The 68,232-nt window shown below is 42.2% G+C and overlaps 1 protein-coding gene across 6 annotated transcripts; it reads left to right on the plus strand.

Annotated features, from left to right (window-relative positions):
- Positions 1–31,914: 31,914 nt before the first annotated feature.
- bcl6aa (BCL6A transcription repressor a) lies at positions 31,915–60,485 on the plus strand. Of its 6 annotated transcripts, none has more exons than XM_042111704.1 (10): positions 31,915–31,957; positions 48,544–48,636; positions 56,167–56,338; positions 56,468–56,689; positions 56,817–57,848; positions 58,342–58,520; positions 58,675–58,845; positions 58,957–59,087; positions 59,265–59,402; positions 59,551–60,485. In XM_042111704.1, exons 1-10 carry the CDS (start codon positions 31,930–31,932, stop codon positions 59,692–59,694), a joined length of 2,310 nt encoding a protein of 769 aa, XP_041967638.1. In that variant the 5' UTR covers positions 31,915–31,929; the 3' UTR covers positions 59,695–60,485. The 6 variants fall into 6 exon arrangements, with proteins under 6 accessions (XP_041967638.1, XP_041967639.1, XP_041967641.1 ...); XM_042111705.1 differs by having other exon boundaries at positions 58,678–58,845; XM_042111707.1 differs by lacking the exons at positions 31,915–31,957; positions 48,544–48,636 and adding an exon at positions 53,000–53,040.
- The last annotated feature ends 7,747 nt before the right edge of the window (positions 60,486–68,232 follow it).

Genomic DNA, 68,232 nt, shown 5'->3' on the forward strand with positions numbered 1-68,232 from the left:
GGTGGTTTGGTGACGATAAATCCTGACAGTATGCCACGTGAACCAGGAACACGTTTAGCACTCAACCGGCCTGGCAAGGAAGCACCAAGCTGGGCCAACTGAGCTTACCGTCCCTCCGCTGGGAGAGTTTGACTCTCTTGGCATGCGTTGGTGATGGGGAGGGAGGGTGGGGTTTGTGGAAAACAAGCACTGATAGCAACAGTGTCCCTGTGTTCCACTGTCCCAACAGTGTCCCTGTCTCATGGCAATATGAGTATGATTCCATCAGCACCTTAGTTAAACTTGCCCCTTTAACCTAGTATTGAGACTAATTAATCCATAAAAGCACTCACCAAATTAGTTTCAGTGTAACTTATTTGTATAACTTATTTTTTGTCTCTTAATTGAACTAAGTTTATGGCTGTTTGTATAATACAATCAAAGCCATACTGCCACAAACATAAAAAGATACACACGCTGAACTGGTTCTTGAGTGACTCTCATTTGTGTAAAGTTAAGGATTCACCAATTCTGTTTCGCTTGCCTCGGCGAATTCACTCAACCTCTATAAGAGTAAAGCCCAGGAAGAAGCTTTACCCCTGGAACCCCATCTACACAACTTTGGAAACTGTTCTGTTTGAAGGCAATTTGCTTCAGCATTAGGGACTGAATGAGGCTTTTGCAATTTATCAACAATTTAACAAAATGACTAAGCTCTACATAGTCTTTACACCATGATCTTTTTATTTTGGTCTTTTATATTGCTTCTACTGCATGTAGTTCTCTCTTGCAATTAGGTTCAAGCGCCAAACCCCTACCAAGTTAAAAAGCTAGCTAACAATGGTAGACCTCAACTCCCAATAACACCAGCTAAAAGGGTCAATTAAATTCTCCAGAACACTTTCCTCTTCTTTGTAAAACCCTATTACAAGTCTCCAGTCAGTCTCCAGCCTGGTCCCCTACCACTGCCATTTGGCTTGGGAACATCCGCTATAATAAGGCTTTTTAATAAGAGTAAATACAGAAATCAAAATGAAATCTCTTTAGGTGACCAGCAAGGATTTCCAGCACTCTGGGAGTGACATTAAAAAATGTCTTTATCAAAGCTTGTCTACCACCGCGTCAATATATTGATGGATTTTGCATAATGCCTTCAGCGACACTGCATTAATGTTAATGCAATCATGAGGTAAAATCATGCAACATATTCCCTGAACATAATGACCTGAACTTGCACTGGGGTAACCATCGTACAATCCCATACAGCCTTCTGCCTTAATATGGTAGCAACAACTCACATAGCCTACATTCAGGCGCACGCAGGAAGTCACTGTGGTTTGGTCGTGATCCGATGCCGGGGCCTTTGTGGGCATATTTAGGAACAAATAAAAAATCCACAGCTGTGATAATTAATGCTTAAAATTAAAACAATATTCCTGAAAATAGTGCTGGCTTCTAATAGCAGTAACAAACAGTCCAGCGGATGGATGCTACAGTAAACGCTACCATAGCTTTGCTAAACCGGGTATACTCAATAGCATCTGACTGAAAGAGGGCACAGTGGAAGTGGATTGGGGACTGGGTAATGAGCGCATTAGCGAGGAAAGCCTCGGCCCTATATATGAAGAGCTTTCAGCTTTCTATAAAACACTGTTCTCCTACCCCCTACAGTGATCCCGTCACACACATGCTTGTGATTTGGGATCTGTTACACATTACTGAATTTAGGACTAATCTCTCCTGTTTTTTCTCCTCTAAAAAGATCCGGCGCTTGTCATGATCGGATTTGGCAATGCAAACAACAAATGAAATAAAAAAAACAAGCCAAAATGAATAAATAAAACTCCAGTATAAAAAACAAATGGATGAATTAAAATGCTATTTTAACCATTCAGATAATCTATAGGGTGACCAAAACAAACTACGTGTTTTATAGTGTGACCTTAACTGACTGGATGGGCAGAGTGTCAGATGAAGTGCTGTCATACATTTGACCCAAACACACACAAACACACACACACACACACACACACAAAAAGAGAGAGATGTAAAAAGATTCAAGAGAGTGGGACAGAGAGAGAGAGAGAGAGAGAGAGAGAGAGAGAGAGAGACACAGACAGACAGACAGACATTCAGACACACAGGCACAGACAGACACAAACAAAGTCACAAATACACACAGACACAGACACAGACACAGACACAGACACAGACACAGACACGCACACGCACACGCACACGCACACGCACACACACACGCACGCCAGATCTCCCAGAAACTTGTGGACTGGCATCTGTCATCATCATGAGCCTAGAAATGTCCCCAAACACATTTCTTACTGCGTTTCATTAGCCCGCAACCCTGGCCTGATCTCAGATTAATCTGCTACTGACCCCTCCTTCCAAACACCGGGGGGTTGGCGTGAGGTTAAGGCCACTTTTTGGCCCACTGCTGAACACAGGAGATAACTATGCGGATGGAACCATCTTTTTAAAACTTGTTTATCAATGCTTCAGCTTGAGGACATTGTAGTGATCTACATGAATACACCATCGGTATGAATAACATCATTTGTTTAAACATCAGATCAAAGCATAAGTAGGTGATTAAAGAACGAATTTCAGATCTTTCTTTCTTGCTTTCTTTTCTTATTAATTTAGAATCGCATATAACTCTGAAATTATACGTGTCAATACATAAAAAATGTCTGGACTGAATAACTACAATATTTTGTCAGGAGGAAGTTATCTAGTTCAAAGCAGCCATCTAACTCTAACTGATTCTAAGTATGTAATGTATGTGAATAAATCAACCACAATCACAATCGACAGAATTGTGATGTGTTTTCTTTGCAAGATTTTGACAGAGGTATAAAAAAACAATATGCATCTTGTCTATCTTTTTCTCAAAGCTCCCCACTCAAGAAGCTCAGCAGAAGTGCCACAGAGTTCAAAAAAGAGCTTAAACCCTGTAAGGATCACAACTGTGTCATGTTTTCCACTAAATGCACTTAATTTAAACAAAGACATTTCTTTACATTTAATTAAATAGAACAGACGTATCCCAAAGCAAACAGAGTAAGCGTTCCTGGAGCACTGCACGATTCATTAGCATGTTTTGGCACAAGAGCAGTCCGCATGACATAAGAATAATTAAATGTTTTCATTACTATTAATTGTTCGAGGCAGAACTAGGCCACATCGTTTACACAGCTTCATCCTCAAGAAAGCAAACGCATTTTGCACTGAACCTTGCATTACTTAAGCAATCTTAACTTCAGATCATTTCCCAGCACTGATAAAGTCCCAGTGCTGAGCAGCTGGTAAGCATGTCAATAAAAGAATTAGGCATAAAATTAGAAAGTAATCAAACCTCTTCGTATGGATCTGTTCTTAAGCTGATAATCACCTCCTATTTGGCGCAAGCCTCTGAAAATCAGCCCCATCATTTAATTGCTCTTGTTAATCAAGCTTTAACTTTAATTGTTGACAGGAGATCCTTTCGGAAGGACTTCACTTTAAAAACAAACCCCTTCAAATCTCCTCCCCAATCTGGGGTGGCAAACATCTTGAACATTAAGGACAGTGGTGGGCACTAAGTGAGACAACATTACAAAACTGTAATCTCGCTTCTTCAGGCCGCAAACACACTCTCGCAAGCTGCTCTAGTTTGGCTCGTTAGAAACGGCCCCTTGTCCTCGGGAGTGACTTGAGCATCGGGAGATATTTTTATGTATGAAAAAAGCTGTGTGCGAGGAGATATGACACACATCAAACACAAGTGGCTATCACACGAGTGCAGACGGCATGTCGACGGAAACCAGTGGTTTCAAGGCTACGGACAGGGACGATCGTGAGAAGGTCAACACGTCTTTGCCTCTCAGTAGTGTGACAGAGAACTTGTGATGTGTGCAGCTCAGGATCTCTAGCACAAGAATAACCTCTCATGACCTCTCTGTTTCATAATAACACTTCATTACACTATAAATGCATGCATGGGACACTGAATACACGCATGCAAGGTTGAAGGAAGTCTTCCTTTAGAGACATAAAATCATACATTCTCCTAATAAAGAGAGGCTGCCATCATATTGCTCTGACATGGTTCAATCACAGTGTTTACACCATCTGATGAGAGAGGCAGACACAGAGTGGATTGAAGACAAGTGACAGGCTAGGTAGCTAGCCCCGGGGCCTAGGTAGTGCTAGCGCGAGCTGCAGCTGTGTTGCCCTGGTGTGACTGGCACTGAGCGAAAAGGTAATGAGATTACCCCACCACGCTATCATTAAAGGCGAGTATATCGCTCCTCACAGCTATGGAAAATCCTATTAAGGTCTACCTTCCTCTGCCACTCTGCCATGGCTTAGGCTGCTGCTGGAAAATAATGTGTATGCGCGTGCTTGTGCGCGAGTGTGTGTGTGCGTGTGAGAGTGTGTGTGTGTGTGTGTGTGTGTGTGTGTTTGCATGCAAGCTTGGAAATGTTTAATCTCACAAAAATAGCAGTCAAGCAGTGGCCACAGGAAGACAAAGGTACGTCCTTCGCCTTCTCGCCGAGGCGATAACAAAACTGGAACACTCTCTGGGTCTCCTACACACACACACACACACACACACACACACACACACACACACACACACACACACACACACACACACGAGGATGTGTATTATGACTGTTTGTGATTTGTGTGTTACCCCTCAGTCACATTAGCTACAATAGACAGCGACAAAGCGGCAGGCTGCCATTCATTTTCAATGGGAGTGGCCGTTTGCCAGCAACAAGTGACAAGCTTGCCGCTGCCACGAGCAAGGCGGGGCCAAAATAGACAAAAAGTCTATTTTATGCAAATGCTGAGCGATGCGACAAAGCGACTGCCAATCGGAGTGAAGGTGACATGACGTTTGTTGCTTGAAAGTTAACTCGAAAACTAGGGGTGCACCGATCCGATATTAGGATCGGATATCGCCCTGATATTGACAAAATAGCTAGATCGGGGATCGGAAAAACAAGCAGATCCATGGGCCAACGGCTCGGTGAGTTGCACAGTTTTGAAAACGAACTTTAGGGGTTGTTTTAAGGACATGTTCGTGCATGCCTGTAGCCAGCCACTCTGAAGCAGTCAAAAGCGATTCTAAACGAGTCAAAAAGTCGAGACAGGACCCATCGTCAACATTTCTGTGTCCACCACTCTAGTTCATCAAAAACAAACCAGAAAAGGGACTCAAAGTGCTAAATACCGCAATTATCCTGTAAGTCAGGCCTGATGCCTTTAGTCTTTTCCACATGGTAGTTTATTAATTTAACTATGGTATCAGATCGGTATCAGTTATGATACACAAAACCCAGGCATCGGAATCAGTACTGAGACTGAAAAAATTGGATCGGTGCATCCCTATCGAAAACTTTATCCAAGATGGCAAAGCTAACTCATAGAAGGTAAGTTCAGGGTTTGTGGCCTTATATTTTGCAATACCTAGCGAGAAATATGAAAAAGTAAAAAGTCAGGTTTTGTAACCAAAAACTACATCTGAAGCACAGCCTGGTTTACAGCCTTCTCAACGGCAAGTTGGTGGAGTTGTCGCTGTCTTTTAAAGCTAATGTGACATGTAGGGTTACTTTGCATGTGCTACATATAATAGTCTTATAATATACAAGGGCCTGTTGTTGTTCTCTTCTAGGACATCAGTCAAGGATATGGGTATTTCCCTTCTGCCCCGTCACTTCTTTATCTCAAGAAGCCACCGGCGCTGTTCAGCAAGGCATTCATCTCACTAATCAGGACAACTGTGTCTCATCTCTCAACTCTCTCTCTCTCTCTTGCTTTCTTTCTCTTTCATGGATGCACAAATAATGCGTTGATCTCTGATTTATCAACATTGATCACTAGGTCTCCTATAGTGGGTTACTGCATATTAACACATCTGCACAGACATGGCAAGAGAGAGCGAGAGAGAGCGAGAGAGAACGAGAGAGAGAGAGAGAGTCAGTGAGTTCAAATGTTTCAGTCCCTTTCAGTCCCATAGCACTCCGTGTTACTCATCGAGCAAATAAAAGGCTCAAGAAGCTTTGAATTTACATTGGTAGATTCTTTGACCAAACATGGAGCCAGACACCTAACCTACCAAAGCACACAGTGTGCTTCACCCTCCACTGTGAAAGGAGTGGCCATATTTCACAGAAAAAGAAATCTATGACTAAAACAACACCATGCCATACGCATGTCCCACGCAAAGTCCATCTAAGGAATATTGAACAGTATCTTGAACTAAAGCACGGATAAAATTAAAAAAAGTAATTGCAAATTCAGTAGTATTAAAGTATCCATGGCACTAGGCACAAGAGACAGAAAGATTACAGGGCAGCCCTGTGGATAGAAGCTGAAGCTGAAGCTGAAAGTTCAAGCCAAGAGCCACAGACTCTTAGCTAATAGTCTATTGCTGGCAGCCACTTTAAGTCTTCTGTCAACATTTTTCTCATACACAGTCCCCAATCAGGAATCCAAATCTTAATATGGATATAACCTTAACAAATTACTGTAACCTCAACTGTGTATAAACACTTATATTAAACACTTATATTACCAGACAAACATAGATTGTTATAATTGTCAGTTGTAACTTGAAAAATGAATAGCTAAAAAAATAAAAGTTGAATACAAAAATTAACATTTAAACTTTAAAGAAGCTTAAACGTTCATCTAAAGATAGAATTAAACACACTGTTGCAGCTCCATCTTTGGGACATGCTTAAAGTGTGCTTAAAGAGCATTTGTCCCATAGAAGAGGTGAAGAAAGACACACCACACACAAATCCTCTTCACATGCCAACGTTTACTACACCAAACATGTCTAAAGATGATATGAATTCAATGATGATTCAAACATCCTTCGAAACACACTTTTGCTTTGTCTTTGCCCTTACAACGAGTGCTATTCTCTACTGATCAAGAGACTGCCAAGTAAGTGGGTGAAAGATTTGCAAACACAAATTACGTCACTGGGCAATCCACACAGACAGAAATCCTTCATTGAAAGATCTGACAATCCCTTGACTGTCCCTGATGCATGGTTCATCAAAGATTCATATTCCAATACAGCTGAAAAATGCACGAGACACACTTGTAACGTATGAATATCTATAATGGCGCTAGTCTGGCCCAAACACAGAACAGACGGGAAAACTATGCTGTGAGAGAGGTCAGTGAGTTCAAATGTTTCAGTCCCATAGCACTCCATGTTACTCATCAAGCAAATAAGAGACGCTCAACAGGCGGGAAAAACAAAACAGAAATTTAGCATGTCATCCCATCGATGGGTTGCGTGATCGGTGTGACATTGAGATTATGGGCAGTGTAATAAATGGACCACACTGACAAGGGGGATGACTCCCATCACATCTCCATGACAAGCAGCATACCCTCCTCCGTCAACAGCCAATGAGCAGTGTTGTTCTGCATCGGAGCATTAACCAATATCAACTAGAGGCTCCTGTTCCAACAAGACGTTTCAATACTGTATCGCTGACTGGACTCTCAAGAGGTGACCCACTTTGTCACAAGTCAAAAAAACTACAACAAAGCGCCCTAAGGTATGTGAACAAGTCATACAGCTGTTTAAATCTCAGGTGATAGAGTTCAACAAACCCATAAACGAACAAAGCGCTAACGAGCACCTAGCCTGACCCATTTTCACTGGCTACTTCCAGCGGCTACCTCCACTTCCTCCCTGCTCGCACCCTGCCCGCCGCACGAGCGGAATAAGCCAAGAGGAAGGTAGTGTGATACTCACAGCATCCCAGGTCTCTGCAGACGAGTGGAGAGGGAGCTGGAAGTCCACGGACACAGAGAGAGAGAAAGAGGGAATCAGTGTGTAGCCTTCAGCGTGGCTTATGCTGCAGCTAAAATGACTCACATCCCCTCATCCACCCTCTCAGCAACCATGTGGAGGTAAACATTTCCAAATATGGAGAAAAAATGGAGTAAAAAAGATTGGGGCAAAATCGATTCAGCTTGCTATCTGCCTGGAATGCCACTTTTCAGCTCGCCAGAGTCACTGAGGAGCCAAATATGTGGTTCATACCGTTCGCAGGGAATAACAATGATAATTGCGGAAAGCTATTCAAGAGGAAGTCTGTCTTAAGACTCAAGTCTGTGCTCAGACGCTTGGCTCAGTAATCAGGGCCAACCAGACTGTGTGAGACTTGTCACAAAAGTTGGGCAACGCTGTGTGATAATAACATCGGACAAATAGATATTTCCATAGAAATATCCCACAGATATTTAACAGGGCCGTTTCACAAAGCACACACAAACTACTATGCACGTCCGAGGGGATACATTTTCAAGATAAATAGCATGTATGGTCAAATACATATTCAAATAGAAATCTGCTCACACACACACACAAAGAGAGAGAAAGAAAGAGAGACGGAGAGCTAAATGTGATAGCTCACTTTCTTCTTTCACAACCACACTGAGATTTTCCCTGTAACTCCTGCTTAGGGAGTAGTCTGCTGGGACAGCCCAAATATGGAGAATGCTTGTGCAGTCATCAATCAGCAGTGCTCTCAGAGGGCTATTAGCATACCTTTTCATCAAGAAACCACATGCTCTGCCCAGCTTCTCGTGTTTATGTCTGAGAGGCAGAGAAAGAGAGAGTCTGGCATCTAAAAAACCTATAGCTGCTGGCTATGCAAAATTTTTTATCACAGGCCACTTAGAACAACACAAGAAATGCAAGTGTGTGAGTGGGGTGGCAGAGACTTGGCAGGGAGTGAAGAGGAATCTAATGCACACACCCATAAACATGCGTTAACACCTGGGAGTAAACACACTGAGGGCCAGGCCTGTCTGAAAATAGGAAATGATGTAACGCAATTCATTTTCCCACCAATGCCAATATAGACACACATTCATGCTACAAATATGACAACATCGTGAATGAACATATATTTGGTGAGTGAACCCCCCACCCCCACCCCACACACACACACACACACACACACACACAGATGACAACATCACCACCAACTAGAGCTACAAGTGATGTCAGCCGTTCTTCTCAATTGCCACCAGCTACCACATAGTCCATCCTGTGTCCTCAACATATTGCATTTTACTCATAGGATCACAGCAGACATGGATTGCCTGTGAGGCCGTCCCAAGACAACCCTTGTAGATAACTCTCTATGGAGCAATGTAATCAATGTATAACATAATAAAAGACTAACACAACAAGCCTTGGGTTAATGCCATCGTGACCCCAATTGAGTCAGTTTTACTGAACCGCTGCTTTAAGATTGACAGTTTCTGTTGCTGAAATGCCATACATCCCCTGGGGATCAATAAAGTATCTATCTATCTATCTACATTCTTTAAGCTATGTTTTGGACTTCAGCGAGCAACTTAAACCTTTTGATGGCTGAGAAACAAATTGAGACAGAGGTTACAATCAGTGCACAGTGAGAGGACAAAAGAGACATGCAAAAAACATGAACTTCTAACGACTGTTCCCTATTTTATTTTATTTTTTGTTTGCAGTTCTTTGAGGGCAGACACATTGCACCAGCCCCTCCATCATGTGAGGTGAGGACAGGCTCTTGACTGAATGAGTGAGTGCTGATAACTGAGCTTCACACCCACCAACAACGGCCTTATGACTCACCCCACACTGTTTAGCTAAACATATAAGGCAACAGAGAGGACACTACTAGACAGACAGCAACCAGGGAGAGAGAGAGAGAGTGCAGTTAGTTAAAAACCCCTTCAAAATGGACTTCTTCATGAGGAAATCACAACAAAGCTACACCAGCCCAAGGAAACAGCTTGACAATGTTTTTGCTAAATCTGACCGTGAAAACTAAACTAAATGTAGCTACTACATTTGCAAGGCCATGCTACTCATTCATGATACAGTCCTCACTCTGGTGTATATTGGTCTAAGCCTCCACAGAAATTGTTGGACATTTAGATATAACTATTGACTGCATCAAGCAACAGAGAATACTCATGCAACACAAAGGAATGCTACTATTAGCTCATATAATAGACCTACCACATTAACAGATGTAGAAGTATTCCCACATAAAAGAGGCATACCCTGAACATCGCCCAGGAGAAACAGGTGCACCTGTTTTAAGAGTGCTTTCGTTCTGGAGCTACAACACTTGCTCACACCTGAAACCACCAAGGGGGCCTTCAAGGTAATAATAACCCATTTAGTAGAAGGTTAAACGGTGTCACATAGAGTGACTTCTTGTGATTAAAAAAATGTAATTAAACATTTCCCTGAACACTCCCTCTGTGCAAGACTGGTCAAGGGACATGCTTAAACCCACATCCAGAAGGCTGGGCTGATAGCTCGATATGACAGCCTGGCATAAGAAATCCAAGACCTGAACAGTTACAGGATAAGTGAAGGAGGTAACCAGTACAACTTCGTCCCCACAGACTGCTCATATATAATAGCCCGTGCTTGGATGTTAAAAACTGCTCTCTGCCAACACCAAATCAGTTATTCCACTGATTTAAACATTGTTTTTTAAAACACAGACGTTAACTGCTGAGCGTGCCGATAGCTAACAAATCAAATAATAATATATTTTATTTCTATCACGCTTTTAAAGCATTTGTCCTAAAATTGCTACCTTGTACAACCACACTTTCCACACACACAAGCACTGAAGAGATTGATCTATTTGGAAATCAGTTGGTAATTTAAATTTTAAAACACACCTTCTTCGTTCAATGTTCTGTCGGGGCAGCTCTGGTATTCCGTCACTGCTTCACCGGGACCTTTCGGATGCTCATCCACAGGGTAGAACTGAAACCAAAAATAATTAGACATTCAGTGACATTTTACTCCGTGCATCCAATTGTTTACTCAAAACTTACAAAAACTCATCAGTTGCTTGCAAAGGGTCCTTACAACTCAAGTTTGTGACACTGAGACGCAGTGCAACAAAGTAACTCAATAACCACAACTGCAAACAGGATATTACAGTCAGTGCATTAAACTTATGACCCCACTGCAAAACCAGGGTCAGATATGATTGTCTAAAAATACTCCCTCCATTACTCAGGTCCATGTCTGATCGCTGCACTACACTATGTGTTCATTTGCACGTGTGTCCGTTTGTTTGTTTGTTTGTCTGACTCTTTGTTTTGTTTGTTGAGAATTGATGATCCACTGGTTCATGCAACATGCAAATGTCTCCTCTCTGGGACTCAGAGATGAGATAAGAACGCAAAACATTGATAAAAGCCTCACCCAGACCCCATCCTATACCCAAACCTGCATTTTGAGAAGCAAAGATCAGCACCCTACTCGAACCAGGGGTTCTGGGTAACAAGAAGGCTAACAGGCTCAGAGGCCATGAGTGCAGGTATCAGTCACTCTCTGGCGCATCACTTAAAACATTAGGAAGAATAGCTACCCCTATGCTCTGTGTCCAATGACACACACACACACACACACACACACACCAGGGTTGTGCAAAGTTCCAGAATTGAATTGAAACTGGCTATTAAATTCCAATTCAATTCTTGAATTTCACTTGCATTTCAATTGAGGTAGCAAACAGGAAGCAGAATTGCAATTTGAATTTTGCACAACCCTGACACACACACACAATCGGACCTCCTGTGCAGCCTCCACCGTAGAAGATTCTGGAAAGGATGGGAGCCTGTGGGGCCCACAATCCTCTCAGGTTCAGAACTATCAAGGTGCTGTCCCACTTTCTCCCAAACCTACAGGGTATTCGGTGGTTCACTGACTAAGGCGGATAAGTTAACTCAGACTAAATGGCAAACTTCTAATAGAGGGGTCTGACAGCTTCATTCTCCGAACAAAACAAAGCCATACAGGGTTTTTCTTTCTAAGGGCTTTAGGCCTGAGGTTCAAGTTAACTCATCAATGTCAGTCATAGGCCTATTAATAATATCTGATCCATATTCGCTTCTCTTATTGCAGGAGTGGACACCTGTGTGTCCTATGGAACATGTAAACTTGTCATCTATATGATGGATAAAAAGTAATGACCACAACGTTCGTCAACAATTTATTTGCTGACAAGTTCTTCCTAAACACAGTCTGTAAACATGCAATACAAATGAAATATTATAAACATTTGCAGTACCTACCAGGTGTTCTGTGTTAAGCAACCATGTTGGTTATGAGAAGGCATAGTTAATATTCCTAAAAAAAGGATAACATCGGCACCACAGAGATTCAAGTGTCTCTCACTGAAAGAAGATAGGCTCAAAGGCAAGACTCAACTTTTAACTTGCATCTGAGTGCGGCTGTCAAATATGTCTTTTTAGCTGGAGGTTTTAAAGACAGCCGGGGCTAATGCTGCTTGAGTTTAAAAATGTGGGGGTGACAGAGAAATTCAGTTTGATGATTGAGCTCACAAGAAGCCTTGATGTTATTGATTTGAAATTCATATCAAAGCGAAAGTCTGAATATCTTTCCTGCGGGGTAGCTGATTAATATTTCAGCGCATTAACCAGACTTGAGACGAACAATGTCTATAGTCTAGGCGTGTTTGCCCACTTGTGGTATAGTATTTATTTTCAATAGGCCACTGTTTAAGTGAGCACACGGCTGGCTCCCTGGATATAGATTTAATTTGTGCAAGGACAGTCATTTTAACACCCTCTGATTTTCAGATCACTGGCAGTGAGAATGCCAGTTCTCATGTTGATAAGAAATGAGCTTCAGTCTACAGACTACAGACTTGTGAACATATGCTAAAAACATTAGGGGGAAAAAACTGCTACTGAATAATAGTGAAATAGCAATTGAATGAAAGTGTCATTCTTCTCACAGCATAACATGAATAACATGGTCGATGTAATGCATCTGTCAGCAACGTATTGCACAACAAACTGGTCAGACAATAGCCTATGAATGGAAACCTATGCTGAGATACGTCTATATGCCGTAGGAATGTATGATATAGGCGGACATTCCAGTCTACATTGGACTAAAATACAGAACAGAATGCTGCTAACAGAATTCCCCTGTTGACAAGCTGAGAAAAGTAACACTGACTGAGATGGCCATACGCTAGCCTATCAGATATCCTATTGCCTGGGCTTGCACTGGCAGGACCATCCACTTCAACTACTTCCGCATTTTTGATGGTTTTACCGAGTCATAGCACACGTACCGTTTCACAAATCATGGCCATTAAACCATTCAACAGAGAAGTCCCTGCGCCTATGCTAGGAAGCTAGTCTGAGCAACAATGTACCAACTTTAGCAAACAGGACAGACAACAGTTTAAAGTAGCCTACGCTTTAGAAACTCTGCGGGAGAAAAACATCATGTAGGCTACCCCTTTTCCGGAGCAAGCCCACGCCCTCAGTTTCAATGCCGAACTACAGTAGAACTCGTTCACCTTCGCGAATAAACATTATCTTCAAGAATACCCCAGTTTTGTTGTAGAGTTCATGCACAAAGACAATATATAACACAACATTGGTACAGGCCTATGACAAAAATCTACCACCGAAGCAATAGTGGGAGAAGTCCGTGGCAGCCTTTTCGTTTCTCTTACCTCGCTTTCTAAGAATGAGAGTTTCAAATCCCACATAAAGTGAAACTTCTTTTTCCCCAAATCTGGGAGAGCAGCAGGCAGTGACGTCACAGTGCAAAATTCCAGCCGCCAGTTAGTCAGTCCAGAAATTTGCCCATGTATGGCAGTAACGTTATAGCCCTGTTGTGTTGCAATCTCTTCCTCATAACATGTATTTGTGTTATTATGCAGTGTAGCCTAATAGCTGATACAACAGCCAACGTGGTCGTACTTTTAAAGGAGAGGTGCATCCATTTTTCTGTGAGTGATTGTAACAACATCTTTGTTTGCTAAATAGTCTAATGAATATTTGGCTATTAACGTTAGAGTATTCTGGCCCCATGTCTTTAACTCACAACTGAATCCACGTGGTCAGCATGCATTTAAAATAGAAATGTTAAAACATTTTTATTTTTAATGTAGGCTATTATATTACTGAGGCTATGAACAAGGTGTGGTCTAGTTTGAAGCCTGCTGAGAGACCAAGGTTTTTTTTTTTTTTTTTAAGTTACATAGACCTGTATTCATTGAAAGTAGCCTACTCCGTGCCAGCCTAATTGATGTAAATGCATGATACATTCAATTATCTAAAATTATTTTATTTCACTTCAGTTCACCTCCTGACCTTTGTGAAATTAAGATAGCCTAAAATAAATACAGCAGTTTATGGCCTCACCGCGTTACAGCTCAGGGGTTTGACCACGTGTTGTTTGCAAGGCAAATCACCCCGTTTGCATATGGCGTGCACAATGCAAAGATCATAACTGCACTCAGGGCTCTGATTTTTTAAGTAGGCATATTATGGCTCAGGAGCACCACACGAGCACGCCTGAAGTCAGCGCCTCAAGATAACTGTTTGATTGAGGTTCGCCACACTTATGTCATGACTGGCTTTTTGCTACTCCAAAAAAGAAGCTGTCTGAACAATTTTCTCAAATCATTTTTTGTTTTCAATCCCAGTGTAATTTTAAACCTTGTGATATCAGATTGAGATAAGGGTTTGGACGAGTGTTGAGTGTTAAAGTTGAGGTTGTGTGGGCACAGTGGAACCAAATCTGGCCTGAATTTTCATAAGGGGCCACTGCCTGTCTCTAGTAGGTTACCCTTTAGGGTCATGAAAAGAAGGCTCTAGTGGTTCTCAAACTTATTCTGTCATTCCCCACTTTGGAGGTGGGGAATTTTCAAGCCCCGCCTGATTTCACATTTTGGTTCCACGTTACATTTCTCATCTCAGTCCGCTGGATCAAGATGTTATTTTAATGTTATTTTAATTCATATGTTGGTCTGTTTATGACACTTATGTTTGCATGTGGCTGTTTTGTTTTGAATGTATGATCTTCCTTGTCAAAAAAGAAAGGCATTATTAAAAATAGACACAAAAAACAAATTCCCTCCAGTTCCTCGCGCCCCACAGATTGAGAGCCACTGCTTTAGACTATCCAGGCAGTGGAGGAACCTGAGCTACAGGCATGAATCATAGTTTTACCACAAAATTGACCGAAATGCCTATACTATATTCCAGGTTTTTATTTCAAGATAAGGATTATGTCCCAAGACTGCTAACCACAACAGATACCTAGCCTATAGCTAACAATGTAGTAATAATTCAAAATTCTACGTAAACGTGAATTTGTTGTGACTTGCATTTTAAAAGATTCTTGAGCCGGTTAGGCCTACATGGAATAAGCCTAGTCCTAGACCTAGACTAAAAGAAAACTTTAGTGAAAATATCCATTGAGGCTTTCAGTCTACCACTTGGCTAAATCCATGTATGGGAAACGAGCCATCAATGTTTAGATAGTATTTTAGTGCATGTTTTAGGTCTGTCGCCCTGCTATGAAACGTCTCATTGGAAGGCTTTTTGTATACAAATAAAGCCACTGAGCAGATATGACAGAAAAATGATAGTGAAAACTTTTATTGCACATCTGTCAGCATGATAATAATTCTAGGACAAACACGTTGCCATTGGAGTTCATAATCTCCTCCAATAAAGATCTCTATTTTTGGACGGTCGGGGGATTTCTGTAGTGGACATAGCATCCAGGAGAAATTAAATCCACAGACCCTGAGTTTGAGCAGCGCCTCAGCAGCTGATCTGCAATAAAGCACACACATAACAAAATCAACCTTGCTGCTGTTTATGGCTCTTCTATTTCACAAAGATTAGTACACTGCGGCACTATTTATTTATTTATTTTATTTCTTTTATCGCTTTAAGAGAACAGAGGAATACATTATTGTAGTGGTGGTATCCCAGAAATCATTGCTGCCACTCCAAAAGAAAAGAAACTGTGCTGAAAATGGCATTTCCAAACAAAGTTGCCCACAATTTGCGTGGATCCCTTGTGATAGATAACAATAGATGAAGAGAGGTGTGGGGGTTAGATCACTGCTGGCAGTGTCTGCGTTGACTGACTTCAGAGGTTGTCTACAACTGATTAACTGGTGCTTCCAGCGCTTTTATAAACTACTTTGCACACATTGCATGGCAGAAAAAATCTGAAAGAACATAACTTGAAGATCAAGCACAGAGATAAATCAGTGGGCTCGCAGTGCTACTTGTGTTCAGGTTTCAGGGCACATCGGTAAGGTAATCCCATTTGTACTGTGTGACAGCTTATTTGCAACTCTGCTTACTCGCAATTTTCTAATAGTGTCCACGAGTCATTGTTTTACCCTTTTTCCACTCACTCACTCACTCTCTCTCCCCTTATTTTCTCTCCCTACCTCTGTCTCTTCCTCTCAAAGCCGATTTTCAAAAGACCCCGAAACCAACCTGAAAACAATTTAAAGGGCATTAATAATCCTTTTACTCAAGCTGTCGATCAAGTGGCAGTTAATTTCAATAGAGTGCAGGTTAGAGGCCTGATTTTACTTGTGGCAGTGAGTGTGACACGTGAGGATCCCAAACACCACACACACACACACACACACACACACACACACACACACACACACACAAGAGTAGAAGAGGGAGAGGTCACAAACAGCTTCTAACTTCACTTCACAAATAGGAAACAAATAGAATGCAAGCAAAATGATGTGAGAATTAGTATTTACCCCTTGGTGTCATGAAGGGTCCTATGAAAGTCTATCAGACTGCTCTGTATGTTGGAAAGTGATGCAAAAAAGGCCATGTTTCCTGCAAAGTACGCCAAAGTTACATAGTATCAGCTATTTCAGGGACGCAGTTGCAATGACGCCATTCTCCCTAGTATAAGTCATTGTACCATCACAATTAAAACATCATTTTATGGGAAAAACTTAATAGTGTTACTTTAAGCCACAGAGAGCAAAGAATGTGAAGAGAGAGAAAAGTGTTTCTTGCATGGCTCACAACTAACAAATGGTTTGCCTTTAGTGAAACTGTGAGTGAGATGTCAATTATGCCAAGGATTTGGTTTTTATTCCCAAGGAGCACACACACTGATAACTATAAATCTGGACTGTGGGTTGCAAGCATCTGCCAAATGAATCAGTATGGAGACACGAAGGCAGTAACCAATGTCCATGGCTATTTAATAACAACTGCATATTCTACCTGGACTGTGGGTTGCTTTTGAGAAAAACATCTGCCAAACATCTGTCAGTATGTATACAAGCAGGCAATAACCTGCTACACACAGTTGTTTTGGACAATAATCACAATAATCAATATATCAGTAACATATATTTCAGCAAGTCTCAACGTCAAGGCAAATGTTTCCTGTGAGGGATATCCTGTTGTGCTTGTGTGTGTTGGGGGGTGGGGGGTAATTCTCTCTACTTACCGCAGTGTTTCGTTCATGTGCATGCTAAAGGACCTTGAACAGCTACGGGAAGGACAAGAGAAAAACTTTACAATTCCACTGTGCACATGGCATTCACTCTTTTCTCCTTAACGGTGACAGAGGAGTCACGTTGTCCCTATACCTGACTGAAATGTAGACCTCGATCTCTCCCCCCCCCCCCTCTCTCTCTCAGCGGACCCGCGTGAGAACCCAATCCTCTGCAGCTCAGTGGCATTCCTCGAGATGAAGGAGAACCTTCAGAGTGTATTCTAAGAGTCTCCATGAATCTTTCATGATGTGAAAAGCCACAATGTTTTCAGGAAACATTGTATAACATTATGGAATACCCTTTCAATTATTTAACCAGGTCACCATTCCACTGCCACTTCATCGATAAATCCTCATATATGTGTTCATCTAAAGTTAGTAACAAAGCTAAAAGATTAATTAAAGCGTGAGATTCAAAGAAGCGAGTTGATGTTGGAGATGGGCAACACAGCCGTTTCTGTGGTTGCTCTTTCTGGAAGGCTTAGTTGTGGAGGCCCACATTTGCGAGCCACAAGAGAATATGCTTGGACGAATAGAGAAAAGAGTTTGGCACAGCTGCCATATCGTCCTGTGAATGCTGGCATCAAAGAGAGAAAGAATGAAAGAAAGAAGGTGGAAGACACACCAAGCACAAAAAAACATGTCCCCCAGCTAGTAATCAGACAACTCCAGATCTAGATCTAGACCTGTGATAACGCTAATGAATTCTAATTTGAGTGTTTAAGTATGTAAATATTCATTAGGAAGGAATAAGCAGACAATCCACGCCTGTGGCCACGGCTTATGAATATGAGTGTAAAACAGGGAGAGGATCAGCACAAACACAGGAGCCTCGGCTCTTTAAGGCTCCTCATTGTTATTCTCTCAGAAGACTTGCAAAATCAATTTGAGGATTTGAAAGTTTGTATTTACTGTCGTGACTTATCGTGTATTCTTCATCTGGTTACCGAAAGTGGGAGGATTTTTTTGTTTGCTTAGTGAAGTCAGAATATTTAAAAATGGGGGGAAAAAAAAGAAAACTTGGAATGCCGTTCTGATCTCTCCCAAAAGCCAGCGCTGTATTGTAAGCCTACAGCTCAGCCTTCCTGTTGAGCTGATGGTCTGAGGCAGGCCTTACTGTAATATAGATCACAGTGTAATTCTTTAGACAGGGGTTACGGGGTTGTGTGGGAGCAAGATTTAAACCGCACAGCAATGCAATTGCAGGAGAGTGGGCAACAATGGAGCAGCCAAACATACTCTTTCGTGGATTCCTTTCTTTCATGCACAAAAAAAACGTTTTCCCCAAACAATGGTAGAAAACTGGCCTGAGCTCATTTCAAACCACACCGTTAAGAGCACAATCCCACAGTGACAACAAAACTGTAAATCGCTGTTCCTTTTGCTCAAGGGAAGACACTGGATTGCAGGTTCGGGGGGGGGGGGGGGGGGGGGGGTGTAACCGTGTGAAAAGACAAACACTAAAAGTCATCCACATGCTATTAAAGGAGAAATACCATTTTTCACATACAGTGGTGCGAAAAAGTGTTTTCCCTTTCCTGGTTTGGATTTTGTTTTCCCTTAATAATAACAACCTTCATTTAAAAACTGCATTTTGTGTTTACTTGTGTTATCTTTGACTAATATTTAAATTTGTTTGATATGTTTGAACATTTAAGTGTGACAAACATGCAAACACTTTTTCACATCACTGTAGATCTCGGGTTTCCAGGCAGCTACGGTGCTACACTCTGGGGGCATGTTCGGGAGCCCCCATGCTCATGCCCCCAGAGTGTAGCGCAGTGGCTGACTACTTTAGCTGTTGGCTGCAGTAACTCGAGCTAGGTAAACCGATTGTTTACGGGTTTCTTTCGTACTGACAGTTCTCAGTGACCTCGAGAAACAGATATACATGTGAAAAATCGGCAGAATTCCCATTTAGATAGATAGATAGATACTTTATTGATCCCCAGGGGAAATTCAAGAAAAGAAAATTATTAATTTAAAGAATAATTCCGGTATTTAGCACTTTTGGATGTTTTGGATGAAATAGAGTGGTGGACACAGAAATGTTGACAATGGGTCCTGTCTCGACTTTTTGACTAGTTTAGAATCGCCTTTGACTGCTTCAGTGTGGCTGGCTACAGGCATGCACAAACATGTCCTTAAAACAAAGACAGGACCCATCGTCAACATTTCTGTGTCCACCACTCTAGCTCATCCAAAACAAACCAGAAAAAGGAGTCAATGTGCTAAATACCGGAATTATCCTTTAAGGCCTGTTCATCATTTAAAGGTCCCCTTCAGCCTCCTTCTATGTCATGCTTGTGTCACCGACCTTTTTCTGACCAGCTCTCCAGACCACACATTCCCACACGGCTATTAAACTTTAAGGCCCATCAGCATGTGAGGAACATTGTGTATACGGTGACCCATTCCCAGCTTCTCTTGTTACGAATTTCAGAAATACATACTGTAGTAGGGTGCATGGAGACTGGCGCACTGTCTAGATTGAGGGGGAGAGAGTTGGACTGCAGCTCTGCCGATGCCTGCAGATCGCGAGGGAGGCGGTGTGCCAGGCAGGGACTCCGAGATGCTTCTTAGAAAAATCAATCGGGCAGCGACTCCACTTGGCAGTGTCTGCGGGCCAGCTTGCTGATGGAGGCAGCTCTGGGGATGCGCAGTGAAAATCGACCTGCAGTGAGACTTAGAGAGCACCTATCTCTCTGCCCCACTCTCTTGCCCCTCTCTCTCTGTTTCTCTCTCACCTTCACTATCTCTCTCACTCTTCCTCTCTCTCTCTGTTTTCCTCATTCTCTCTCTCCCTTTCTCTGTCTCCTGAGTGTTTGTCCCTCATAGGTCAGGACAGGGGCAGAGGGTGGCTCTGAGAGCCAAGGAAGGGTTCAGAGCAGAGAGGGTTGAAGCGGAGCTTTGGTTCGCAGTGATTAGTTATTCAGCTTTGACTGGTCAGCAGTTGGGAGCAAGTGTGCTGAGCCCAGTTGACAGTTTCATGGCAGCAATTAAGTACCTTTGAGGAATGCCAAAGAACATTCCAGAAAATATGCCACTCAAGCTATGGGTTGATGAAAAGTAGCATTCGCACAGCACATTTCGATTTGTTTTGTTTTCGATTTACATTTATTCATTTAGCAGATGCTTTTATCCAAAGTGACTAACATATGTCAGTTATATTACAAGAGTCATTGTCCCCAGAGTAACTTGGGGTTAAGAACCTTGCTAAAGAGCACAACGTCCATGGTTAGTCTGGTTGATATCGCTAGCCTTGCACTAGTGACGTGGGAGCTGAACATTGAACTTTATTCAACTCTCAGAGTCAGTAAGACACTGCGATTTTTCTCAGTTGTATTGGCTATGACGTGTTCAGGCTACAACGTGTTTTGTTGTGTTCACACTGCCGACAACATTTTCGGAAGTGCCAGAAATCTAACCCGATAGTGGAATATTGATTGTTGTGTCTTCAATCCAGGCGTTGTGAGCTGCATGACAAACTTTGTCAGGTTCGACTAAATCTGTGCTAACATAAGTTTGGTCAGAATCGTTCACTCTCTGTGTGGCTCATCATGATGTTCATCAGTGCAGTTCAATCTTTACAAACATGGAAATTATCAAAATTGTTTTAATTATTATCACATCTCTACCATTTAATTAATTTTGTTTGACTTTTCATTGGGTAAGCTGCTATGGTATTACCCTTGTTGGGATCAATAAAGTTGCCTGAACTGAATTGAAGTGAGCGTTGGCATCATCCAACTGGCCCATGTCTTCTCTGCACTGTGTGTATGATGAGATGAGAGTGAGACTTGTTTGGGAGTTGTGCCCCAACAAATGACAACATACCCAACATTCTAAACGGTTAGGGTTTGTTGGTTGCAGTTTTTAGTAAAGATTATAGAGCGCTAAGATCTTTGGTCTTTTAGAAAGTTCAGAAAACCAACTGCCAGTTCCACACTGCCCAGACATGCAAATTGCAGATTTCAGTCTAATTATACTCTTCATTAATCTTTCAGTTTAAAAAAATGTTATGTAAATTGTCTAATCCAATTTTCCTGAAATCAGAATAAAAAAAAAGAGTAGTCGATTTCAATCTGATAAATTTGAAAACTCTGGGTTCGCACCGTGTGGACAGGGTAAACAGCAAGCTTCAGATACGATGACATACAGTTGCCATGAAACTGGTGAAAGTTATTGTTCCTAACACCAACAACAACAAACTCTTCTATGGTGTTCTAGTGTGGACGCAAAACTTTTGAAAAAAAAAAAATATATGAAAATAATAATGTGGACAGAGATTGATTTTTACTTCAAATATGCATATGTGTATTTTTCTGGCTTAATGTAGACACAACTTTAGTCAGATTGTTATGCATATGTAGCCTCACTGAGGAATTGAAAGGTTGATTTTAGAACAGTCAAACTCAAACAATTCCATCCAACAAACCAACAAACACACAGACTAAGGGGCTGTTCACACCAATAACTATAAAAAAAACGTTCTTGTTAATATTAATGACGACGTTCACACATAAACTATAATAATAACGACATGAAGAACTATAATGTTGGGGATCACTTTCAGAGCGATTTTGAGAACAATAAAAAGCTAACAGCCATCACACAAGGAGAGACTTTGTTATAGTTATGATTCCTGGTGTGAACGGCCCTTAGCAGTGCACACTGACCCAACTGCTGCCCTTTTTGGAGTTTGATGGCGTTTGTCGGAGCAGTGTGTGAGCACCTTATAGGCTGCGCGACCTTGAGAGGCAGTCCGTGAGCAGCCTGAACCGATGAAGGGATGGCTTTTTCTTCTTTTCTTTTTTACTTTTCATTTCTTTTTTTTTTTAAACTGCCTTTCATGACTGCTTCCTTTGTACTCCCTGAAATGTCCATGCAATCATCCCACAGATGACATGATAAAAGAATAAGTGACATTTTTCCCATTCTGTCCTTTTGCATATGAAATAGTAGAAGAACAAGTGCAATCCAGTGCAAATATAATATGACTAGATGTTTTAAAAATGACTGGTAACTTAGGGCAAAGTGACAGTATAGATATTACATTGTATAATCTTTCCTGAATCATATAATCCGTCATCCCTCAAGTGTGTTTTATATTCTGCATACTTCTTACATTTAGTCATTGTAATTCTGTATGTCAAATGTTTGAACACTAACATCTGATGATCAAAAAAAGAAAGAGAGAGAGAGAGAGAGAGAGACTTGAAACCTACAGGTTTCATAGCTGAGTTGGTGGGAATGTGTTGTTGGCTGATGGATTCACAGGAGAATTACACTACTCATTATCAGTAAAACCATGGACCCAGGAAGGATCCACCCATCAATCTACCTCTAAGACAAGCTGCTCTCAAAGATAAGTCTATGATGGTCCAAACAAATGAAGTTGACTGTCTGTGGTGGACCATCTGTGCCAGCGGTCACAATGCCGGGACTTAGCAACCTATGTATTTGTATAACACTTTTGAAAAAGGAAGCCTTATTGATAGAAGCTATTGTCAAGAGGATTTTGCATATGTGTTTAAACAGATCCTACAGTTAGATCAGGCTTTAGAGATATGGAAATTAGCTAATGCTCACAGACAGTGTCTGTGCGCCACAGTCTGACACGCATCCTTAGAAAAGATAAAAGACTTGTCGATCTTATGTAAAAGATTGAAAACCATGTTTCCTCTCTTTATGAAATGTGATAAAACTTGTAAATGTTCAAATTGCTTTGTTGAAAAGCATCACATGACCACACCTGAGAATGTTCATGATGGTGTCTACTTTTCCAAGCATACCTTTCAGTGTTCTGAGTTGTCCCTTCTGTAAATGCCACCCAATGCAAAACCCCATGTGATTAGGCCTTACTGACCTTTATTGGAAATGATAACAGTTTTCATGGATGTGCCTGGTGACATGGGACAACAGTAAGTTTGACACGGGGCGCTAGATTACAAAGCCATGCGATAGCGGGTCAGAGAGAAGGAAAAAATGACCTCTGTTGTTGCAAAGGCAGATTATCTTACACTGACACCGTGATTAATCATTGATCCTTCAGAGAAAAAAGGTCACCATGTGCTCTGTGGCTCTGCATCTCTCCAGGAAACCCACTGGCAGGCCCGAGATCGATGACAGCTTAGGCAACCTTAAGTATGTGTGTGTGTGTGTGTGTGTGTGTGGTCAGGGAAGGTGAATTAAACGTACACACCCTCAATCAGGCATGGAGGTTGGAATTAAAACCTCTTGGCTTTTGTTAAGTGCACCAAAGAGCTAGAGCATGTTGGAGTTTGAATGTTGACTTTCATTTGTGTCACTAGCATGGTTGGAAAAACACACACATAATTGTACTATGTTGGTATACTGTAATTGGTGTACTATGTGTGAGAAAAAGGGAAAGTGGAGGGGGAGAGAGAGAGTAAAAGGTTCTATCAGGTCAGGACAACAGGGCAAGACAGGGGTGACTGAATATGTAACGGAAATCACGGTGACCTAGTAAATAATTGATTCAAGTTATCTGAGTTTAAGTCAGAGTTGGTTGCTGAAATTAAGCCCTGATCATGAAGGATTTCATGACTGAACAGTTTCCATTCAAACTTGACATTATATGCAATGGATAAAAGTGGAGGCATAACTAAGCCTCTTTGGATGCCCCTAAATCAGTGGAAATCCTGACCATGGAATTTGTTTTCAAGATACTCTAACTATCTGGCAGCTGTGAAATCTTTTGATTGCTCTGAGAAACAGACAGCTGCTGACACAAGTTTCATTGTACTACTATATACAGTAAAACACATAGTTAACATTCCAACACATTGTCATTGCAGCCAGTCAGACATGTTTTTGCAACAGAGAAATAACACAAAAATACTTTTACACCAACATTATGACTTTGAAGGTCAGTTTAGTGTATTTCACAGCAACAGAAAACACGCAGAGTTGTGCATGTATTAGAAGAGTGTGTATTTGAAGGTATTCAAATACAGGGGGAACAAATCATAGAGTATGGCTCCTGTAGCTCAATAGATATAGGTCAGGGGAAAGTGCAAAAGTGCCTGCTAGGAACGATTAAAATAAATCAATTCATCCATAGATTGTAAAAATATATTCTACATCATGCGTCTCTGTGTTAACCAAAGAGAGAGAGAGAGAGAGACAAACAGATAAAGAGGAGGAGAGAAGCTGATAGAGAGAGTTGTGTGGTTCACCAGATTTTGCATGTACGTCAGCACAAGCAAGGAAGTGCTGGAAGAATAAAGTGATTGAAATCATCGTCCATTTCTTTTTTTTTTGGGGGGGGGGGGGGGGGGGTATATTTGGATAGTCCACTTTACATATGGTTGGTTGAAATCCAAGTTCAGTCTTTCTAATTGTTCACTGAACATCACCTTGTCCAAACTCAACCTCTAACCCTAACCTTTACACTAACCATGCATTGTAGCAAACAGAATTTCAGCAGTTGGTTTATAATCTGACTATCTCTGTATAGTATAGAGGACCCTTCAAATAAAACATGACCATTCTTTAAATAGCTTTATTGTGCAAATGATGCATCTTTAACCTGTGGTGATGGCACACATGGTGCCAGTACAGTATCTGCCTGGGTTTTAATTTGGAGCAGCACAAGTAGATGTCACAGGTTTTAACCACGTCCCTGTTGACCCCCTTTCCCCCTCCGTCCCCAGGGATATTTCACTGCTGCCAACGCCAGCCAAAAAAAAAAAGTGAGGATGACATCCACAGAGCATGTTCAACTGGGCAGCATAAATACAAAAATCCACCCCCACCCCCAACCAAACCCATGATTAAGGTCACTCTGGGCACTCTCGCCCTCCCCCTAAAACACCCTCTGACATACCACACAGCGCAGCACAGGGCGGTGCAGCAGTATGCGGAAAGAGCCACTCGTGGAAAAGACTGCATGCTCATCATGACCTTATAGTCATGTTATTGCATACACTGTGTGGTGCTGGTCATGGCACCATTTCGATAATAGCTGCCCGAATCTGACCGCGGCTGCCTGACCTGTATCCAATCAGTCCTGGATCCAATCATTGGTTGGCTGCTAGGTTAGTGTGGGCAGACACAGTTCTGATGTGTTCAGGTTTCAGACTGGGTGCTTTAATGAAGAGATGTTTTTATTGTTATAAAATGTTTGTTTTGTTATTATTATTATGACCCATAGTATATAGGCTTAGTCAGAGTTTTTTTTCTTCAGTAATTTTGTGTTTATGGGACACTGAAAGACCAGGGTGCATGAAACTTGTTTGGCATCGTTTTGACCCGTCGCCCCAAGCCCCCACCCCCTGCCGGACCCCCCGAAAGGAGGGTAGGGCGGACACAGTTTTCTGTGAATATCTCAAGAACCGTAAGGTCTAGGATGACCAATTTTTTTTGTATGTTGGCCTCCAGGGGCCATGTCAACTCATCCCATATCCACTTATTTAAAGTATAGCGCCACCTAAAATGAAAAAGCAAACGCACCTGCACACACTCATTTACATACACAAAAGTTGCAAGAGTAGGGGATGGAGTAGGAGATGGAGACAAATTGACAAGCGTGATTTATTTTTGCGGAGAGAATGTGCAGGACTGAGTGGCGGTCATATTTTGTACCGCTTTGCGGTACATCTTGTTATTGTTGTTATTATTATTATTATTATTTTTATTATTATTATCATTATCATTATCATTACTACTGCTACTTGTGGCTGTCTTTGCAGAATGCCTGGTAGAAATAAGAAAATGTCTGCCATGCTACCTTCCCTTACAACATCAGCTACACCACTTTCTGTGACACTGGATATTTTTGTCATAATGGACATCAGTATGATTTGAAGACCCACTGGGCTGCTTATGTCACTTCCTCTCAAGCCTGGATTACATGAATGGTCAGTGACATCCAGTACACCACGGTGATACCATAGAGAGGATGGTGTGTCTGGCTTTAGATGCCATTAGAAACAGGGAACAAGCTGTTAACCCTTGTGTGTTCAGATCAAATGGACTTGTTTCACATTTTTACTAAAACATTGTTATGCAAGAATAATGTTTTTCAGACCAATTTGTTATGGCCTTAGTTTATTTTGAGTGAAAAGCACGTTGATGGAAAAACAAATTGTATCATTTATGCTACAATACCCATACATATTTATTCCTTCCCAACATCTTTTGGTCAAATTGATCGAATGCACACTGAGACACTGGCATACAGATACACAGAAATATACAGAATACAGAGACACAAACACACACACACACACACACACACACACACACACACACTATAATAAAAACAGAAACACACACTCTCTCTCTCTCTCTCTCTCACACACACAAACACACACTCACTTAAATATACATAGTACAATGAAGCCCGATTACCGACCTAGCAACTTTCTAGTTTCAGGTAGGAAACTGCCCCCCCCCCCTCTCCGAAATCAAAACAGAAAAGAACTGCTATGCTACAGATCTCACAAGATTTTTCTACAGACTGCTGTCGGTGCATTCCCTCTAGGCTATATTATATTCCCTCTATAATGTATTGAATATACATTGAGATAATGTATAGTCAATCATTTTTATGTTCTGTACATTTTTGTTTGTTTATTGATTTTAAATACCAAAATAATGTCCCAGGTCAATTAATATATCATAATGATAATTAAACATCTATCTATCTATCTATCTATCTATCAATGTAAGTGAATAAATGGGACTGCAAACAAACAAGTGACCTCTGACCCCACTGGCTCCAAAAGGAAACCAACCCCACAGTATCCATGTCCTAACCCCAGAGAGGCCTCGGGACCTGTGCGTGATGAACATCCATGGCCTGGGCCCTGCTGGGAGGGGGGTTAGACCTGGCTCCACTGGCCCCTGGTGCAGCCTACTCAGTAACACTGGGATACCAGTGGCCTCAGGAGGATACTGCTGAACTCTACCGCAGGAAGTGTTGGTTCACAAAAACACCAGCCTGCCTACAGCTACACACGCTGAGTTAATCCTGACTCGTCGCTTTGCTCTGGCACTACTGTTGCTGTGGACTAGGGACTATAGCCATCCTGCAAAAATGTGCCCTTGGGACCTTCTTGTGACCTTGTTCAACCCCAAAATCAGAAAAAGTTGGGACGTTGTGTAAAATGTGAATAAAAACAGAATGTAATAATCTGCAAATCTCTTAAACTCATATTTAGTTGCCAAAAGGACACAAACAACATATCAAATGTTGAAAATGACAAATTTCACTATTTCATGGAAAGTATGTTCACTTTTAACTTGATACCAGCAACACGTTTCAAAAATAGTTGGGACGGGGGTAACAAAATGCTGGAAAGGTTGTGTAATTATAAAGAAAACAAAAGAAGGAATGTTTCACAACTAATTAGGGTAACTGGCGACATGATTGGGTATGAAAAAGAGCATCCCAGAGAGGCGGTGTCTCTTAGAAGTCAAGATGTAGGGTATATTCATCACTCTGTGTTACCCTGTGTGGACAAATGATGAAACAATGTCATTTTAATGCTTCTTAACATGAAATGTTAGTTCATCATCTACAGTATATAATAGCATGAAAATATTCAGAGAATCCAGAGAAATCTTTGCAAACTAGGGATAGGGCTGAACAACAATATTGAATGGCCACAGGTTTTTGGACCTCAAGTGGAACTGCATTAAAACCAGACCTGTTTCTGTAAAGAAAATTATTGTATGGGCTCAGGAAAACCTCTGATAACCTTTGTCTTATGCACAGTTTTATACTCAATTCAGAAATACTAGTATGAACTTTACCAACCGAAATTGTATTTAGAAATGATACAGAAATACTACCTTCTTATCTGGGCCTGAGCTTGTTTAAAATGAACTGAGGTAATGTGGAAAAAGGTCCTGTGGTTAGACCAATCAAAATGTGCCATTATTTTTGGAAATCATATTTCCAGGGAAGACCTTGAATATTTCAGGAAAACAAGAGCAAAATTAATTGTACACATATTTAATCAGTATTTCTCCATAGAGGAAGAGTCCAGGTGCTAAAATGGCCTGTCTGCAGTCCAGACCTGTCAAATTAGATGCATCATCATGGAATGAAAATCATGATTAAGAATACCTCTTATCTTGTTGAGCAACTGAACTCTAGCAACTGGTCTTCTCAGTTCCAAAACATTTGCAGAATTTGGAAGAGGTGAAGCACCGCAGTGGTAAACATTCCCTGTCCAAACTTTTTTGAAACATGTTGCTGGCATGAAATTCAAAATGATCATTTTCCATGAAATAGTCCAAATTTTCATTTTCAACATTAGATATGTTGTCTATGTCCTTTGTGCTGCTAAACATGGGTTTACAAGACTTGTATATTATTATTACATTATATTTTTATTTGAATTTTAAACGTCCCAACCTTTTCTGATTTGGGGTTGTAGTATTTTTCAACAGGTGAGAACTTACACTGTACATAAGTTGCACAATAGAAGTACATACCTGTATGTATTTTACCAGTGTTTCCAGATGGAGAAAATAGGTTAATGTGTGTGCAGTAAGTTAATAAATCAATGTGTGTGCATATGTGTTAGCCCTTGTGTGTGTTTGTATGTACATGTATGTGTGTTTTAAAAAGAATAGAATATTATGGAAATATATATGTTTTAAATGCATACAATGTGAAAATAAATATGAAATAATTATGTTTTCATTGCCATTCTCTTATCTTAGACAATTTTATTTACAGTAGATTTCTAGAGAAAAATCTACTGTAAATAAAAAAGGAAAGGCCCCGTACATGACCCATTAGAGATGAAAAGCCTTTCTTCACTCTATGAGTTATGACACAAGCAGAGGAGGGCAGTCACACTCACAGTCCCGATGGACTAATTTTCTGTATTTTTCTGCTGTCACCTGCTCCAAAGCCAGTTTAGGTTTTACCCTTTGGCCTTTGTGCTGCTGTCACTCTGCCACCCATATGGATGGGATTGGGTTTAGGGTTATCCCATCACCTACAGATTAACACCAACTATCCACCACAGTTGATCACACACAAAAAAGGTAGAGGACAAGGATGTCTCCTAAGAGGCATGAGTGGAGTGGGGTCCAGTGAGCATTAGGATTTGGATATCTTATTTGCCGTTCACCAACCCCCCACCCCCCGGCTGCTGGGCCCTAGCTGCACACAAAGGGCAAGCCCAGCAGGGGGAAGATGAAGTGGAGCAAAGCCCTTGGGCTGGGAGGTTTGCCCTGTAGAGATTGAGACGCTGTCCTGAGGCCCGTGGAGAGCTGCTGCTGAGGCTTGGGCATAAATCTCTAGCTCTCTCTCTCTCTCTCTCTCTCTCTCTCTCTCTCTGCCCTCTGCTCCGACCGGATGCCTGCAGGCCTATGCCACATTTGCAGCATATTGCCTGATATGCAGCGGCACAGGGAGTGTGTGTGTGTGTGTGTGTGTGTGTGTGTATGTTATTGCTAAGAGTGCCTCTCAGCTTTCATCTTTAAAATTTAACAGTGTCTCTCCATGCGTGCAGCCAAGGGGAAAACACTCGCTGCTCGCAAGTGGGATACACGATGACTTCCACCCCCTGCTTAAGAGACATGACCTCCATAGCCACAGTTTAGCCTCCTCTTACTTACGGAGCATAATGGAACCGTCTGCTCTTTAAAAAAGGCACATCGAAATCTTTTCTCTGCCTTCTTATCCTTTAACATTAATTTCTGCGGCACAGAGATACGTGGCCAGAAAATAAACCCAATATGGGTGGCTTTATGTCAAGACATGTAATAAAGGGAAAATAGAGGATTTAGCACAGAGGGGGTCAACTCCATGAGAGACCTTAGCGCCCAGCAAAATTATCCAAGAAAATAAAGAGGATAGCCAAGCAGTGGACCCAGCCATGCATAAGCCTAAAAAAAGAGGATAACGAAGACTGAGTTTGTTACACGAGATTATAACATCTGTGATAATAACTGAAAAGGTTGACATCTAAGGAATAAAATGTTCGAGGGAGGAGAAGCACACATCATTTAGCATGATCGCTGGCATTACCATCCAATTTTATGGCAAACTGGCACATCCGTGCCCATCGCTGTTGGCAGTGCCAGGTTTGAAGCGACAGCTGGTGTGATGTAATATCAACTCCCCAGCTAGACAAGTGATAAAGAGCAATATCCAGTTCCAAGGATGAGCTTAGGTAGATTAATACTCTAGAACACTGAAATGTTTGTTGTATAAAAGCTCTGTTTATAAAACAATGTGTCATTGCTGTTCACGAAAGACTCTTATATGGCAGATGGCCTAAAGTCTGAGAGCTGGTCCATATTAAAGGCAATAGTAGTCCGAGCTTTAGAGTTTATGTGAAATAATGAGATTTCAGATTCCCCTTCATTGAAACGTATTATAAATGGAAAAAAAACAGGGATTATGACAAAGACAGCTTAATCCCCCCCTTTTTTTCCAACGGGGGGGGGGGGGGGGGAAATGGAGCACGCCCTGAGATTTTTAACATTCATGGAAAGTGGACCACGCCAGCGCAGCAATCAATGAGCGCCCGAGCGCAGACGACCTATCAGCAGAGAGCGCCACCGATGCCCTGTGGACCGCTTTGCTAGTGTCGACCGAGCGCGCTCAGTCGACTTGACTCTCTTCAGCCCCTGCGCTTTGGCATTGGCATCCACGCGCGTGCGCTACTGCCATCCTGCCAGGCTCAACTTTGCCACCCCGGGGTTATTTCCAGTGCTGCTGACAGAGGGAGACAGACAGGGAGAGCCCGCGCCAGATTAGCCTGCACCGCTCTGCTCTACTCTACTCTGCGCTCTAGTGTACCACGCTCCACGCTACACGCTACACGAGACGCCAGGCTGCGCTCTGATCTGCCGTGTTGAGCTGCGCTGCGCTGTGTTGCCAGCCACGCGCAAGCATCCTCACCGGCGGCATCTTCTTCACCAGCCTCACCAGCCTCCTCCTCCTCCTCCTCCTCCTCCTCCTCCTCCTCCTCCTCATCATCAGTAGCTCGCAAGCTCCTCTGAGCGCCACCACAGCATCTGCCCACACCGCCCGCCACCACCACCTCCACTGCTCGCCGCGCCAGCTTCTGCCTCAACGCCAGCTTCTGCTTCTGCTTCTGCTTCGCCGCTAAAGCCTTGCCAACCCGCGCCCGTCGTCTCTGACCCCAGTGCCGCCGCGCCCGCCACAATCCCCCCGCTTCCCTCGCGGTGAACTCTGGATATCTTCTCACCCTCCACCCCACCACCACCCCCCCACCCCTCATCCTCCTCCTCCCCCCAGGGCTGCGCAGATAATTGAGCTCTGTGACTGATTTTTTTCTGAATCACACCACTTCAGAAAATAGAGGGAAAACCCCAAAAAACTGGAAAAAAAGAAGAAAAACTGATAAAAAAAAAAAAAAAAAAATAGAATTCCTGAACCTTGTTAGCCACATTTTTGGACCGGGACCTGAAGAACCCTCCACTGCTTCAACTACATCATCCCTTCAACTGCTTTTGAGACTGACCCCGAGAACTCTGTCACCAGGGTGCCCCGCTGGTCCACGACTCACACCATCTCCGCTCTCAACATGCCCAACTCCTTCCAGCAGAAGCACGGTGAGAACCCCCCCCCTTTTCTCTCTCTCTCCCCTTGCCGCTCTCCTGCGGAGAAATGTCACAGTTTTCTGTGCGCTTGCCGTCTCAGTGGTATTGCACGTCTCCGTCCTGCTGAGGCTGCAAGTGTGCAGCGGTGCGGAAACAAATGAAAGGCAAACAGATTAATTGAAATAAAAATAATGACACTAAATAGGAGCCAGAGGACCGAGCCATGGCGTTCTTACTTGATTAACTTATCATGGATGACATATCATGGGACCCATATCATGGGTCAGCAGCAGCACGTCCACATCTTGTAAACTCTGTGAAAGTTTAAAGAGACTTGTCTCAAGGTGGCTGCTGCTTAGTGTCAGTTTGAACATGCTCAGTCATAATTAAAATAGAGGATACATAAGGAATGTTGTGATGTTTTGGTTGTTGATGTTTATAAAAGTATAAATGCATGTGGATGTTTGTGTGTGCTATTACAACAAGCCTTTGGGTCAAATAAACATATTGATTGAAATATCAGTGATAGACCATATTCTGGGTTGATATTGACAGCATGAATTCAGCACAAAATAACCTCTGTGTAAACTGTAGTTATCAAATGAATGTCCTTAATATTAAATAAATATTACTACTGTTATTTTTAAAAGGCGGTAATTGAAATTAATTTAATTCGGAAGCCTCGAATATAAACGGTCCACTCTGTGACCTTCCCCACTGCCCCCCAAATGCATTTATATTTAATATCAGGACAAGCTTTTACTTGCTCTTAAGAATAGCATTATCAGAAGACAACCTGAATTGCTAAGGCTGAACACTCACTTATCTGTCACAGTGTAAGCTTTCTCTCTTTTTTGACATTTGCTGACAAACTCTTAACAAGAAACAATCCTAAAGCATGCTGCTCGAATCCTTTCACTGAATTATGCTTACGTAATAAACTGGATTTTTAACATTGTGTACAGTGCTGTAGTTTGGGTTTTGATTTGTACAGCCAGGAGAAACAAATGGGCAGTAAAATGTTATGTTTCTTTTTTTCAATATATATCAATTTCCCTTCTTTTAAAAAAAAAACTATTTAACCAGTAAAAGATATGAACAACAGTGAAAGGCAAGGTGTATTCCTGTCCTTCCAATATGACTCATGGGTCAATTTCAGTGAAGAGACTAAGAAAATAAATAAATTATATATTTTTTAAATTACAACTAACCTTCCCCCAGGGCAGAGATAATGCAAACACATATTTAACTTTATTTGAGGAAATTGGCTCTATGCTATGAATAGCCATGTAAACTACACACATACAGAGTGGAATAAAGGTTAATGTCTGTAGTTCTGGTGTCCTTTCGAGCTTTTTCCCCAGTATTTTTGCAATGATTGAATAACACTGTCTTTGACATATGACATAATTAAATATAAAACATAGTGAACATATGACATATGACATAATTAAAACATAGTGAACTTCATGAACTGAACTTGAGAACATACAGACTCTTTGAGACTTATCCTGTTTATCAGTTAGAAGCATGCAGTCTTTTCCAGTACACCCACATATACATGGTTTTGCATAAATTACACAAAGCATAAAAATAAATGCAAGAGAAAATACTTTAATGTAGAAATAGAAATTAAATATCCACTCAATTGTTTAAAATGGCATCATCCAAAGCCTGATGCGGGGAGAGAACTGGGGAACCCTGGTAAAGATAGTTTGCTCCTAAGAGCCAGTTACATCTTCTTCTGCCAGATTCCCTCCTCTATCAGATAGAACACACACATACACCCTGCACACATCTCTAATAAGGAATCCTCCACCTCCACTCACATACACCCCGCAATTCACATCTCTACTGAAGAGATCTTAGAAACTGAGGCTTGATGCTTTGGGTCTTGGTGTGTGTGCAAAGCTTTGGGCATCGTTATATCAATTAGAACAGCCCAGAGCTACGTGTACACTACCTATCATCAACTGGGTTGGTGCACGATGATAAGGAAGAGGGGCAACAATGACAGGACTTCCTGAATCTGGTATCTTTGCAGTGGTTCACCCAGTGTGCTGCTGCAGATGACCTGGGCTGACCAGTTGTTAATGGCCCAGGTTTGATTCCCATGGTGTAATCAAATACTTAATGCTGCATTGTAAAACACTGTTTGTCAAATGGGATTTAAACAAATATAAACAAATCTTCCATGGGGTCGTAGAGGTCTCAAAGTGAGTTGTCGGTCCCCTGAGAAAAGTCTGGTCACTTCTGGACCCAGCGAGCTGGCACTGACGCGATGACAATGTCTGTGCAGCTGTGGTCATGGGCCGCTGTCCTCGCGGCTCGGGAGAAAGCCAACTGCGTTGGGCAAACGAGCCGGTGATGTCAGCACGAGGTCAGCTCAGTGGTGTGAGGCAGATCGGAGCCGACACCCTCGCCGCTTCTCCTCCGAGTCGCCTCCTCGTGCCCTGGCCAGTTTTAGCGTCCTTCGCCCTATCTCGCTCCCTCCGTCCCTCCATCCTCCCACCCTCCACCTCTTCATCCCCCTTGTGCTCTTCTTCCATCCATCCATCCATCCATCCATCCGTCCATCCCTCCATCCATGGGAGCACGTGGGCATGTGGGCCCAACACTCAGCCAAGAAAAGGTCACTGGCAGTTTGACTCGAGCCTGGCCGAGTCCCTGTCACATGTCACAGTCCTCTCCTGCTTCATTATCCACAGACCAACCAACCAAAACCAACCAAGCGACTGAACCGAGCGACCTACCGCCACCGCCACCGCCACCGCCCGGCGGGTCCCTCCCGTCCGCAGGGCCCCTATCCGTTGCCACGGCACAGTGCTCCGCCTCACTGGAGTTGACACTGAGTCAGGCTGATTTGTTTCCAGTAAACGTTTACAAAGCTGGGGTTCAGGGTGGTGGCAGCCAGGGCAAGAGCCTGTTGAGGCGGCTTTATATAGGTTTACTGGCTTTACATGACGTGACACACACACACAGGCGTAATGCATACATCCAGGCCATCTGTGTCGCATGTATGGATACATTAATGGATAGTGTGAGAAAAAAATTAATGGAAAGATAAAAAAAAAACATGTAGGCTGCTGTCAGTCTGCCCAAAGCAGCTTTTAATGTACAGTGTGCATAATCCAAATTATTCCACACACACACACACACACACACACACACACAAACACACACACACACACACACGTCAGTTGCTGTCAATTGCTCATGCGTATTAAGTCAATCAAGTCAGACAACAGCACCAACAACAACAAAAAATCCTTTCCCCTAGGAGAGATGTTGGTATGAAGTTGCTGAAGTATGTTGCATGACTCACACACACACACACACACACACACACACACACACACACACACACACACGTCAGTTGCTGTCAATTGCTCATGCGTATTAAGTCAATCAAGTCAGACAACAGCACCAACAACAACAAAAAATCCTTTCCCCTAGGAGAGATGTTGGTATGAAGTTGCATCATGCATATGAAGTGAAGAGATAAGAGATACAAGGAGAGAGACATGCTATTGAGACCAGTCACTGTCACTCTCTAGGTTGCCATCTCGACATCAGTGCCAGTTGTCTGCATTAGCAGCCTTGTTCTGTCATGCACAGCAGCGCCTTCTCCTCATGAATGACCTATCAATCCGGATAACGAGGGCAAAGCCAGACTGAGTCGCTACATTAACCTGTGGGCTCTAGGAAAGTAGGGTTCATTTCTATTGAATACCACAGCCCAGTGTTTGTGTTGGGTTTAATGCTGCAGAGTGAATAGAAGAATAAAAGCATACACTTGTGTGTGGTGCGTATGCGTATCAGGGCGTTTCTCTCCGTCGAATAGCCGTTAAGCTGGAGTGCGATTCGAAAGACTGCTCGTTCAGAGACAGAGGGAGGGACAGTGCTTTTGCGCCGTCAACCACCATTTTTCTCCCACTGTACTAATCATATAGACCAACTCTCAATGGATGGATCATGGGCAAATAATGTCAAGTCACAAAAACAAACTCCCTTTTGGGGGAAATTATTGTGGTGCAAAAATTGTCCAGGGCTTTTAAAGAACTGTACAATCACTCCAGCATTTAAACCTGTGATAAAAAATAATAAAACAAAAAAAGTGTGGTCCATCCAAGCATGGCACATGGATTGTTGTCAACCTAATTAAAATTAAATTAAATATTAAATTAATAAAATGAAAGTTCCCGGCCAGATGGGATTAGTTTTGTTGGTTTTGTTCACCAACAACGCTCTACAGCAGTTTGGCTTTTTTTCACAATGTACTCAGAGAGCTCAATATCAATTCAAAATATATATATTTTAAGTAGTCTTCAATTCTTCCTTATAGGCAGGATTTGCAAATGTATATATATATATATATATATATATATATATATATATATATATATATATATATATATATATATATATATATATATATATAAAAATTAGCAAATCCTGCTGTGAAATCCCATGTAAATTGATATGTTATTAAAAATCCCGGAAAGTACTTGTTTATCTGCTTTTTGGGTATGTGGAATTGGTCGGAGCTGGAGGATACCCAAATCAAATCAGTTCAGAGAGTGGGTGATTTCTGGGGCTTGGTGGAATTGCTTTCATCCTGGCCAACCCCCCTGCCTCTATGTTGCCATGGATTATACTGCGTTTACAGCTCGAAATGAGCATAGGATGTGGTGCGCAGAGTTGGGATGGATGGATGGATGGGGTTGGGGGCTGGCAAAAACAGCTCATGTGATGCCACACCCCACGACTACACGAATGGACACACAGCATTGGTATTTGGAAGCAGATTGGATTTCCTATCTTTTCTGATATTAAAAAGAGTTTGGCACAGTAAAAAATCCCCCTATTAGACAGCATAGAGGCCCTGATCCAAAGACGAATAAACAGACTGAGTGCCAAAACCAGAGAGGCTGTGAATCAGTTCACATCCTCCCCGACCGTAGTAGTCATCCGTGCAGAAGAGAGCTTGTAGAGTATGGCCTGAAGGATTCTTTAGGGCAGGACTAATGACTGTTTGAAAGAGTTTCTATCACATCATCTCTAGTGTTTCTCAAACTCCAGTCAGATAAATGCAACACAGGAGACTGATCTTCAATATTGTAGATAAAAAAAATATATATATAAAACTAAAAAGTTGACATTTTGGCTTTTTATGTGGCTTACTAATTGTTGGTGTGCAATTTGTCATAGATTATTTGAACAGGACACATTTAAAATAGCTTGGCTGAACAAACAGATTTCGATGAGGAAGTGGGTTGCCTGTAGCTGATATGATCCAAATATTCCCATAGGCCTATTTTAAGCACATTCATGAATATGTGAGCGTATCAATGCGAGCTTCCCAACATTCCAGATTGGAGCAACAACAGAAGACCTCGACAACACCCAATGGGAGATTTAACATGCATACTCAGAAGTGGTCTGACAGGTTTCTGAACGAACTCTCCTGAACTGCACTCTGCAGCTGGTTTCCCTCTCTGGAAAATTACCACAACTCTGGGGAAAGTACTTCATCTGCCGCGTAAATGTTGACAAAACATCGAAGCACTGCCTTCAAACCATTACACGCAAGATCTGTCTTATCCAACTTTTAACGTTGTTCTCAAGAACAAAACAAGCACCCTGCCGTAGGGATCACACTTTCATGACACCTACAGTATAGGTAAATTTACCGTAAAATTCACAGTAACTTACTGGCAACAATTGACCAGTAAGTTACTGTGAATATGTTTATATATAACTAAACAGTTAAAAAACAGTCGAAATCTCAGTGCCACTTGCTTTTCAAAAAAGGCACCTGTGTGCTGAATCCATGAGCTAAACAAGTGTACAGTGCATATGCAACAGCATGAACCTAAAATATACATTGACTGGTGCAGTCTAATACACCTGCTATAGGTCTACCCTGAAATGTGACACTGTATGGCCAGTTTACAACTTCATGATGGCTCCTTAGATGTTCAATAGTAAGGAACTACAACTCTCCTGTGCCCTCTGTCACTCATTCACTTATTGGTAAGTGGGACAATGTTGCTTTGCTTGATCGATTGAACTGCTTCTTCGTCCTTTGAGGATAATAATTGAGGACAGGCACAGTTTTCAGTGTCTGTAGTGATAATGCAATTTTCAGTAACTTGGACTGAAACAGAACCATCTAAAATGGTTCAGTGTAGCCCCTGAGCAAACTAATTGTTCTAAATGTTTTTTAAAAATATTGTCTCAAGCAATATGCTGCAATGTTGTCCCATCTTCAAAGAGGGTCACACACAAGGTTTGAAAAATTAGTGAGGGGATTTATTTTGCTCATGCACACAAATGTGTATTTATTTTTGATATTTTTTTCTTTTTTACTCTTTAGGCCTACTTACCAATAGTATCAATTCTCTCAGTCTCTGGTCCATGAGCAACAGATAAAAACGACGATAGATACTGCCTACAAAGCGCGCCTTGTTCTGGCAATGATTAACCATCTCATGCCATCTTGACATTTTGTGTTGTGGTGAGTAAGAAATAGTCCTTGTACCAGCACTCGCAATTCACCAGGACCTCATAGATGGGGACACCGGGATACCGTCCGCTGGTGTTGTCCCTTCAGCTGAACAACAGTAAATACGTCACATCACATAACGTGACATTCTTCACCGACAAAAAGACTTTCAGCATCTTCACTGACATGGCTCAAAACACTACAAGACTACACACTACTTTTCACCCTCTCTTTTCCCCTTTTTAACCTTCTTGACTACCTTAGCTTCTATTCTCTTGACACATACACTTTTTGCTTATGTTACAAGAAACACACACACACACACACACACACACACACACACACACACACACAACAACAACAACAACAACAACATCCCACACACCTAGCGCTGTTCAGAACAGAGCATGGGAGAAATGAAAGTGAAACAGGCGAAGCCTTTGCTGGCTTCTTCTCCACCAGATGGCATACTGCTGAGGAAACACTCCTCCTTATAAAAGCCTGCATTCTTGGCATGTTTGTTAGACTCTAGAGAGTGCCGCCCAAACTCTCACTCTGCAAGACCTGATCTGTCTGAACTTCTAGCAAGTGCCAGCCTTAGCTCAAGCCTCTGTTTTCTGTAATATCTTTAAAGATCTATCGAACAGAGGGGGTGGGCAACAACAGCAGACCGTCGGGGTTGACGGAATGCTGGTCAGTGACTGAGGTACAACCAGCCACTCCTGTCAGCACGGCAACGTGGTTTTCACACGAGCCAGAGGCTAACAAAACACAACCTTGCTTTCACTTCCTGGTTCGTGGAGAGCTAGTCATTAGAAACTCTGCTGTGGGTGTGATGATGCCTGTACTCCTGCTCTGTAAGAAGGTCACAGATGGTTACGTTCACCAAATTTACAAAGCACCAACCTTTGGCTAATATACTGCTATTAGAAATCTGGTGGTGGAAATGGAGATACTGTACCTTCAGGTACAAACTGTGAATGTCTGAGTTTGAGTTTATTCCCTTTTTAATGTAATGTTTAATCAATGTTCAGTCTCACATTAATAGCAGGTGATTATAAAAAGAAATTGTAGATAAGCATCATTATATGAATAAATAATCATTTGTTATTGGTATTGTTATTTAGAAAGGGTGAAATCTCAGTGTTAAGACCAAAAAAAGCTTCCCTGACACTGAATATATTCTAGAAGATATTATCAGATGAATAACAAAAGCAGTCACGCGCGTCAGAGAAAAGTCGCAAGGCTTCATTCACAAAATCCTCCATCAACAAACTCCCAGCCTGCCAGCTTTTTGCTCACAACAGTCTCCATTAAAAAGATGCCCTCGTCCATCCCTGGTGATGAGGGAACAGGTTTGTGCCTCGGTGGCATTAACCCTGGGGAGCGTTTGTAGTGTAGTGTAGTGTAGTGTAGTGTAGTGTAGTACATCGCAGCGCATGCCACCCCACACATTCTTCTCCTCTCCTTTCCTCTCTGACATTGCATCAGGTGTGTGTGGTGGCCCCGGGCAACTGGCACGCCCAGCTCTCATTGCATGCACACAATTCCAGGAGTCTGGGGAGGGAGAGAGAGAGAGAGAGAGAGAGAAAGAGAGAGAGACAGAGACAGAGAAGGAGAGAGGGAGGGGCAGGGGGACTGTAGTGTGTTTGTGTGTGGAAAATTCCTCAATGCAGCCGATGGATCAGTGATTGAAATGAGGGTGATTGTCAGCTCCAGTTGTAGAAATGCCTTGCGTGTCATCAACTGAAAAGGAGGTCAAATATCATGGTATTCTTTGCTGTTCGTATTTTGAGATATTTTTGTTTTGAAAGTTGGACCAGGAAGATCTGCCTGATTTTCCACAGCGTTTCCCTTGTGTAAGACAGGAAGATTGTTTAAGCAAACTCCAATTAAAAATGCATGGCTAGCACGTCTCAAATGTATGAAGAGGTAACAGGTAACAGCTAGACAAACAGCTGAGCCTCTCTTGGATGCAACAAGGCAATAGTTATTATCCAGTTTGTGAATATTATGGCAGCTTGTGCCATACCAGAAATGCATAGTTCTAGTTGAACAGGTTTGCTTCCCATCACTTGAAGCTTTGACTGTGAGCCACTATCTGATCCCTGCCATCAAAATCATCAGATATGAGGGCACCTCACTGCAGTGCATGTGCATATCTGGCTGCAGCGTTATCATTTCACCCCCGCTGATCTGAAAGCGCTCATCCTCTTCCTTGGTGTGAGCTTCCTTGCAAGTAACAGCAAAAAACAACAACAACAAAAAAAACAATAATGTGACGGTGCTTGGTGTGAAAAAAAAAAAAGTGGAACAGTGTCTTTGCGTTCGCGTCTCTGCAGCAGCTGCTTGCTCGCTGCTGGTGTGGGGTAGAGTGGGGTGGGACCACCCCTCAGCCGTTGTCTGTCTGCGTTCAGAGACCACTTCCTCTGCTTGGCGTCCTGGCAGCACACACACACAGGCGGCTACAGAGGCGGCGGCCATCACACAGAGGCACTGGGCCCACCACCTGCACACACACATACGTACACACCAGACACACACACACACACAAAAGCATGCATGAACATGGACACACACACACACACACACACACACACACACACACACACATACAGTACATGTACACACATGCACACATATACATGCATACACACACATATGCACACACACACACTTACACCCATACACACATCCTGTACACCTGCCTGTCCCCCCACCCCCCTTCTAGAGCGGAGACTTGACAAAACCACTGCAATAATCTCAATCATTTTGGTGTCAAAAGTAGACATGCATATTTATTTTTTTTTGGGGGGGGGGGGGTCCCTGCCTTCATAAAACACCGTGTGCCCACGTCCAATCTTGCTGATCGTGCTTCAGGCAATAGATATGTCACATGCAACCCTTGCTGAATCCCCCCTCCCCCCAACTAACAGTTACTAACATTGTTAAATAGCCTTCACGAGAAAAAATACAAGATGGTGATTCCTTAGCTGAAGAGGCTTGCAAGGAGGCATGCAGTGAACATCAAACCACACACACACACACACACACACAGACACACACACAAACCTCTGTGTTTGAGGTATTGCTGATGCCGTCCTGTTACTTCCTGACCAGCGCATCCAACAGTTAACAGTTAGCCTGACATGAGTGATGAGTGACGACTCTCTGCTGACACACTTTCTTGATGTTCCTCAATAAATGCTTGCGTCTATGACTCAGAGAGCGATTGCTTAATTACAAAGGATGTAGCTCACAAAAGGTGTGCACTGGACTGAAAACTCAGTTTTTAATCTTTCTCGTACTTCTTACCATAATCCTTTGAAACATCATAAAGGTCTTTGCCACCCACACTTCCCAGACATTGCCAAAAAAAAAAGAAAAAAAGTGCTTTTGCCCAGTCATTCAAAAAATACTTCCCGCTCACAAGAGGAGACACCACCCAAAAAAAAGGGTATGATCGTGTGACGTAATTCCCATACACAGGTCTGTCACTAGGGCCTTTTGGGTATTTTCCCATAATGCTACAGTGTAGGGTGTGAGGAACATCCATGAGACAGAGTCTGCAGAGATCGAGCTGTGAGTCTCGGGGAGTGACTTATAGTGAAAGCTCACACCTACAACCCTTTCCAAACTCGTCGAGGGATTTAAACCCTTGAACACTCTATCCATGCACTGTCCAAGGCAATTACGTTCAATAATAATAATAATATTAAGCTTTATTTGTATAGAACCTTTCATACACAGAATGCAGCTCAAAGTGCTTTACATTTGGAACATTTAACATAATAATAAAGAAGAAGAAGAAAAAAAAAAGAAAATAATAATAATAATAATACATTTTGAGGCTAATGCAGCAAGTTGCTGCAGTAGTATATATATATATATATATTTTTTTTTTTTTTTTTTTTTTTTATTTCTAATATATATATATATATATATATATATATATATATATATATATATATATATATATATATAAATATATATTTTTTTTTTTCTAACAAATGTTTACATAACCCTACAAACCGCAAGCCCTTGTTGCTTGTATACATAAAATCAACAATCAGCAATTTATGGGACAACGACCATTTTTCTTCGTGCCCTATGCTGAGAAATATCAAAGCATCTATTCCCAGTTTGATGTCTATGAATGTCAGAAAGGCACATTCTTAATCATTCCCTTTATTTAGATCCATTACATTCTAAACCTCTGATAAATGTTAAAGATTAATTATTTTCTTTGTCATGTAGACGAATGTGTAGATTGATTTTCATAACTGTGAAATGTGGAAATACAGTTTGGACTGATCATACTTGCAGTGTGCCTCTGGAAAGGTCAACAGTAACAGCCCATATATGCAGGCAAGTTACATGGTTTACCTCCCGGGATCAGAATGTTCTGTATATTAAGGATTAGGGGCCCCATAATGTTTCTGCACAAAAGAAAAACAGTTTGATGGTTGGACACTTGGAAAACAAGGCTGAAGTTATCTGCAGGCTGAATTCAAATACAGAGGATGAAAGAAACAACAGAGAATCCACTGATTACTGGTCCGACGCTGCGGATAAAACAGTAACATCCTTCATTTCAAAGACGTTTATTCAGTCAGAAACCACTTCATAGATTTTCATCAACCATACTGTTATCTCTGTGAGAAAGCTAAAAGTCAGATGACAGCATTTCCTAAAGCCCAGCCACAGTTTTAGCAAGACACTTTTTAAATCCTGAGATTAAGTGCCTCAAGCTGCAATTATTTGATGTAACTCATGTCAATTATGTTTATGTGTATATTCATGCTTATGGTATTTAGCAGACACTTTTAACCAAAGTATACTGTTAGTTACTAAGTATATAAACAATGGTTATTCAATAGTTGATGTTCATGAAACTGTGAAAGTGTAACCATTGTCAGGAAGGAAGTTTCATCATAAAACCAGAGCCATACACCAAAGGTCTGCAGAGGCACCCTGTAGATAGACTATATGTGCACTTGTCCTGGGTGACAGGAAGCCTCCCCCTCCCCCACCCCACCCCCATCCAGCCCTTATTTTACTCTTCATGATGCAAGAGCTTTCTATGAAGGCCTCTCTGACATCCTTTGGCCAAGTTCTCAGCCTGTCCTGGCTTTAGCCTCAGTGTGCAACTCTGCACGTGTGGAGTTAGCTCTGAGGGGAAGGGAAGACATGAAGACAGGAAGTTAGCAAGCCGTTAGCAATGCAGCATCCAGCACTGTATACAGTATTGGCATGAACGCATTAACATGCTGTATGTGTATACGTGTGTGTTTGAGAGAGAGAGAGAGAGAGAGAGAGAGAGAGAGAGAGAGAGAATGAAATTATTAGCAGGACGCTGATGGGCAAATAATGAAGTGTTGGTGTCCATGTGACTGTCCTCTAAGGATCCGAGTGTGCAGGGGTTGGGGGGGGGGGTATAGGGGATTGTGTGGATGGAAGCTTCTCTTAAAACTTAATAAAAGCATGAAAGCATTTTTTCCAGAAGTGAGGAACTGAAAAGACCTCAGAGTACTTGCTAACAGCAGATCCGTGGCATGTTACACCCTCGTTGCATCATGCCGCGGAAAAAGCGCACTCGGCTCACTCGTGTCTTCCCTGACGATGAGCGCTGAAGCTGGCAGAATTTTTGCTCGGGAATAAGAGAAAATTTTTGCCATCCTTGTAAAAGACTGCGTGGGGCTGCGTCTGAGGCACAGGCCTTCATTAGCGGCTGTTGTGATCAAATGTCTCATTGGGTGCCCATCTGCTCCAGTTGTTTTGTTGGAGTGGTTATTATTTATTTATTTATTTATTTATTTATTTATTCAAATTCTTCAGGAGTTGAGTAGCACAGCAAATACAAAGTGTGCCGGTGTTGCTGATGGGGATTTTTGTTGTCCACACACACAAAAGAGCACCCAAACTTAAACACGTACGGACCGCACGGACACACACACACACTCTTCCAATTAGTATTCTAACCTGGAAACAAACCTAACTATGGTGTATCCACTCAATTTTAGTGATGTGCCATGACCATTGATGTGGGAACAGAGAACTGACCTCTGATATTAATGGCAAAAACAGGCAGAAGCAGCAATAGCAAAGAAACAGTAAGGCAGTTTTGGGAACAGTGAGGTTTCATGAGATGTGCACTGCAAACAACAAAACAACAGTTGCTGGCTCTGTGCCCCTATGGTTGGTTTGTGGTTGTGGCCTTTGAGCCTCCCGATAACATCGGCGACGATGATGATGATGACAAAGATGATGATGATGATAATGATGATGATGCAACGGCTCAGATAATACGTCACTCACATCCCAGAGCACAGGGGAGGCAAAGCACAGCTTATGCTCAGCGGCCCTCTAATGGACCAAAACAGTTGGTATTGATCAAGTACCCCTACCTCTACAACCCCTTCCTGTCTTGTCTAAGTGGGTCATTTATTTTTGTGTGGAATTGGTTGAGTAAAAGTTTGCCAAGGTTTTGCAGTAATTATCTCATGCGTGTGTGGCGGGGCACAGCGGGGGTGCCTGGTAAATTACACATTTCTCTCCAAACTCCTGGATGGTTTATGGTCGTGCATTATGCATTACTGCGTAGAAGCGCCTTAAACAACCCCCGAGTGAATTGAAATAAAGTTGACGCTGCTCTTTGTTTGGAGCTCAACATAGTCTTTATTTGGCAGTGCTGAATCGGAGATTGTTGTAGCGAGAAAGGAGAAAGGCCTTAATTATTTTGGAGACGTTTTCTCCCCGTTGGTTTGCGAACACCTGGGGTGTTTTTAGTGGGACGCCGGATCCAGATGGGCGGATGCTCGGGCGATTCCAGTGAGAAAAATGTTCTTACTGTTTCATTGGAGAGATCACTGTTGTGTGAAGGTTAAGAAAACACTCAATCTCTCCACATCCAGAAAAAGGGGGGTAAGGAACACACAGAGATGAATTTCACATAAGCGTCAGCTCCTAAATGAGTCCCATAAGCTTTGCATTAAAGCAAGGCCATAAGTTACGCCATCTCCAACCTTATGTGGAGGTTATGAGCGGGTTGTATGATCACATCTTCTAGATTGAATGAAATGTTTCTAGTGAGTAATAAACTCAAAGGTTTACACATTTATGGTCGCATCATAATGCCTAACTAAGATTTACAGTAGGCTGTAGTATGAATCCGGATAGATAACAGCATATATTTACACAAAATGTATTTATTTATTTCATTTTTTTTACATGGGATTAAAACAATATTGCTAATGATGTATGCGTCTGTATGTGTGTGTTTGTGTATTTTTGCATGTGTGTGTGTGAGTGTGTGTGTAGATATAATTTTCTTGTTATTGCATTACAGTTAATGCACAGTCCAGTTAACATGTCCAGTGTGGTGTTATTATTATTGACAATCCTGAACTAGCTGGGGTCAGGTCAAATTTGCTCGGTCAAACTCGGCAGGTCAAGTCCTTCCAAACGTCTGACGGAGAACGTCGTAAAGCTGCTCACGGGTTAAACGTCTGTAAAGGGGCGGCTGCGTGGTTGATGCTGTCAGTCCGGTTGTACGAGTCACACTCCCTCTACCCACCTCCCCACTCGGTGAGACGATGACTGTAGAGTTCCATTGTGGGGGCCGCAGTGCAGGGCCCCCACAGCATGCATGGTAGAGTCGGCCCACACACGCAAGCTGAAGCCAGCCAAGGTAGAGAACACAGCAGAGGAACCCTATTTTTAGAAACACCTCTTCCTGTCTCAACACTTTACTTCTTACCACACCAAAAAAAAAAAAACTTGATTGCTTGATTTTTATGTGACTGAAGATTTTATGTAATTAAAGACTGTAAACATTATGTTATTACACCACAATAAATGTTCAATATACAAAAAAAGCACAGATCCATAAGTTAAAAATATATAGTATAATTACAAATTGAAAGCAATGCAAATATACTACTTTTAAATGAAATATATTGGGAAGGCATTTATCTTTGCACTGTATGACTGAATTTATTTAGGGAAACATTTGAGACCGTTTTGTTTCTGGAGCCAAAAGCCTATGGAAGATTACAGCTCTTCCAGCAAATAGCCTAAATATATGTCCGCAGGGTGAGAGGGCAAGAGTTGAAGACAGGTTTCCTCCATATGCTCGCATGCATCCCTGTGAAGTAGTCCTCCACTATGCTGAAAGAGAAACAGATTTTGAGAGGCTAAGAATTTACTTATTTTTATACCCTGTATTTCTCATTCAAAACATGTACATATTTTTGTTTACAAAAAACAAACAGAAAATGGATGTATTACATAAAAAAGCACTCATGACAGATTCTATGCTAAATTCCAATGGCACTAACTTGCCAAATTCCTTCTTTTTTTGTAAATGTTGTAAAAAATGGAATAAAAATGCTGCCTGGGGGATTCAATGCTTGAATTACGGCAAATGAGGTATATGTGTGGTATATATTTTTTCATTGCCGTTTATATCTAAGTTCTCATTAAACAGTGCATGTGAAACAACTAGTTTGGCATTATCTTGCCTGTGCACAGTAACGTCCTTTAGGAGAGCACTTTGACCTTTCAAAGTGGAGCAACAAATAGTGTTTGCCGCCGCACTGCGCTAATTATGCAGTGCACTTAGTTAACCTTGGATTTACACTGATGCATTTTTTCCAACACGTTCAGATGACAAACTAAATTTTATTTTAAAATAAAATAAACATAAAGACTCAGAAGAAAACAGAAGTTTTGTTTTCAGTAGTAAATGTGTGAACTTAACAGACACAGACTTATCAACTTCAGCAATGAGTAAAAGTTTGAATGGATGGTGTGGAAAACAATCACAACCAACCATCCAACACCATTGACAGAAGACGGCATTCTTCATTCTTGGTTTCAAATCACCTTTACACTGCAAGATTTGTATGTTATGAGTCATTCTATGAGGTCACTAAAGTTCAGGTTTTGTATGGGATTTTTTTGTGTGTGCTCCTTCTCTGTCTCCCATGACATCGGAACCAAACCGTAAATCTTATGTGAAATCACGTATGTGTGCACATGTATGCATACACACACACACACATTCTCTCTCTGTCTCTCGTTATCACACACACACCCACACACACACACACACGTTGGAGAGAAAAACAGACTGCACCGGCACGAGATGAAAACAACAAGATAAACTAGTGCAGATCAGTCTCTGGGGCCAGAGCATTGCCTGTTGAGAATGGAATTAACCCTTTGCAGTGAAGGATTTCACAGGAGCCTGTACACAAGGAATTACACACTTAATTAAATACAAAAACAACAAATGTATGTATACACCTATTGCAAAAAATAACTGGCAACAGTATCAAATTAATTTCAGATAATTATTTTGATAAAGCCCATTAAACCTCCGAGCCCATTAAATCCTGTCCAGAAAAAAAAAAACTATGCCACGATCTCCAGGTAATAAAGACGACCCATACAATTAAGGGATATCTATGTCTCCATGCTAGAGTAAAATAATGACAACTTTAATGCATTCAAAGTCTTTTGGAAATGCCAACAGACATGCTTGAAATGCTAAGCCACAACAATAGAAGAATAGTGAGGTGTGTACACAACACACGGGGCCCGGATATCACAAAAAGCTGGCCTGGTACTGGCAGGAGGCTGAGCAGGGAAAAGGGGGACCCTTTCATTAAGGATCCCCCTCACATTTCACATGTGTAGTGGGTTTTAGGACTATTAGATGACTACACCTGTTTTTCATGAGTAAGCCAGCCATTTAGTTTTGTCCTGTTCCAACCTACCGGCTCCTTGTGATGTACCATACCACAAAGTACACGTCTGTGATGCATCATGTCACAACCCACTATCTCTCTCGGAACAGTTCGTGCTAGACTGAGGCAGATTGTTTATCCATGATGAAAGGAAGATCAGAGATTGTATATGTTATATATGTTATATATGTGTGTGTGTGTGGGGGCGGGGGGGGTGAGAGACTGTTTTGGATGAATGTCAATGTAAAAAGTCAACATTTTAACGTATGTGTGTGTGTGAGAAAATCAGCATCTGTTTGTCTGACGAGTCTCTGCCCTTCTCTTGTGTTTCACCACAGCCCAGCACATGCTGCTGCTCTGCCCAGGGATGACCAGAGGCCGAGAGGAAGGCCCTCCCGCAGCATGGAGCCACCACAAGCAGAACTACTCTGGTGAGACCCCAACACAAACAAACACACTCAGGGATTAATACTACTTTAATTATTAGCATCATTATGATATTTAAAAAGTGACTAAAACATAAAATCTGAATGAACTAGTCTCGATTGCATAACATGCTGCCCCCCCCCAACCCCTAATAGCAGCTGGCTTAACAGGTCAGGCCCATTTCTGTACTACGTCCCGATGTGCATCCCTTCGGCATGTGTTCCCACGCGGCACTGGCCAGACCATGGGTGCTTTACCCGAAAGCATCGATGAGCCACCACTGTGGTGACCATGGAGACAGAAAGTGCTCAAACATCATCAGTCTCTCACTATCATTTAACTATGGTAGTCATTCAGCAAAAGCACCCCAAACATCTCTTGGAGCACCACAAATCTGTCAGGCGATGCTTGAAAACTTAGTAATAGTGAGTTTAGTTTGTTAATAACCTAAAAAATAAAGTGTTATATTGTCATTAATTGATCCAGATCAAGTAACACACAGTTGTAATGAGAAAGAAACCTAGTGATAACATACTGACTGTGACATCAGCAGGGTTGAAGGCCCTGACGAGGTGTGAGAGCATACAATAGTGCATAACCATATAGAAACACTAACCCCATATGTGCAGGTGCAATCAGCATAAACATACACCTGATGTTAGAGCATGAATCACAGATAGACCCTGTTAAACCAGGGTCAGAACCATGGCGGATCGGGCCAGGTTCAACTCCTGTGTCCGCTTGTATCGGTCATGAATGGTTTTGAGTTATGTTAATTTATAAGACGGCAAACTCTGATGTTCACTGACAAGTGAGGTGAATAATGACACACGCATTCTTCCCTTTACGTACCCCTGAGACATAGGCTACTACACACCAGCCCCCGACGTCTGCAGCTTCAACAAGCATGTAGCCCATGTATGAGGGAACACTAACTAGAACCAGACAACATCTGTGTGGCCGGACACTTCCCCTGCTGGTCATGATGCATCCTGCTGTAGGTGATGCTACAGATGATGCTTTAGCACCCCTCCTCCCCTCCCCTCCACTCTCCAGCCCCCAGTGCAGTGTTTGAGCAAAATTGCCTTTAATGGAGCATAGGAATATTAGAGAATTTGCAGGAAAGGAGAGTTAGGCTTATATGACAGGAGACCATTCTCAACACACTGCACTCTGAAGAATTTGTAAGAGGAATAGTTAGCGTGTTGTTCAGCTGCAAGGCAGGGTTAAGTTCATATTTTACTGGGCATTTCCCTTTTTGGGGGAGAGAAAATGCGCAGGATTAGCTGTGGTATGTTAAGAATTTTTTTTTTTTTAATAATAATAATAATAATAATAATAATAATAATAATAATAATAATAAAAAGCTCAAAATTTGTTTGGTTTAATTCAAATTTATTTCACAATAATTGCAAACAATTTAAAAACCCACATTATTCTTTAAAAATACATGCCGTTCATTAACCACATACAGGTATAACTATTTATTTGGGGCTTACCATAACGTTATAATGGATCTCTCAGAACAGGTCTACTGCACATGGACAAAAACGGCCATCCACCCTAATAACTCACAAAATACATCTACCATTTTCACCAACAGGTCACAGAATTAATTTTGTTTTTTGTGCCCCCCCTTTCCCCCAACACACATACAAAGACGCTAATTAGCGTGTGCTACCCCAGGCACAGTTTAATTTGGCGCTTTAGCAGTTTAAGCAGTACTTACAACACAATGATGTGTAAACAAACACCGTGAGGCGTTTAAAAATCCGCATCTCTTTTCCGTTACAGTTCATTTAATATGATATTAGCCTGGCTGATGACACAGAAAATAAGTTGACTAAATAAGAACTAACCTGTGTACAGGTTAAGTGACACATGCACAATGGCTCATCAAATTAGCCAAACAGAGGATTGATTCAATGGCCATGGAATCATTCGTGATCATGATGTCAGCTATGCACAACAGACGTTTCTCTCAACATCCTTTAATGTAAATTCACTCGTTACAATGTCTGTCTGAACCGACACAATAACCTTAAAATGCGGCATCAGCAACATCAGCACCAGCGCAGCCAGGTGACAAAGATCCACATAATGTACACTTAATCGGATTAGGCAGGCCTATATAGGATACTGCCTTTGTCATTGTAAGCCAAATTCCTATTGTTAATATTATTGAAATTATGATAATTATTAACTATAATGCCCAAAGCTGACTGGGACTTAAAAAATGCATGGACTAGTTGCAAACTTCATAACTTGACAAGCAGACATTGCCTCTGAAGTAGGGGCAACTCACTGTGAATTCATCAAATCAACCCATTAATGCGCTTGAACGGCAACTCTACCAGCCAAAGGCTATGCAACTTGAGCTTTTCAAAAGACTATGAGTGTATTTGAAACATTTGTTGAAGGCCATCCTTCTTCCTATCTTGACATGACAAATTAGAGCAAGCAGTCGGAGAGGAGGAAGACAGAACTCGCAGATAGGCAATTAAGTAGGAACAGTGCGCACCTACCCTACATAGTTGTCGAAATGTCATATTTTATTGGAACAAACACCTTAATAACTTGAGTCAAGTCGGAGACTGTCCCTACCAAAAGTGAAGGGCCTATGAAGACATAGCCTGTTCATCTCAACTACACTAGGTTTTCCACGGACAATGTGGCAATGGTCTAAACTACTTGCAGAGTAGCTGTGTCTTACAGATGCATAGCATTTAAAAAACAGAAGGCAGAAAAATGTGGATAGAAAACCCGTCTACACTATGCAAACCGGCCGAGAGGGTATAGGCCACTGCGACACCAGTTTAACTTCTCAGCGGATACTTGAGTGATTTAGTTATAGGCCTACTTAATTATATCAAATATATTATGACATTATTACGTTATAAAGTTCATTCGTGTTATACTTTGGCAGTAGAAGTAAGTCTGAAGCATTCTTAAGTCCATCACATAAGCTAGGCCAAAATTGTTCAGATGTATATTCCAATGTTAATGGAGTTTAGGCTACCTGACATTCACCTGCTACAGAAACCGAAGACAAATAGGCCCGATGGGCCACTAAAACACATTTTAGCAGTCGGCTAGTCCAGGAAGGCCAAAACTTAAAAAAAAAAAAACGTTCTGCTATGCTGTTTAAATAAGTTGAAATGTAGAACTAACATACTATAACATTAGGCCTACATTATTTTTGTGAAACCAGTTTTGGTATGGGCGACATGGCCTTAGACCGTCTGTGTTAATACATGTACTCTACACAAGTGTCAATCAATTACTGTCCACTGCTACAGTATGCAAACCTTTAAACTCTCACCAATGCACCGCTTTTCACATCCAACATGGAGCAACCTACAGATGTCATTATCCCTGCGAAGTGAGTCCAACGTGTAAGCTTTGTGGGGAACATACCGAAAGAATGAAAGTGATTGGTAAAAATCAGTCACGTCCAACAAAAACAGATGAACCTATGAGGAAATTGCCTTGGTTTTACAGTTGAACCAAATGAGTAACAATGCAATGCCTTCCACGGCAGCACAACGAAAATTTCAATATCTCAAAGATCGCGGGTATTAGTCTTCTAGTTCCAACCACGTTACAAGTAACCTACTCACAAATTCAGTTCGCACAAGCGCATCAAAATAACAATTATGCGCGATCCATGGCTAAAGAGAGCGTTTTACTCGCATCAAACTGGGCGACAATAGCCTGTAGCCTATCAATAAAAGTTCCTTGGGTTAAACAACAGCTTTCTATCACCGTCTTAAGGAGCATAAATAATTTCCCACCAACACACAAGCGCGCTCAAAGGTCGGCAATATACATCTGTTGTGAAAATAAGAATAAAAATACCACGGGAGAAATAAAAAGCCTACTGTAAGAAATAAGAAACGAATGTCCGTGTGAATAACCGCTCCGCATATGTTCTGTACAGGTTATGACTGTGGGTTTAATACAGGAAAGGCTACAAATGGACACTTTGCTTATGTCATGGAATAGCAAATTAGTTCTGAGAATATTGAGGCTGGGCTACAGGCACGGCTTACGTAGCCAAATCGTCTGCCCATGTGACCGTCTATCCATGGGATCCTCCAAGTGAAAGGGAGAATGTATTGGCCCTGGCTGATATTTTTCACAAAATATAGTACAATTAGGCAATTTATATTAACAGTTTCGTGCTTTATTTCGATTTTTCACGTATTATTATTGAAGTTGAGTAGTGCCATCTTCTAAAATAAATCAAAGCATATGTAGTTATAAGCGCAACGAAATTATGTCACTCCCCTGCCTTCCACAAATGGTATAGTCACAAGCTCAAATTCCGAGAATTGAGCTCTCCTGATTCTTAGAACTGGGGTTCTTAGAAGTGGTGATGCAAGAAGTTTCTAGGAAAGCACTACCAGGTGATTATTCTAAATTATTTTCTTCATCTGTAATCTGGCGCGATGTTGCTCGTGTGCTCTCAGGTTATGGGTCTCGAAAATGACATAGGTATACCTTTTTCGAATTGTATTTTTAAGGTCTCTATTTCGAATAGTGTTTTACTCAGTCATATGCTTAGGAATACAGTTAGTGTGGAGAGTGTTGGTTAATGACAATGCTCTGAACTGATCCACCTATCTTCCCTTGTCTGAAGCCCCGCTGTCTTCTCTCTCAACGCGGTGGCTCAGCCACGGCAAGTCGGGAGGCGTAGGGAAGAGGTTGCTCTTTTCGACGGAAACAGAAAATATAATAGATGGGGTTTTCAGTATCTTACCCCGAGCTGTCAGATACGGGGGGCACTTACAAATAAACAAGTTGTGTAAAGTGTTCCGAAAAGTGATACTTGAACTATATGTAATTAACTTTGGATCACGAATTGTGGAGGCAGATTTTTCTTTTTGCGCGCAACGATTGCTTGTGTGAACATAAATTATGTTGCGTATTTTCTGAGATTTCATCGGGTAGGCTACAGTGTGGGACGGGTCAGGGAGATTTCAGAAAGCCATCATCTGTGTGTCGTTGTATGTTATGCTAACTCGAAGTTTTGAGAGTAGTGGCATTTTGAAACCTGGTTTGATGTGTAGCAGAAACAGTTTTCGTAAAATGTGTTTGTTACATAGCCTATCTGGTAATAAGTTGTTTCTGCGTAACTACCTAGCTTTAGTCTTCATGACAACCTTGTTTTTTTTCACTTTGCTGGTAGCTTTCCACTGTCGCAGAAGTGTGAGTAGGTTTGACATTGCGCTCCAGAAAAGGAGTTGGAAACATTGCTGTAATATACGATTATTTATAAAGCAACTGATCTTCGTCCTGCAGTATCACACTCCTCACAGTTTATAAATCTCCTGCAAAGGTTTTCGTGCCCTGATATTAAAAAAGTTAAGAACACTTTTAGAGGAACAAACTGTCACTGCCGTGCAACAGCTCGCGGGCGTTCCTGAAATCGCCTGCTAAAAATGTAGGCTCGTGCGTCAGGCAAAATACTTTTGAGCTTCAGAACTCAATGTGTTATTCGCACATTAATAACTGTTCAAATATCAGTTGGGTTAAAAAAATGGGTTAAATAATTATACCTCACCCTGACCTTTATAAAGTGTGAGGCAGATAACTCTTATTGAGTAAATGCTCTTTGATATTTCAGCGCTTGAGTGACAGATTTAAAAACGGAGCCTATTTCAAGGTGTTTGGTGACAGCTCCTGCCGATACTTTTCCATTGAAGGGAGGCGGTCATAAATGTCTGCTCCGTCAACAAGCTATTCTTGGAGATAGCCTACCTGTTCGATTTTAAGTTCATGGAAGACTGTGCAAGAGAATGTGTTAACTCTCATTTTCCGATGTCGTATGCAAGTTGCATGTGTGCTCTTGTAGAACATTTATAGAGATTGAATGACAAAGTTAAATGCACACGAAATGTAGATTGTCCATGGAGTATTTTCTTGTCAAAATTATATCAGGGGGCTTTGACAGCTAAAGTCGCACAAACTCCAAAACTGGCTACCCACTTTGTTTTTATTTTTCTATCGCGGAATATTTTGGTAGAACAATGCGGTGCTGACATCTTGTGGCAGTTAAGATTGAGAAATTAAATAGAAATTAAACTAAAACCGTTACCAAGGTTTAAAAGGTTGTGTTACTCTCGCAATGTTAAGTTGTGGCGGCACAAAGACGCATAATACAGAGTTATAGCCTATTTAAGATAAAAAAAAAAAAAAAAAATATCAATGGAATAAAATGTTGTTATGCTGATGTTGTCAAAGTTTTTATAGTGCACAGTGGCTCCTCGTCTAGCCATAGTAGGCTATTTAGACGTGTCTTGCTTGTCAGGTGAATAGCCTATGCATGCAGGTATACATTTGCTGCGTTGGCTATTTAAAGTTTAATTAATAGCAAACGCATGTCTATGATGAAGCTGTTTATCGTTATATAGCCAATGGAAACTGAATCCCGCACCGAGACCGAATGTAACTTGTAACATGTGAGAAATGCTCAGATGGCGCAATTATTTAAAGACGCCCGTGTTTCCCGGTGCATGTGCTGAAAGCAAGGTGTATTACTCCTGTAAGCTCCATTTTCACTGTAGTAATCTTCAAATTGCTCCGCCAAGAACCTGAAGATAAAGTAAAACACGGGCAAAGATTTCTTTAATAAGACTGGTAAACATTTCTGGTTTAATTTCTGGTGCAAGCTATGGGAGTCATAATGCTGTTGTCTATGTCTTGTTTACTGCCCACCACTTTTACATGCGTGTCTTCCACTTGAAATCATGTGTTACTCCCATAAAATCACTTTCAGTTCTCCAGTTGTCATTCGTAATAATGTAGGCTAGCCTACAAGTTGTTTTGCCAAACGCGGACTGTTTGGCGTCTAACCAGCTGTTTGTGCATTTATTCACAACATAGTCCTTCACGGAGCCCATCACGAGACAACTTGGACCTCTTTTCATATAGCCCAGTTTGTGTCAGCGAGGAATGTTAACAAATGATGGAGATTTTAGGCTACTCGCTACAGCCAAATAAAAAAAGGAAATCAATAACAGAAATAAAACGCTCGCTGATTTACGCAAGAGTTGCAAGTTAGAGAAACTTAATACAGTGGGGCAAAATACTTTATGCCTGCTCTTACGACAGAGTGTAATATCACTGACCTAACTGTACACCCTAGAAGCATCCAGCGGTTGACGCGGTTGTGGTTCCATTGCACGATGTTTGGCGCCATCTAATGGCGTAAAACAGGATTGTCATACACTGCCGTGCATCTATCTACAAAGGGATCTTTGTTGTTCTCAATTTGATGGACTGTCCCTCCTTGTATTGGTTCTGTTTGTTTTAAAAAAAGAAGGAAAAAGCATTTAAATGCAATCATTGTGTAGAATGTATTCATGGACTTGTTATTCATGTCCTAAAGTTCAGGCTTACTCCAACTTATACATGTAATGTATTTAGCCCTGAGCAATGCCCATTATACATGTTCTGCAAATAAAAGTTACTGACTTTACAGGTTTGCCCCTTTTGTTTTAATGAGGCCTGTTCTGTTCCTTACTTTACAGATCTTGACAAAATGGCTTGCGCAGCTGACAGCTGCATCCAATTCACACGGCACGCGAGTGATGTTCTGCTCAACCTTAACCGGCTGCGCAGCAGGGACATCCTCACAGATGTCACCATTCTGGTCAACAGACAACAGTTTCGCGCTCACAAGACCGTCCTCATGGCCTGCAGGTTGGTCGCAAGTACATGTTTACACTGGTTTGGTTGTGTTTTGTTTGACAGACGCGTGTGGGGTTGTTTAAATCATGGTATATTTCCCAGAATGCAGTATAAGTGGTCTGTTCCCCTGCTCTTCTGTAGTGGGCTCTTTTATACCATCTTCACGGATTCACTCAAATGCAACCTGAACGCCATCAGCCTGGACCCTAAAGTGGATCCAGAGGGCTTCGCCATCCTCCTGGAATTTATGTACACGTCCCGGCTGACGCTGAAGGAGAGCCTCATCATGACTGTCATGAACACAGCCATCTACCTGCAGATGGACCATGTCGTCGACACCTGCCACAGATTCATTAAGTCCAGGTAGGGCCGATACACCTCTGCTATCCGAGTCTGTGCTGTGTTGTGCTTTATCAGGTAGAGCCCAGAGTCTCTAGATCTCTGTCTTACCATTCTTCTTTCTCTCTCTCTCTCTCCCTTTCTATTACAGTGACTCCTCTCTCAAACTGCCAAGAGAGGACTTCCTGGTCAGTCCCTTGCTGTTACCTCAGGATGTCCACAGCTACAGGCCGCATGACATGGCGGAGAACCTCCCCAGCAGAGTGACCCCCTTCAGGGACGGGAGGCCATACGGCTCTGGGATGTTCAACGCGGTCAACACTCCGGTCAGCAGCTCCTACCACCTGTACAGCCAGTTCCCCGTGCAGGGCTTCCCCTTTCCCCTCTGCAAACTGGCCGACACCAAAAACACATTTGCGGACTTCTCCAAGCCGGGAGTGATCCACCACAAGCACTGTCCACCGCCACCGGCAGAGAACCCGAGCGCGGCGGTTCTGGCCGAGTACTCGCGGGTGGCCACTGGGGGCAGCGTGGCTGGCATGTGCCACCCAGGTGCTTACTCCTCTCGGGAGCTGGTGCGCGATGAGGAGATGAAGAGAGAGAGCCTGGAGGGGGTGGTGCAGTCCATCGGCATGAGCTCCAGGAAGCACGGCTACCCCAGCCTGGCGGCCGAGCAGCAGGCGCAGCAGCAGGCACAGCAGGGGCATCACGGACAGGGGCAGAAGGAGGCAGGCAAGGAGCAGGGGCCAGCAGCTGAGGAGGACATGGGCCACCAGCACTACCCTATCGGCATGTCCGCCAGCGGCCGCAAGGCACTGGTAAGCAGCCCGCAGAGCCCGCTCAAGTCCGACTGCCAGCCCAACTCGCCCACGGAGTCCAGCAGCAGCAAGAACGCAGCCCTGTCGCAGGCCATCCGGCCACTGGCCACCCAGGGCTCACAGGACCCCAAGGCCCGCAACTGGAAGAAGTACAAGTTCATCGTGCTGAACCAGAGCACCAAGGAGGAGGAGGTCAGTCCCCGCGACGCGGACATGCGCTCACCCCAGCGCCTTGGAATGCCGCCCTTCTTGCACCCCGCGGACTCCGAGCACCCAGACTCGGTGCAGTCCGGCACCAAGATCACCGAGCACGCGGAGGACTTCCACGTGCCCCAGGCTAGCCGTCTCAACAACATCATTAACAGGTAAGCACCTCTTTCTTTCTCTCTCTGTCCTCCTTAAAGTGACAGCCAGCTGTCGGCTGTAAGTAGGTGCAGTATAGTAGAGGGCCCTCATCGCTAATGTAACTTAGAAGACAAATGTAGTCTTGGAATCGACAGAATTGCCCTCAGCCTTTCACTATGCATTTGCCCGCCGTGGAATATTGAGGGTTTTTGGGAGTTTTTGTCAAATGGTACCCCCTCCCATGGCCCCCTTTTCTAAAGCCAGATTGAATTTTACTCATCCACCCCAATCCTCTTAGCACACTGAGGATTTACCTCGCAGCCTAGCGGTGTGAAATTCATTGAATGTCTCGTGAATTTCAAAGCGGGATGGCAGCAGTCATATCAGTGGTTCTGGTGGAGAGATATCAGGGAAATGACGTTTGACTTTTTTTCTCCCCCCCCCCCCCCCCCCCTCTCTCTCTCTTACCCTCCTTCTTCCTCTCTCCCTCCTTTCTTGTGGTGTGGGTGCTAGGACCCTGGAGGGATCTCAGCGGAGCAGTGACAGCCACTCGTCTCTGTACATGGGCCACTTAAAGTGCACGTCCTGCGGTTCCCAGTCTCCGCGCCACTCTGAGATCTGCCCAAACACTGCCTCGCGCCTGGCCGAGGAGATGGCCGAGATGCACTCCGAGTACTCCGACTCCAGCTCTGGTAAGAATCCCCTCCCAGTTAGCAGACGCCGTGCCGGTTATCGGTTTTAAGAAAGCATTTGAGCAGAATTAGCAGCTCTTGTTGTGGTGTTTTTTCAACCTATCGCCACTTATGAGGTATTTCTCTCCCCCCGGCCCCCTTCTCCTCCCCTCAGTAGAAAACGGTACATACTTTTGCAACGAATGTGACTCAAAGTTCACAGAGGAGGAGGCACTGAAACGCCACATGCTTCAGGTCCACAGTGACAAGCCATACAAATGTGACCGCTGCCAGGCTGCTTTCCGCTACAAAGGAAACCTCGCCAGCCACAAGACGGTTCACACAGGTACGCAGACAACACCAGCCACAGCTCACCCTTTACATGTCTTTTACATCATGTTTTCATCAGCAAACAATGAACATGTCTCATTTCTGTCTTTAATTTCTGTCACTTCAGGAGAGAAGCCGTATCGCTGCAACATTTGCGGTGCTCAGTTCAACAGACCAGCCAACCTCAAGACTCACACGCGCATCCACTCAGGGGAAAAGCCATACAAGTGTGAAACCTGTGGGGCGCGTTTTGTGCAGGTGGGTGAGAGAGAGTGTGTGTGTGTGTGTGTGTGTGTGTGAGTGTGAGTGTGGAGACCTCCAATGTGTAGCCAGCTCATGTTTGTATATTAGCGGCTTGTTTACCTAGCTCTCTTGTCTAGCCTTAACATGAGTGAGGAAGCTAACGCTGCTGCTGTGGGGTTTTTTTTCTCTCAGGTGGCACACCTGCGGGCCCACGTGCTGATCCACACGGGAGAGAAGCCATACCCCTGTGAAATCTGTGGAACGCGCTTCCGTCACCTGCAGACCCTGAAGAGCCACCTACGCATACACACAGGGGAAAAGCCCTACCATGTAAGCATTCTTCAGAGACCGCTTGCTCATGCTGCTCACAAAGCTCTGCTTGAGAAGTGTGTACTGCCTGATTTAATCGGTTAATTGTGGTGATAAGTACATAGTGCATTGAACTTATTTCTGTTATTTTTCTCTGGTGCATTTTCAGTGTGAGAAATGCAATTTGCATTTCCGTCACAAAAGCCAGCTGCGCTTGCACCTCCGACAGAAGCACGGAGCGATCACCAACACCAAGATCCAGTACCGCATGTCTACGGCGGACATGCCCACGGACCTGACCAAGACATGCTGAGGACGTACGTGTGTGCACACGTGCCACTTGACCATGGCATTCAAAAAGACCCTGACTTTGTACAATCATCCAAAATTGTAGTGCCACACTGTGTTAATGTGACGAGGGGGAAAAAATGTACGGGCAGTCGGTGCCATCCTAAACGGGTTTCGTCCACATGTGAACATAGAACCACAAACGGTTTCTTGTAGTCACTTTATTGTTTATATTTACATATAGATGTAAAGAAATGTTGGGAGTGTTTATAAGCTTTGAGTTACATAAAGCTTTATTTTGTTGAAAAAGAGGACGGAATGTAAAACAATGAAATCCAGTTTTTGAGAATATAGTATTTTATATCAAAGAGCTTACTTTTCTGAAAGTATATGGGGGAATTTTGATCGAAGGGCGGTATATTTTGGGAATATCTGGGTGTGTAAAGAATTGTGTAAACTATAGAAAAAAAAGGTTTTATATGCCAACGCCTGAGTACACCATGTAGAATGACCTTCCTCATGGGGAAAAAAAATAGAAAACCCAACTGTGTCGAAAATGTTTGATATCCAAATTGTCTCCTGTTATATACTCAAGAAATGATCGCTGCTCTACTAAGAGGACAAATGCATGGGGTTGGCAACTACTGGCGGCGTTGGGTCACATATATATAAAATGAGTGACATAATGTGTAATTATATCCCTTGGATTGCTCTCTGCTGGCAGAATCAATCTGAAAACATTAAGGGCCCTATCTTGGCGATCAGAAACGGGTGGTCAATGTTATAGACATTAAAGGTGTGGCCAGTCCATGTTCACTATTTTAATGGTGTGATTTTGTGATCAAACGCTGGGCGCCAAGCGCAAAAGGGTTGTTCTTATGTCTCTTAATCAGAATGACCTCTGTCATTCCCTTTAACAGCAAGCAGCGCAACTTCAAACAGCACATTGGTATTTTGATTAGTCAGCGGCGCATTTGAAGGAATCTGCTTGCATGCGAGACCATATAGAACAGGGATTCCACTAAATCTTGCTTTACTAAAACCTGTTTGTGACTAGCAGAGTATAGCCTACATGCATCTGCACTCGCCTATTATTTGAACTCATAGGCAAAGTGAAACTAACTTCACTGTGATCTCATAGTTAACGACAAAACAGTTCTACACAGTTAATTACTTTTACTATTAACTGACAAGGGGTTACCATTGAAAACATAGCCTGAAAAAAGCAACACTTAACCCAATAATGTTCGAAAGACTGAATAAAAATCCTAAAGGATATTTATCCTGCAGAGGAGTTGCTGCTTACATGTGGTGACGGTGCGTCTTCAGCTGTGCTTTATATGTATCTTTCGCTATAGGCCAAGGTTTTCTTGGTCAATGATGTAATGATTTTTAGAGGGTGTAAGATAGTGATTTTTGGATCATGCGCCAGACCACCTTATGTCGCTAATTGCCACACGCCTGGGCGCAAGGTTTAATAAAAGTGGAGCGCATGGCGAAAAATTGCACGATAGGGCCCTTTATGTTAAAATATGCATTTAAAAAATGGTACTGCTTTGGTATGACCAAGAAGATATTTTGCTTCAAATGTATTTGTATAGAAATGTGTTAGTTTTTTGTTTTTGTTTCTTTTTGCAAGTGAAGGTTTACAGTTTTGTCCTTGTACTAGAGGCTTAAGTAAAAGATATTAAAAACAGGTACTGTCCAGTTCTGTTGTTTTTGTACATACACTGTGTACTCCAGGTGCCTTCTTTCTGTGGTGACTGAATTCTTTTGCATTCAGCCCAGTTCTATTAAGGTACTACTAAAGGACAACACTTGTCCTGTTTTTGTTGTTTGTTTGTCTGTTTATGTTTATTTTTTCCAGTGTGTATATTTTTAAACTGCTTTTCACCAACTTTGAAAACATGCAAATTCATCATTGCTCGAGCTGTACATCTTGGACTGGATTTGGGATTGGGCTTTTTAAAAAAAGAAAAAACCTGCATTAAGCTTATTGTACAATATAGATGTATGAATGTAAAATAAATGTATTGGATTTCTATGTATCAAACCAGAGTATACTGTATTTGCCCATGTAAATATAGATGGATTTAGATACACCTCACATTTGAACCACATATTGTGCTTTGGCAAAAGTAATATTACACATAAAAAGATGGTGGTCAACAGTTATGACACATTCTTGCTCACCCTAAAATAACAACAGTGCACTTGATAAAAAAAAAAAGTGAAAATTGAAGAGAGAAACTGCGATGCCAGTATACTGTGATAACAGTACACAGATGATTGTGTCCACAATATACACAGATCAGAGTGCAGTACAGTCTTACCTGACTCTCAACACATAATTAAGGCTCTCCAGGATTTGGAAATATTATATTTTTCACACAAATTCAAGAAATTACCACAATACCACAATAGATTCACATTTTTTTTAGGAATTCCCGCTCAGGAAATTATAATAATAATAATTAAAAAAAAAAAATAAAAAAAAAAAACCTACATCCCTGCAATTTTAACCACAAGTTCAGAATTTGGCCAGCAATAATCTGGCATTTGGAGTGAAACACCTGCAGTGACACACTGGGTGCGTTGGCAGTGTGGCGGCTGCGTTACCTGTATTAACAGGCGAGAGCAGACACAGGGCCCAGGCCTGGCTCGAGCTATTGGTGAAAATCTACAGAAATCAATACGTTCAGCACACACAATGTGTGTGCGTTTGGGCTCAGCTTTGGTTGTCCTGGAGATGTACACTTTAGGAGGACAAGTTTGAATGAATATGACTTCACATCAAAAATATTACGAATGCGTTCTCCAAAATATTGGTAGGAAACATTTTGTCATCCCAAAATGTTAGTATGGAGTGGACATAACTATGCAAATTACATATGCAAACCTACACCTTGACACACACAATACACTCCCTCTCTCACACTAACCCACTCACTCCACATGGTTACTTGCTCACCCACTCTTACAAGTTTGCCTGTTTTTGGAAGAACTTTGGAACAACTGGCAGTGATGTGTATGTGTCCTCTAAAGCTGGTACACAAGGCATCTTTCTGAGCAATGTTGCTAGGCACTGTTCCTGAGTATTGTTGTCCTGGCACATTCCCTTTAATATTGGGCAGTTTATTTTTTATTGAGAACTTTAATCATTAGTAGGGAAATTAACATGATCATTCAATCGGTTGTCCTGCTCAAAAGGTTGCTCCATGTATCACCTAAAGCAATATTAAGCATTCTGGGCATGCATTGACAATGTCAGAGACTACATTCTCCATATTCAGTGTACCATGAGTTTGAAGTTGTTCTTTTAAGGTAATAGAATTGCATTGGTTTGCTTACTTTCTGTGGCTCTCAATAGGTTAGTTTGGTTGCCTATTGGTGACGTTTTAAGTACCTCTATTACAGTATAGATTACGAGATGTAACAGGCAGGTCAGCATAGTTGATCTGTTGACTGTTTGTAGATGCCATGTCTTGTAGGCAGATAAAAGGTGTTGCTCTCAAACGCTGTCCAGTGTCAGTGTACTGATGAAGAAATACATTAATTAGACAGATATGGAAGGTTTGAAAAGTATAAAAATAGTATTTTTAGTATTTTAAATATTTTTATTTTGATACATGGTGTGGCAACATCATTTTGTAGTTTATTTTGATACACATAAAATTAGGGCATTTGGCATTTTACTTTAAAATATATTGATGTATTTTTGCCCTTTCTTGGTTCAGGGTACCAATAGACCAAACAGCACTAGGGCTTTTATTTTATATAGTTCATTCTCCGACTACTGTGTATTACAGTCTAAGAGCTCCATCCTGTGTCGCAAAAATAATATGCACTGCCTTCACGGTAGCCTGCAACTGATTTCCCCTACAAACTGCACAACGGTCTGCAAATGACAAAATGACACAGTATGCCATACCGTGCTGTTGCACTAAGTAAGAATTACATTCTTAAAGTAAACTTTGTTTAACAGTCTAAAGGTTCTTTAACACAAGGTCCATTAATTGCTCTGAGTAATTAATTTACTGAGCGTTAGAAACATACCAGTCAGTAAACAGCTTTTGTAGCATTTAATCTGCTTTTCCAAGGGAAACTGAGTTGGCATAAGAGACACATTACTAGCCTGCCTGAGGGACTCAGTTGTGAAACATAATTCACGTCATCACTAAGATTTTTACACAATACTTGGTAATTGCTCGCAGGGGCGGTTTTAGCTTACTACGTTTGGGTTGGCTGGTAGAAATTTTGGGTGGGCAGCATAGCAAAGCGGTCAAATTGGATCAAAATGGACATAAACACAAACACAGAAAAATCAGTAGGCCTACCTACTGAACATTGAGATTCAGGAAGATGATCCAGTGCAAGATGAGTAACGTGTATGTTGCTCACACACACCAACCTCACGTTTGGAACCGGTTGGAACCGGAACACTTGGAACCGGTTATGTGGTTGCCCTGCAACAAGTTGCCCCATGTATCGCTTAAAGCAACACGATGAAAAAATAATTTAATTAATAATTTACCCAGACCCTTTGTGTATCATAATATTGATAATCATATAATCGGAACACATGGAACTTACAAAATAGCTTTGTGCCCCAAGTCTGACAAGCGGGTCTGTGACCAGCGCCGACATGGCTGCAGGACCAGATGGCTGCTTGCCTGCGCTGGATTCTCTCCACCCCCCACTCCCTCCCCTGTTGCAAGCCGTGTGTTTTTCATGCTGTAAAGTGTACCGACTATGTGCTTATGATGCTGAGGTGTTTTTCCCTGTTCCCACACTACTCCCCATAGGAGCATAGTCTGGGGGCTCCTCCCCTCTCCTCATGTTATGCTGTATTTTCTCCATGTACTGCATTTCGTTGACTCTGTACAATGACAATAAAGTTGAATCTAATTTAATCTAATCTAACTCACAAAATAGCTTTCAATCAAGTCTATCTTCTCTTTAAATCTAAAGAATATTGGGATACAATTACTAAATGTGTGGCCCATTTGAGCTGACTGTGGTGGCCCATGATGCGATTTCTGCTAAAATGGGCCGTCAAGTTAGATGGAATTTTTTGTTACAACAACCACGTTTCTCTGAATAAAGGCATATAGTTGACGCAATTAATACAGAGCTTTCATTACTTCATTCAATTCAGAAGATTATATGAACCTTATTTTAGTGAAATGTATTTCTCATCTGAATTCACTCACCTTTCAAATGTTCCTGCCACTGTCCATATAAGGTAAAGCCCCACTGACCTTGATATCCTCAGACCAATCAAACAGTCAAAGCAAGTATCATTGTAGCAATAATTAAAATTTCTTGAACTGTGATTGGTTGTTAAAATGTAAAGAGATATGACAGTGCAACCTTATCTGGCCCATTTTAGCTGATGGACCAATTTACCTGAGTTCACCCCAGTGACTGACTGGACGGTCTGGCACTTGGGCATATGCCAGAAGGGCCGCGGCCCCTCGTGGGCTGGCATGCTTGTCGGGTTTGCGCGGCCCATTTATCGTAAAGACGGTTTTACAATATCTCTCAGCCCTCTATCAAGCATCAATAGTGTTACATTGCTTCGATTAAGCCATTTATCTCTAACTCCCTTTTCCTCCTTCATCATTGGAAACTGATCAGTATTTATACCAGACATGAGTCTCTACAGTACAGTCATGGTGACCCTCAATATTTACATCAGTCTACATTCTTTTGTAACCTTATTCAATCAAATGATTTAAAAGTGCATTGTTTGAAATTGGAATACAATACATATGCTGCCTGTATCTTTCATTTTATTATTGGTTTACAAAAGTTAGGCTACATGAAGCAATGACTTCGGGGAATTTCAAAACCGAATGCGTCTACTTCCTTCAGCACGGGGAATTGCCGATCTAGCATGCCTTGATCCTCGGAATTTTCCCCTTATAAAAGCTAATAAACTGCCCCCAAATGCACTTCGAAACATAAGAGAATGTCTGCTTAAATTTAGTGAGGGAGCTATGGTTGAAAATCTACAGTCGGAATTGACACATCTCGCCATGCACTGGGACAGCCTGAAAAAGTCTCCTCTAAAGGAGTAGGCCTATACAGTCAAAGCGTCGGACTTTGATGATGCCGCGGAGATATAGGAAGATAGGCTACAGAAATAAACCTGGTGAGAAAGAAATGTGCTACCTGCAAGAATTGTGCAATCTGTTGCTATTTCCTTCTCCAGCAGTTAAACCTCTTTACCTGTGCCTACAACTTAGCCTGGGTGCCATTCCGAACTTAGTCCCGCCCCACGGGAAGTTCGGTCTGGCACTGCTCCATTGTGTGGCAAGTATGCTCGCCCTAAATCGGGCGGACCAATCAAATCAGGCTTTACGATGATGGACAGGTGAGCAACAGCGCCTGGTCTATCACGTCATCTGAGCACGCTTAGATTACAAGGATACAAGGAAGTTTATTGTCACATGCATATAGTTACTGGAAGTAAGAAATGCAGTGAAATTATGTCTGGTGTCAGCCTATTTGTGCAAAGTGGGGGGGGGGGGGGGGGGGGGTAAAAAGTGCAGTAGAAGAGGGGTTTAGTAGATTAAGTGGCAAGGGCTGCATAAGAAAGGTGGGGGAGGATTGGAATTGGGGGCGGGGGGGGGGGGGGCACCAACAAGGAGCACCCAAGAGCAACAGAAAGGCTAGGCAATCAAGGACATGGGTAGATGGAGGAGAAATCAAAAATAATAAATAAAAAGTTCTATGGAGATGTACAAAAGTTGGAGAAAGTCAGATATGTGTGTGTGTGTGTGTGTGTGTGTGTGTGTTTTGATGTGTGATGAAATAAGAAAATGAATAAAGGTCTATAGCATAGGGTGAGGGATGTAAAAGTGCTAAAAGTCTTGTAGGTGTGTGTGTGTATGGTGGGTGGGTGGGGGGGGGGGGTCATGAGTGCTGAGGAGTGAATGAGTGCAAAGTCAGTATAGTGTGAGTTCAGAGTTCGGATGGCCTGGGGATAAAAACTTCTCCTGAGTCTCTCAGTTCTGGCTTTGTGACTACATAGGTGTCTTCTTGATTTCAGCGGTAGGAATAATCCATTGTTAGGATGAGAAGAGTCCTTCAGAATCTTTTGGGCTCTTAGGAGTACTCTTCTGGAATAGATATCTTGTAGAGCAGGGAGTTGAGTTCTTATAGTACGTTCAGCTGAGCGCACTACTCTCTGCAGAGTACTACAATCTCTAACTGTGGAGTTCCCATACCAGGTGATGATGCTACCAGTTAGAACACTCTCAACCGCTGAAGTGTAGAAGGCCTTCATGATGGATGTAGAAACTTTACTTCCTTCGTCAGCTAAGGAAATTCAGAGTCGTTGTCTGGACTTCTTCAGAACATATTGAGTGTTAACAGTCCATGTTAGGTCTTCAGTAATGTGGACACTAAGGTATTTAAAACTTGTGATTAGGCTTATGTTTGAAACAAAAACGCTGTGGCTAGAAGGATACATGGCTTTTAGGACCCCAGATGGAAAATTCATATCATCTAATGAGTTTGTATAACTGAAAACGATTATTTCTGAAAACTTTGGCCAAAGTTGAGATGTGGGAAAACTGGTGGTTTCACTTTCATCAAGGGAAAACAGCGCTGTTGCATTGCAACATGTTCCCTCATTCGTTTGAAATCTCTGATTGACCACCTGTTCGAGGGATTTGCGACAGCCTTTGCCAGCTGTTTAACATGTTTGTAGCATATCACTGTTCAACAGAATTATTTTTAAAAACGGAGGGGATATAGGAGAAGAAGGATGGTTTGTGTGTTTTCTTCCTACACCTCACGGTAAGCTATTTTGTTGCTCTGATTGGTTAGGTCTATCCAATTGAGTGCAGAGGTATTCCCCCCCCCCCCCCTGTATCGATTGAAACACACCCCAATGGAGCAGTATCAGACTCATATTCTGACTAGAATTTGAGTATGACAACGTCAGGCTACCTACAACTATATATGGTTAGCAAATTAATTCCTACTAACACTGTCATGTACTCAAGTGGCATGTAAACAGAGTTTTTCCACTCTTAAATTCATCAAGAATCGCCTAAGGACACGATTGTCACAGGATAATTTGGAGGCCTTTATGCTGATGGCGACAGAGAAAGAGGTCCTATAATGAACTTGGATGCTGATGACGTAATAGACAGGGTAAAGCAAGCTCCTTCGCACCTTGTTAACTGCATGACGTTAATTAAGACACGTTTGTGGAGCGGCTGCTCTGATGGGTTTCCCGTTTATCAACAAAACTACATTCGCCCGCAGCCGTGGGGCAGAAGACGCTTGGTGCCACAACGTTATAAACTTGACTTAAATAGTCGGCTGCTGTAAGCTACAATCGGAATTTTTATATACCCCTGGTCCCCTGTTGTCTCAATGATAATAGCATCTCATTTCAGGCTATATTTCAGAGTTTGCCGTTCATTTGCATCAACATCGTATTTTGTCATTTTTGGCGAAGACATGCATTCCTTTAGGGATATTGAACATATTGAACATTCTCTAACCATCGTGATTTCGAATTGGTGCAGTTTTCAGCACAAAA

The sequence above is a fragment of the Alosa sapidissima genome, chromosome 12 (genome assembly GCF_018492685.1).
Source record: "Alosa sapidissima isolate fAloSap1 chromosome 12, fAloSap1.pri, whole genome shotgun sequence".
NCBI lineage: Eukaryota > Metazoa > Chordata > Actinopteri > Clupeiformes > Clupeidae > Alosa > Alosa sapidissima.

Bases quoted from the DNA above. Each gene is read 5' to 3' on its own strand.
- bcl6aa (XM_042111704.1), top strand. From the start codon at position 31,930: ATGCCCAACTCCTTCCAGCAGAAGCACG. The intron at 57,849-58,341 runs GTAAGCACCTCT...TGTGGGTGCTAG, and splicing joins CTCAACAACATCATTAACAG to GACCCTGGAGGGATCTCAGC. The intron at 59,088-59,264 runs GTGGGTGAGAGA...TTTTTCTCTCAG, and splicing joins GTGGGGCGCGTTTTGTGCAG to GTGGCACACCTGCGGGCCCA.